The sequence below is a fragment of the Myotis nattereri genome (genome assembly GCF_964212035.1).
Source record: "Myotis nattereri genome assembly, chromosome: 3".
In the NCBI taxonomy this organism is placed as follows: domain Eukaryota; kingdom Metazoa; phylum Chordata; class Mammalia; order Chiroptera; family Vespertilionidae; genus Myotis; species Myotis nattereri.
Window position 1 is genome coordinate 19,164,230 of NC_138077.1, and position 72,089 is coordinate 19,236,318.

The 72,089-nt window shown below is 42.3% G+C and overlaps 1 protein-coding gene across 1 annotated transcript; it reads left to right on the forward strand.

The window, feature by feature from the left end:
• Positions 1 to 14,747: 14,747 nt before the first annotated feature.
• Positions 14,748 to 16,634, forward strand: RAP2B (RAP2B, member of RAS oncogene family). Its single transcript, XM_081086998.1, has one exon. The coding sequence runs from the start codon at positions 15,213 to 15,215 to the stop codon at positions 15,762 to 15,764; it is 552 nt and encodes a 183-aa protein (XP_080943124.1). The 5' UTR covers positions 14,748 to 15,212; the 3' UTR covers positions 15,765 to 16,634.
• Positions 16,635 to 72,089: the final 55,455 nt, after the last annotated feature.

Here is a 72,089-nt window from a genome sequence, read left to right on the forward strand (position 1 = left end):
GGGTGAGCTCCCAAGTAGGGCGGATTAACATCACCAGAAGCTTTCTAGCAGGAGGACAGGAGCATTTACCACCATAAGGCAATATTTTATTGAGTTGGTAGCCCACTAAAGGTACATCAGACACTATAGTTCAGCATTCTGGGAAAGGCGTTCATTGTTGACCACTGGTGACCTCAGCTAACAAAACCATCCCATAGAGCGCTAAGGCAATGTGACAGAGCCAGTGTTCAACGATGTGTATTCCGCATGAGAGAAAAGCAAAGGGCGAGGATGGTTTTCAAAAAACTGTGCCAATTTGCCCTACCCGGTTAGGCTCAGTGGATAGAGCTTCGGCCTGAGGACTGAAGGGTCCCAGGTTCAATTTTGGTCAAGGGCACATGCCTGGGTTGTGGGCTCAATCCCCAGTAGGGGGCGTGCAGGAGGCAGCCAATCAATGATTCTCTCTCATCATTGATGTTTCTCTCTCTCTCTCCCTTTCCTTTCCTCTCTGAAATCAATAAAAATAAATATTTTTATAAAAAAATTTAAGAGAAAAAAATTTTGAAAAGGGTAAACATGTGATAGTCATCACAAACAAGCCATATTTGTTCAATTATTTTTTTTCTCTGCCCTAGTATGTCACAGAACCTGCATTGGACAGTTTCACATACGTTATCTTGTTATCCTCACAGCAACCCTTTATATCTCCAGTTTATAGATGATGACATTGACGTTTAAAGAAGTTGTATTTGTTCTTTTGCTGTGTAATCAGTTACTCAGAAATTTAACAGCTTAGAATACGAAACGTTGTTATCTCAGTTTCTAGGAGTCGGGACGCTGGGAGCGGCTTGGCGGGGTGTTTCTGGTTCACAATCTCTGAGGAAGTACAAGTCAAGCTATCACCGAGGGTGGTCTGGCAGTGGTCTGAACACCACAGGGTTAACTTCCAAGTTCACCAGCTTGGCTATGGCAGGCCTCCCTTCCTCACAGCAGCGGGAGTAAGGATCTCGGTTCCTGGTAACATGAAGCTCTCCACAGTGTGGCCGGATGTCCTGAAGCTCTGGCAGCTGATTTGTTCTAGACCAGTGATGGCGAACCTATGACACACGTGTCAGAGGTGACACGCAAACTCATTTTTTTGGTTGATTTTTCTTTGTTAAATGGCATTTAAATATATAAAAGACATATCAAAAATATAAATCTTTGTTTTACTATGGTTGCAAATATCAAAAAATTTCTATATGTGACACGGCACCAGAGTTAAGTTAGGGTTTTTCAAAATGCTGACACGCCGAGCTCAAAAGGTTCGCCATCACTGGTCTAGAGTGAGAAACGCAAGAGAGACAGAGGCCAAGAAGGAAACTGCTGCCCCTTTATAACTTAATCTTGGAAGTGACATGCCATTCCTGCTGCCATGGTTCATTGGTCACAAAGACCAACCCTGGTACACTGGGAGAGGAGACTCTTCAAGGGTATGAATGCCAGGAGGAGGGGACAGTGGGAGCCTTCTTGAAGACTGGCTACTTCAGAAATTAAATAAATTGTCCACTTTTAGAGGTAGAAAGTGACTGAGCCAAAATTTGGAAGTAATTCTGTCAGACTAAAAATCCAGCACTCTTTCTGCTTCATATGAGTTGTTGGACATCAGGAAATCCTATCTAATAAGGAGAGAATATGCTAATTGACTGCCACACCCTCAGAGATGGCGGCACCCACAGCCACAAGATGGCAGCGCCCAGTACTGTCAGTCCCACTGGGTCAGCAGGTGCGCGGCAAGGCCGGGCCCACTCCCATGTGGACCCGGCCTTGCCATGCGCCTGCCTCCAGAGTCCCCCAATCCCTCAGCCCCGCAGCCGCCCAGGGCCGGCCGAGGCTTGTGCTGCCGGCAGTGGCAGCAGCAGAGATGTGATGGGCCTCGTCTTCCCCTGATCGCTGGGCCGCCTCCCACCCCTGAGGGCTCCAGGACTGTGAGAGGGGGCAGGCTGGGCTGAGGGACCCCTCCTCCAGTGCATGACTTTTCATGTACCGGACCTCTAGTCTATACTAATAAAAGGGTAATATGCTAATTAGGCCAGGAGATCTTCTGGACATCCTGGACAAATCCATGGTGGTGGGGCCAAGGCAGAGGTGGTTAGGGGCTATCAGGCCAGGAGGGGAGGGCAGTTGGGGGCAATCAGGTCAGTGAGGGGGCCACTTTGGGGCAAGCAGGCCAGCAGTGGGGGGCAGTTGGGGGTGAGCAGGCCGGCGGGTGGGGGGGGCACTTGGGGGCGAGCAGGCCAGCAGGCAGAGTGGTTAGGGGCAATCAGGCAGGCAGGCAGGTGGGCAGTTAGGAGCCAGCGGTCCTGGATTGCGAGAGGGATGTCCAACTGCCAGTTTAGGCCTGATCCCTCTGGGGTCCCAGATTGGAGAGGGTGCAGGCTGGGCTTAGGAACCACCCACACCCCCAATGCACAAATTTCATGCACCGGGTCACTAATATATATATATATATATATATATATATATATATATATATATATATATATTTATATAGTTATTTTTGTAGACTTTTTTGTAAACCAAAACTTTAGATCATATATACAGCCAAACTTGAAGACAAATAAGACTTTTTAAATGTGACTTTCAAAGAAAAGATAAGAGATTATACTTATCTCTCATCCCACATTTATTGAACAAGCATGAAAAAAAATATGTGCAAATTTAGTTACCAGAAAGATACTGAGTTTCTGAGGAGTGGTTTGGTGTTTGGGGTGGACTCTATAGGCTGGCTTACCTAACCCCATTCTCCATTTATCTCCTCCTTGCCTCCCTCTCCTATGAACGGTAGAAAAGTTAAATATGAATTTTCCCAGCCTCTTTTGCAGCTAGAAGAGCATTCAATTCAGGATCTGCCAAGAAAGTTTAACTGGAAGTCTCCTGGCGCTTTGGATAGAAAATAAGGTCTTCCTTGTGTATCCTCAGCCTCACTCCCAGCCCCACCTTTTTCTGCCACAAAAGCAGACTTGAATTCTGAGACTGCCTTTCTCTTCACTGAACAACTGTAAAACCAAGGCCAGAAGAACTCCGAGTCCAGACTTCTTGTTAAGTGATAAATAAGCCTGCATCTGTTTAGCCCCGCTGTCCTTAGAAGGGTTTCCAGTTAAGTACTACGTATTCCTAATTCTTTCACTCTGAGGTAACTTGACAAGACATTAAAAATAAAGTCAGTAAATCTTGAAGGAAGGAGGGAGAGGGAGGGTGTTAGAAAAGTGGCTAGTTAAGAAAACACCTTTCTAAACGATCTCCCACGAAATCTCAATTTCTACATTATACCAGCTGAGGGGTAAGACAACCACAATCATGCATCTTATTCTTTTGTCTTTGTCTCTAAACAGTGCAGGACATCCAGACCTTTTGAATTCCTTGAAAATAGGACTGGGGTCCCTTATGGATATCTACTCGCCCTTCCCCGGACCAGCCTCTGTGACCGCTCTGTGGGTTGGATCATTCATTCCCTTTGCTCATGCATCAGCTCATCTGATTGAGGTCTTTGCTGCAGCTGCCAATATCCAAAGTGACAGTTCCTCTGCTGGTATCCACTGAAGAGGATCCATGCTGCTGTGGAAGGGCTACTCCGGGGCCCCCTGCAGATGCTGCAGTCACCAAAGCTGCAGGCCCCGATGGAATGCTGCAGAAGCTAGGGCCCCAATGCAGCTGGCACCCTGCTGTCTCAAAGGCCCAGAGACTGTGCTACTCTACTGGCATCTCTTTCCTCTAAGGCAGCGGTTCTCAACCTGTGGGTCGCGACCCCTTTGGCAGTCCAATGACCCTTCCACAGGGGTCGCCTAAGACCATCCTGCATATCAGATATTTACATTACGATTCATAACAGTAGCAACATTACAGTGATGAAGTAGCAACAAAAATAATTTTATGGTTGGGTCACAACATGAGGAACTGTATTGAAAGGGCCAGAAGGTTGAGAACCACTGCTCTAAGGAGTCTCACTGGGGCAGTTCCAAGGGTAAGCTGAGAGGTAGACACTACACTGACCAGACATCTCCCTTTCTCTTTGATGATTTCTGCAGTCCTTGAATCGTGCTATGAGCCCCAACCATCTCTTCTCTTGCCCCTCCCGTGGTCCCTTGGTCCCTTACAGAATAGTGCATTTACTGCCTAATTTATTGGTCCTGCACCTTCCTTCCCTGCCTTGCCTACATCTTAGAATGATACATTCTTGGGCTCAAGTTATAATTCTTGGTACATAAAAGTCACATAAAGCAAACCTAATTGAACTTGTAGCTTTATGCACTAATAAATGTTTATCTGAATTAATCAGAATAAGAATAGGCTGATGGTTTATAGTTGGGAAACTGCATGGGATGGTCTGATAGCATCCTAGAGTGTTACCTGTTGCTTATATCCTATATAATAAAAAGGTAATATGCAAATTGACCATCATGCCCTCGCACAAGATGGCCTCCCACATGTGGTCAAAGATGGCCGCCACAAGATGGCCAGAAGGGAAGGGCAGTTGGGGGGGGGGGGGGGCAGGCCTGCAGGGGAGGACAGTTGGGGGCGATCAGGCCTGCAGGGGAGGGCAGTTGGGGGTGACCAGGCCTACAGGGAACGGCAGTTGGGGCAACCAGGCCAGCAGGGGAGGGCAGTTGGGGACGACCGGGCCAGCAGGGGAGGGCAGTTGGGGGCGATCAGGCCAGCAAGGGAGCAGTTAGGCATCTATTGGGCTGGCAGGGAAGTGGTTAGGGGGTGACCAGGCAGGCAAGCAGGCGAACAGTTGGGAGCCAGCATTCCTGGATTCCGGGCCTAAACCGGCAGTCAGACATCCCCCAAGGGGTTCCAGATTGGAGAGGATGCAGGCTGGAATGAGGGACAGCCCCCTCCAGTGCATGAATTTCATGCACCAGGCCTCTAGTTGTATAAATAATTGGAAAGTCGGTCAGTCTCTGTCACACCCAGCCTCCTCCCACCATTTCCCCCTACATTTAAGGAAGGATCTTTTCAGAACCACATGCTCACCTCAGGATAACAAGACTGTTCTGTTCTTACATAATTATTTTGTTCATCCAGAGGAAATGCAGTGGTATTTGTGAACGCCATTTGTATCTTCCAGGCACCGAATATTAACTCCTGGGTCAGCCTATAGAAAATGTGTTATTCATGATAGGAAATTTTACTACATACAAGATTTAACGAGAAAGTAAATTTATCAGGCATGTAACATTCAGGAATTTCCATCCGTACAATGATAATACAACATTAAATGTTGCCTATGCCTGCAATTCTATTCAAATCAAACACTGAAAACAGTTCAGAGAAAATTTCAGCCTGAAACCATGTCAGTGAAAGTATCCCTTTTTTTTTCTGATAAAGAATTTGCAGCCTTGAGAATAAGTTGTTTCCCCAAACACTCTGGGAAGAGCGAGGTGCAGATTTTTGTCCAGCCTTAGGAAAAACTCGTGGCAAGAGAGATGGAAGCCTGGGTGCGAAGTGACAAAGAAAGCAGACATGTGTTAATGATGCAGAAGGCACTGCCCTGGCTTTGAATGGTGCTGACACATCAAAGGGCACTGTTTGCCACAAAGAGGATCATTTCTGGAGAGGGACAAAACCATGTGGGAGAGGGCAGCTGAAGCCTTTGATTCCCTCGTTAATTATGCAGGCCGGCAGCTACGTTCTGCTGCCCCCGAGGTCATGAACATGCTTCATCCCACCTTCAGGACAAACAGGCGAACGGCCCCACCCAGGCTGTCATTGGGGACTTAAGTCAAGCAAGCAACAGCTTCAGCACATAAGATACACACATTCCCATCAAAACTATTAAATAAGACAAGAAACGTCTTCCAAAAATAAGTACTTACATATGTTTTATTCGATTTTCCTGACCAGCAAGCTATAGAGTACCTCATGCCTTCTTTGGGCTGTAAGTTAAAACAGTCACAAGAAAACTAGAACTGGTTTCCTATATTCTAAATAATTCTATGATAAAAAGACAAAAAGACTATAGACCAAAATGTTAACTTCTTTTGGGGGGAGGGGGTAATTTGTTATATGGACTTCATTCTTTCTGTGTGTTTTTTAAAGTACATTCCAAATGTATTACTAATGAAAAGTATATACGTATTTTTCTTATTGTGACAGGACAGTCTATACAACTGCAACATTTTCTAGACAAACATGCTCAAAGTGACTCAGTTTCTGAGTTCAGGCAGCCAAGGCTTTATTGTAATTTAGCATGCAATAGAAAAAGACACTCAAGAGATTACATAGGTAAGGCAGTTTTACTGAGTTCATTTAATTTCCCATTAGTAATGGAACTTTTAATCACATAAGTCACAGGTTTGTATGTGTATTTTCACTAAAAGTATGGGCCTATGAGAGATGTGGAGGTTCGCTTTATAATTATTTGTTTGTAAGTATTGAGAAAAAGCCTTTAGAACTTTTAACAGCATCTGATCTGACAGACATAAAGGAAATTAGTAATATCTTTCTTCATTGAAAAAAAAAAGGAAGAAAGAAAAGCGGAATTGGCATCTTCAGAAGTTCGTGCCACCCAAATTTAGACGCTTAGCAACTTCATGCCGCGTGCTGCACAGTCACTGTTGGAGACAGGTTCATTTCTACTCTGATTCCCAAACCCACACCTGCCCTTCTTTCTTTGAGCAGGTGCCTCGCCATGTTTATTTACAGAGAGAAGCTTATTTGCAGCTTGAACTCTCTCAACTTTTCACCTTCTCAGCTCCGGTTTTCAGGTCTCTTGGCTCTTCTTTCCTGTTTAACAGGAGGGATGCTTCCTCAGCCTTCACACCAGAGTTCACAGACTCCCGCTCTGCTCTCACTCTCCTCAGAAACTTCTATTCAGCGGACATCCTGTTGCTCACATTTCAATCTCTCCATATTTACTGAGGTTGTCTTTTCAGTTGAAAAGCAAGCCAAAAGGTAACCCATAAAATTAAAAAAAGAAAGAAAACTTAAAAATGCTAGAAGAAAATGCCAGTTGTATAAAATATCTTGTAGTGTCTTTCAAATTGAGCCTGAAATCCACAAAGGAAACCCATCAAGGAAAAGATCAATAAATTCAAAATAAGAATCTTGTTAAAGTCTCAATAAAAAAAGAAAGCATAAAAAAATCAAAGACTAATAACTGATTAAATTATTTGCAATGCATATGGTTAACAGAGGATAATATCCTTACATATTACATAATATAACCATGATACATAATCAACAATTACAAATCAATGAGAAAAGGATGAGAGGTCCAATAAAAAACATTGCTGATGCCTTAACTATTGAGGACAAATTTTCCATGTGTAAAAATAGCAATCTGAAAGTTTCATAAAATATAGAATTACAGTCATATCTCTTGAAATATATTCACTATACTTGAGGGCCATTTTACTATAAATTAAGGTTAAGAGAGAGAGATAGAAACATCGTGATGAAAGAGAATCATTGATATTTCTATATCTCTCTCTTCCTTCTCTGAAATCAATAAAAATATTTTAAAAAAAGAGTTATGGCTGTAGCTAATGACAGACTAGTAGTTCATTTGTATACACAAAAGAGTAAGATGCAAATCGACTGAACAGCAGAACGACCAGAATGACTGCTCAACCAGTCACTATGAGGTGCAATGACCGCCTCTTGGTTCTTCCCCCCTGGTCGGCAGGCTCTGATCACCTGATGGTGAACCGGGGGAACCAGGGGTGGGTGGCGGCGGGGGGTGGGGCCAGCTGCTGGCAGCCGGGGAAAATGGCCCTGATAACAGGCCAGGCCTAGGGCATACCCACACATGTATTTCGTGCACTGGGCCTCCAGTTTTGATTATAAGAACACTTGGCTTCCAACAATGACCTTTTCTCTATACCTAGTTTAGATATGGGCAACCTATGGGACTGTGGGCCAAATGCAGTCCACCACCTATTTCTGTAAAGAAAGTGTTACTGAAACACTGTCATGCCCATTTATTTACATAATAGGACCCCAGCATGCAATTTGAAATCGCATGGCGCTGCCCACCCTCGAGTTGCCGGTCTGGCCCTGCCTCCCTCCCCGGGCCTTGCAGCAGCTGTGGCCGCTGCTGGTCCAGCCCTGCCTCACTCCCTGGGCCCCACAGCAGCCAGGGCAGACTGCTGGTCCAGCCCTGCCTCCCTCTCTGGCCATTGAAGCAGCCGGTGGCTGCTGCTGATCAGGCCCTTTTCCAGCGCAGGCGCGTGGAGGCCCCTGCCACCCTGCCACCCTCTATGGCATCCTGGTTAATTAGCATATTTCTCTAATATGTATATATATATATATATATATATATATATATATAGAGAGAGAGAGAGAGAGAGAGAGAGAGAGAGAGAGAGAGAGAGAGAGCTTAAGGCCGCCTTCATGCTGCAAGGGCAGACTGAGTAGTTGCAACTGAGATGGTGGGGTCTGCCAAATCTGAAATACTTATTGTCTGGCCCTTCACTTAAAAAGTTTGCCAGCCACTTGCTTAGAATATGTAGCTTATATGAGACACAGAAATATATGATGTTTCCCAGGATCACTCCCTTTCAATTCCATAAAATTATATTCTATAAGGCAATTAGATTTTTTTTTTAAGAACATAAATTCCTTAACAGAAAAGGTTTAGTTTGTATACTTTGGACTTAGTGATATGTACACATTATAAGAATTGAATAATAGAACAAAAAAAAAACCTTGAGAAGAGTTACAAACTTCCATGACAGAATTGAATACAGCAATCACAAAATTATCTAACTAGAATAATTTCTGCCGTTTCGTTATCTTCCTAAACCACCACCACAGATCCTCTCTCTATCTCTAGATTGTTAGCTTGTGTAACTGCCAGTGAAATAGAACCCTCTTAGGCTGATTCCTTAAACCAAATCCTACTGCTGAAAATTTACAATGGCAACTTCCTTCCCCCCGGTATAGACTCTGTCTCCATCAAAATCACGAAGTCTGAAAGCCTTATTGGAGCCACTGCCGCAGAAGGGGTGACAGGCCTGCACTGTGCACCTGGGGAAGTGGTGGGTGTTGTCCCTGCAGGAGCAAAGGGGGCTCCTTTACTCCAGTGAGGAAAAAGCAAGTGGGAGGAAAATTCTTTCAATGGAGCTAGGAAATCTCTTCCATTCTTGCTATCTTTGATTTTCTGGAACAGAGGTTCTCAGGAGACAATTCCTAAAACAGATTAAGATTTGAAACTGAGCTTTCAACTAGGAAAAACAGGATCAATAAAATCTAAAAATTTCCCTGGAGTGAGAATACATTCATCATATAAAAATGGTGCTATAAGCGGTTTGTGTTCTTTTCTCCACAGGCAGGGTCTCAGGTGAATCTTACACCTAACAGAGAAGAGATCAGTTACCTTAGAGGAAAGAGATTTCTTATTGAAAAAGTTTGTAAAAGAATGAAAACATGACAAGCCATTAGTAAGAATTTATGACAGAACTCAAACCCACGGAGTAGTTCTGTGATATTTGCCTAGGTGTGTATAACCCTTTCTGAAGATGCGTGGTTTTCATTATCAAAAATAACACCATACACTAATTTTTATGTTGAGATCCCTGTTCAATGCTAATCTGATAAGCAACAACCTTGAGACAATAGCGATTTTGATCCTCCTATTTCTTTGTGTTGGCCTATCAAAAAGTTTATAAAAAGCTTGAATAAATTTAACAGGATATTTAATTTTTAGTTTCTGCGACATTTTCCTTTGAAAAATAATTAAAATAGGAAAAAGGAGCCAGAGTACAAGTGACAAAGGCAGACACTGATATTATAAAATCTAGACACAACTTTGTGTCTCTTTAGTTACCATGCTAAGATTTTGGGACATTTCTAAGATATAAAGATACACAACCCCATTACAAGTAGCACAAGTCACTGTTCTTACAAGCCGGCTGCCCAAAGTATAATATCATAGTTTGAAATGATAATTGTTTTGTTGGCTTATAAAATAATGCTTAGGGAATTTCTGATGATTACTTTTAAAAGACCACAAATTAAAATTAAAAAAAATAAAATATCCTAAGCCTGCTAGTAGCCTGGGTTATAACATGTTCAGGTATTTAATAAATAGTATTGAGAACTCTGCAAGGCACCGTCTTACACTCACACTTCCTTTTAAAAGAGTAATGCATGATCACTATCTACTTATCCTTGGTGTTTTCAAAATTAGTATTTGTTCCGAATTATTTGTTTACCTATAGGTGGCACCAGCTAAAACGACAAAAATAATAAACTCGTTACTTTGTATACATGAAGTGGACAAGTGGTACTTATTTTCTTGAAGACTTCAAAGATTTATGTTCTAACAAACATGCTAATTCACTGAAGGCCCAACACACGTGTCATAAAACCTTAGCAGCCCCACTGTGTGAGCAAAAGCCAGGGACACGACCCGCCTTGATAGAACAGTCAGTACCATAGGTTAAGCTGTCCTTACTTGGTAGCTTTTACTCTCAATGTTTTCATATTATCAGCAGATGTTAAATCTTCAGAGAAACAGTTTATCCATTGGACACTTTGGTATCTTTTCCCCAAGATAGCACCAATTTAGTGTTTCCACGGAAATAAAGGTAGACGTTGGTCACCCAGAATCTTTACAATAACTCAGGGAGACTGAAACATTCGGATGTATTTTTCTAAGTTTCCAGGAAATGTTATATTTCAGCAAAACTTAAAATCTTTTACTACAAAGAGTTTGGAAAAGGAAGAAAATGCCATTCATATATTCAGTAAATATTTATTGAGGGCTTCCTATGTAGGCACTGCATTATATGTTGTGAGGCAAAGAGGTGGCTCCAAAGATAAGCCTGATATAGACCCTGCCCTCAAGGAATTCATGTGATACTGAGTGACAAGACACAGACTTGTAAATAATTATGGTACAGGGTATATAATAACCTCTAAGCGAGGTAAATAAAGACTCCTAACATATTTCATAAGAGGAAGTGAGCAACCTTAAAAATATCTGCATCAGCTATTTTATTACTTCGTTTTGAATCACAAAGCCCCAGTGCAAATCTCCCTGAGGGAGACCCCCTGAATGTAATACAATTAGCAACTGAGAAGTCCCTAATACAGTGGTTCTCAACCTTGGCTGCACATTAGAATCACCTGGGAATCTTTTTAAAATCCTGATTTCTGGGCCTCATCCTCCCGAAATCTGTTTCTTTGTTACTAATGTTGTGGCCCCACCCCATAACAAAGAAACAGAATTTCCGGAGGATGAGGCCCAGAAATCAGGATTTTAAAAGATTCCCAGGTGATTCTAATGTGCAGCCAAGGTTGAAAACCACTGCTAATAGAAAATATCCAAACTGTGGCATCTTTCTGGTTCTGGCGAGGCCACCAAGATTCAATAACACCCAGAGTCCTGAGGATCTTATAGACAGGGTTGTCAGCCCCCCTGAGTATGGATAATTGTCATGCGTTTATGAGGTGCTGCTGCTTTAAAAACATGTTTCCACCCAGTATCTGTTAATTATTACCCCCGAGGAACAGGCTGGCACCAGGAAAAGGGCAGCCAGGACACCAGGGTTCTAATTCTGCTCAGCCCTCTCTGATGTAAAATGAGGGGGTTGGTCACCAGATTCTCCCCCAGGTTCCTTGGGTAGCGAGGAGGGCAGGGCACATTTTATTATCACCATTTTATAGCGAGGGAACCTAAGGTCAGGAGAGCCTAAGGAGCCTGCCCAAGGGCTCAGATAATAACTGCTCTCCAACACTGGAGATTAGCCACCAGGCTTATGAGGACAAAACATTTTCTCCAGTGTGGTACTCAGAACCACACCTCACATTTGTGTGCAAGAAGACAAATAGAGGCCTACATAGCCTTAGTCGGAGTATTTGTTATACATCGAGATAACAAACTGATAAAATATGACCCTCCCACCTTGACAAATACCTCTTCCCAAGGACCTGCGCGGCCAGGTGTGAACTATGAATTCTTGGACTCTTCCCAGGGACAGGCTGCAAGGTCACAGGGAAGAAAGAGCTGACTCCCAGGGACCCCTCTTCCTGCCCTAAGGAGGGGCCCAAAGTTGCAGGAAGGGCTCAGGGGTCCAAGCACTGTACACACTCCAGCCAAGACCCATTTCTGGGCACAGGGTGGGGTGAGAGGCCCAGGCAGATCCTGAGAGAGGCTTTGGTGCTACTTAGGTAGGGGATTTCAGAATTCCCACGACCTGGAGCAGGGGTGGGGCCCAGAAGGCCCTCGAAATCATTTGGCCTGGCCCTGCCAAGGCTTTAGATGTGAGTTCATTAAATGTTTGACCATATATAGCAGGCTAGTTTTTAAGGTGATAATTCCTCATGGCCCACAAAAGGCCCTTGGCCGACAAAAGGTTTTGCACCCCTGAGTCCTGGAGAATGAATGGTCTAGAGGAGAGGCCTGGCTCTTGGAGCTGTGGGAAGGGGCACAGCCAGAGGAGAGCAGACCGTGGCAGTGGGCAGAGGTCCCTTCTGCTTCGGTTTAAGAGCCAGTCTGATTACAAGACTTCAAGATTCAGCCTAAGAGTAAATAAAATCCGGGAACTTTCTTGCGTAAAGGCAGTATGGACGATTGGTTACAAGCAGCCTAAACACCTGCCACCCTAGCGTGGCTACTCACCCACCACCTGTGAAATCTCAAGCAAGTTACTGAACATCTTAGGGCTTCCATTTCCTCATCTTAAAGCAGATCATTGTTACGAGGAGTAAGTAAGAGATGGCGTGTAGAAAGGCTTCGCAGACATTAAACGCTGGATAAATGTTGTGAGGTTCTCTCCAGCTGCATTAGGTGAGCTTGCCTCCCTCTGAAAGGTTTATCGGGAGAATTATATAAACATAACGATATCCAGGCACTCTGATCATCAAGGTTCAACCCCCCTCTCCACTGAAGCGCGCGGCCAGGCGCGGGGCTTGGGCACCATCCACCCGCATCCAAGGCGTAGGCTGCCGCCCAGGTCCCGCAGGTCCCGTGGCCAAGGACTTGGGGCTGCAGACACGCACCGTACGAGCTACAGCCAGGGCTTCGGAGAAGGTTAACTCGCAAATGTGGCCGTGAGTCACGGCGGGGCTCAGGAACTGAAACCCTGTGAGCACGCAGCACACCGCTTGGCTCATCCCTGATGATGCGCGCAGTTAAGCCAGTGCAAGTGGCCTGGGATTTTTTTTTTTTTTTTTTTTTTTAAAGGCAGGACCCGGCGCCAGTGTTGACGCAGCTCGGTCCCCTCCCATCCCACTCGCCCGGGAGCGCACGCTAATTCCCTAAGCCTCCTGACAGGTCTTGACATCTCCTTCGCCAGGAAAGAGGGAGACCCAGAGGCAAGTCCAGGCAGTTCCCTGGCACCTCCCGGGAGGGTGAGCCCAGCCAAGTCTGGCGACTGCCCGCCCAAAGCGAAGACGTCTTCTAAGGGCAAGCCTGGGCATCCCCCACTCCTCCGTGTGGGAAGAAGCCACAGTGGCCCCTTTCCACATCCTAGCCGCCCTCCTCCTGCTGCCAAAGAACTTGGAAAGTTTGCTGATGCTTGTGGACCGAGCACTGCGACCAGCCCTATCTGCTCCCTTTAAAGGACAGTCGTGACTGGGCACCGAGAAGTCACGCTCTCTGGAAAACACCAACAAGGGGCTATATTTAGCTCCGAGCTCTCCGCCTAAATTCCTCTTATTTCTTGCACTCTTCGCTGCAAAACGACTAGCTGGGGGAAGTGGGAGGGAGGGGGCGGAGGAGGAGCAGCCCAGAAAGAACAGCTGTGCCTCCGCCTCCGAACTCCAGCTCCATGCAAAGCCAATCACGGGCGGAGGTTACTTTTCAGCCAATGAAGCGGCCCAAACTGACAAAACCTTGGCGGTGGCCAATGGGAGCGCACGCGAGGTGTGAGATTGGCGCCCGGGACCAATGGGCCGGGAGTCTGGGAGAGGTAATTCGAGCTGGAGTGTGGGTGTGCGGTGCAAAGGCTTCCTGCTTCTAAGCCCGAAAACCGGCTCTGCCCACTGAGCATGCCCTGACTAGCTGCGGGCGCCGCCGCCACGGACGGCCCGGGTTGCACTCTAGTCTCCGGGTTTTGGCGCGAGCCCGGTGGGGAGGGGGTGGGACCCTCCGAGCGCTACCCTTTGGTCACTAGTGGTCACTAGAGGCTGCCCCGTCCCTCGTCGGAACAGTCATTCCGACCCGGTGTTCTCATTGTCTTGGTCCTGGAGATGCAGTCAGGGAGACTCTGCCCGAAAAAGCGCACGGTTTAAGAAAAACAAAACAAGCTGCGCCGCGGGTGGTGGAGGATGCTCCACCCGCCGCTCCAGCGTCCAAATGTCCTTTGGGTGTCCGGCCCCGGGAGGCACAGCGCCGGGGATCGGGAGCGGGATCCTAGGACTTTCGATTGCGGGAGTCGGCGGGAGCAGAGCCGGCTCGGTGCCGAGTGCCCGCCGTGCCCACACACTTCTTGCAGAGCCGCCGCCCTATGCGCGAACCCCAGCGCCGTGAAAGACGGCCTCCATCGTCCCACCTGAGCGTTCCCAGCCCCCCTCACCCCCCGACTCCCCTCCTTCCAACACCTCCACAGCCCGACACATTTCCCCAGCGAGCTCCCACACTCGCTCCTCTCCGGGATCCGCTCCTCTAGACTCAAATCGGGAGCCCCGCCCCCAGCGCCGCCCCCGCCCGGCCCCCCGGAAAACCAGGAGCAGCGGATCCAGCCGGCGCAGCGGCGGCAGCGGCGCACTGGGCATGCTCGCCGGTGCGGGGAGGGCCCGGGTGCGCGCGGCGAGTAGGAAGCCCTCGCCCCGCGGAGGCTGCGGGAGAGAGCGCGCTGGGCCGCGGCGGAGGGCGCACGCTCCGCGGGGACTCATGCCACGCGCGTCCCGGCTCGGCGCGCAATTAGCAGCCACCTCCGCAGCCCGCCGCCACCGCGTCCCCGCCCTCCCGGGCTGCCGCGGCGAGAAACTGCAGCCGTCGCCTCGCACAGGCTGCCGGCATTGTCCTCCCCGTCCGCCGCTCAGGTTGCCGCCGCCGCCACCGCCGCGGGCTGCTGCGGGGCCCCGGACCCGAGCCCCAGGGACGCGCTGCCGCCGGCTGGCCCGGCGCCCGGCCCCGCGGGGTGATCGCTGCGTCCTGCGCTCCCCAGCCACCCGCCGCTCCTAGTTTTTTCCCTGCGGAGCCGAGGAAGGGGAGACGTCCCGCCGCCCAGCCTTAGCCCATCCGCGGCGCGCAGCCCCGACGGGGCCTCGGCGGGCGCGGCGAGAGCGCCGACGGAGCCATGAGAGAGTACAAAGTGGTGGTGTTGGGCTCGGGCGGCGTGGGCAAGTCCGCGCTCACCGTGCAGTTCGTGACCGGCTCCTTCATCGAGAAGTACGACCCCACCATCGAGGACTTCTACCGCAAGGAGATCGAGGTGGACTCGTCGCCGTCGGTGCTGGAGATCCTGGACACGGCGGGCACGGAGCAGTTCGCGTCCATGCGGGACCTGTACATCAAGAACGGGCAGGGCTTCATCCTCGTCTACAGCCTCGTCAACCAGCAGAGCTTCCAGGACATCAAGCCCATGCGGGACCAGATCATCCGCGTGAAGCGGTACGAGCGCGTGCCCATGATCCTGGTGGGGAATAAGGTGGACCTGGAGGGCGAGCGCGAGGTCTCCTTCGGCGAAGGCAAGGCCCTGGCCGACGAGTGGAGCTGCCCCTTCATGGAGACGTCGGCCAAAAACAAAGCCTCGGTGGACGAGCTGTTCGCCGAGATCGTGCGGCAGATGAACTACGCGGCGCAGCCCAACGGCGACGAGGGCTGCTGCTCGGCCTGCGTGATCCTCTGAGGCGCCCGCGGCCGCCGCGCCGGCCGCGCTCTGCGCACAAAAGCCAAACGCACCCCACTCTCTCCATGTGATTCCTCTTCTTGCTTTGAGATCGGAGACGACTTTGCCTTGCCCGGGCTGTCCCGGGATCCCGGCTGGCCTCTGCGGCCCCCGTCCCCCGCCTCCTCCCCGCGTCCGGAGGGGTGACCGGGCCTGACCATCTGAGACGCAGTGGAAATGTGGTTCTTTGCATCATGTACGTTTCTCATTGATTTTTGGTTGACGCCTATTTCCCCCCTTTCAGTCACCGTTCAGGGTGCTGTCTTGGCGGCTTGACACCAGCGAGCGAAAGTTTCAGCCTGGAAAAAAAAAGAAAAGAAAAAAAAAACGGGGGTGGGGGAGGAAGAGGACAGGGAGAAGGTGGAAAGAAGGGAGGGGGGTGTTTTTTTGTTTTTCTTGCAACCACCGTTTTCTAGTTCCAAGTTTTAAATACATGGAAGGAAGTCCGGGAGAACCAAATGAAGGAGCAGGAGGAGAGGAAGAAACTTTTGTTTTTTCCTTTTTTTTTTTTTTTTTTCTGCCAGGAGTAGCTGGAAATTATGATCGGGTTCCTTTTCTGCCAGCTTGGAAGGGCAACCCCGTGACTGATTGCGATTCTGAGGATGTCTATGCAAAGTTGGATTCTTGTTTCAGTGTATCCAATCTGAAGTATTGCACATCTGAACTGGGACTGTTAACACTGATGCCAATACAGTGTGGGGTGCCAGAAAGTGTCTGCTGATATTTGTGGGGGGAAAAAAAATATCTATTTTGTTTACCTACTGTATCTAAGGGGAGTCTGGGGAAAAACGGTAGTATTTTTTTTTATCAGCTGTGAAAAAAATGTTACAGATCTGCACATTTTGTGTGTGTACTATTGTGTGTGTGCGTGTGTGGGTTTTTTTTGTGTTTTTTTTAAAGTTTAGCTTTTTATTCTTATTGGTTGGCAGTAACGGATTTTGATGAGTAGCTCTTTAAAATACAGTACAAAGACTTAACAAATGTGATTCAGGGCCCCCAGCACCCCTGTGTCTGCAGAGTGCCTTCAAAACTCAGCTGTTCCAGCCGGTGCCAACCTGTGAACTTCCCACCCTACCCCAGAATCTGCTATTTCCCCAAACCACTTCCCAGTTTCCTTTCAGTAATCATCCCTAAGGAGCCAGGACAATAGGGCCTGTTGTTCTGTGAATTTCTTCTTTATCATTTCCAGCCTTTAAAATGTAATTTCCATGTCTTGCGATTTTTATTTTTTTTTTACTTTTTTTTTCTTCGTTTTGTTCAAATGTTCAGGTATTTAGCTCCCCTTTTATATTATTTTAAAATATTTTTTTTTTGGTTATCTGTTAATAGGGTCTTCCTTCAGAAGCAAAGAGCAAAATTTTACTGTTGTGATGTACCAAGAGAATTCTAACCAATTGTAATTTTTAATTCCAGACAACACGTGTTTAATCATTGTCTCTTCATTTTAAGACTTTTAATACAAATGTCATTTTTAAAGAAACAAACCCAAAACTATTGTTTGTGTTTCTGTGTTTCATATTCAGTGATTTAATACAGTAGCATGGCTAAGGTGGACAGGTGCAGGTGATTGGTGGTGCCTGATGTCCCCAAGAGTTGGTGGTCAAATTTTGAAGACAGAAGTACTTCAGTGGCAAGTTGAGTGGCATCACTCCCAACTTCTTAAATATGGGGAAAATCACCATGGTCTAGGAAGCCCTGGGGTATGGCCATATCATCTGACTACAAGATTATTGACTCTTCACCTGGCATGGAGCAGTTTACCTCACCTCACAGTAGGTAGGGAAGGGAGAAGCCAACTGCTAGTACTGCCTTAAATCTGGGAAAGTAACCATCTACCTGACCAGGCAGGGCTAGCATTTTCTCATTTGTTTAGTTTAAATTAGGTCACATATACACCAAGTCCAAAGGATGTTTGCGGAAGATGATTTCCATTCCGAAGTCATACCTACTAGCATTTCTGCAGTAATTTGTGTAGGCTGTAGACAGCATTTCAACTCCTGAGGTTTTGATTTGGAAATAGATCTTTAGATTTACAAAGAAAGAAAACAGAAAAAAACTAAGACAAAAACGCCTGGCTCTCATTACACATCATGGGCCATTTTGACCTAATGAAATTTTCCTGCTAACAGTAGGAGGCAGTGTGAGCTTTTTCTGTTTTATTTTCCCCAAGGGCCACTTTACTAATATAACCTCTTTAGAATAAAAGGTTTGTGGCTATATAGCAAGAGCATTTTATATACCGTTAAGTCTGTGAGTGTAGATGAAGTTTTCTCAAGGGTCTTTGGACAAAGGGATTCTGTGGAGGAAGCCAAAACAAATTACAGGCCACAGGTTTCTTTAAACAGTATTAACATATCTTGCCTTAAAATGTGTCCTTTGCCCAGGAGACATCCCAGTATTCCAGGGTGGAGGAAGAATAGACATTTTACCTGTGGTGGTCCTATGGCCATTTTTTTCTCATTCTCGATCTCACTTAAGTTTACTATTAAAGTCAATTAGAAGGTACTAAATATATTCTAAGTAGAGAAATTAAGAGAAATTACTCAAATGTATGCCTTTGCAAAGATTCCTTCTTGTATTTGGGTAAATTGAGTTGCTTCAGTAGATCTAAAGTGTTGAAAATTCTGAAGACTTATCAAGTATTATGAAGGATATTTTTAAAATGGCATCTGTGGACTTTTTAGTTTTATGGTTTTCTTTAGTTTTGTATTTTGGAAACCTTTTGACCTAAAATGGTGCCAAGTGTTTAACTTGAGAAATGTATATACTCCTGACAGGGAACACTTAAAAATGGAAAATTGGAAAAGAAATAGGTTGTTGGTGCATTAATCATCTCCACATAGGATTTAGTCACTTGCATGACTAAATTCTTAATAGGTCTAGGATGGCAGAGCAGAAGAATTTAATACGCTTTTGCTGAGTACTGTAAAATAAATGCTTTTTGGATTCTCAATGAAAACAATTCGGTGTGTATTTCTTAGAGCAGGAAAGTAGTTGAGTTTGGTGGCCTTCTCCATTATGTTCTTGACAAAATTGAGAGGAGTGAGGGACATTGTCTTTAAGAGTATGTCAGTTTATTTGGCTAGTAAGAACCTCTTAGTATTAGGGTGTGAAGAGAGAAGAGCATTTGTTTCCTTCAAAAAGTTGGGCTGACTTGGGTGTTAAAAGGAAGGGAGGGAGGGAGGGAGGGAGGGAGGGTGGAGGGAGGAGCAGTTTGCTATAAGGCAATCACCTGTCAAAACAGATACTGAGTGAGAAAGGAACCTTTATCTTGGGAGCAAAAGTTAACTTAAACTTGACCCCTGCTGTTTTTTTAACAGCTTTTCCTTTTGGTCCCTGGCTGTCAACCAGGCTTTATGTTATGTCAAAGGATTATTTTAGTACTCCTTTTGTAATAGCCTCAGAAAAGCTGAAGGTAACTTCCTAAGTCTTAACATTTTTATGTTTGGGAGTTACAGTTCTTAGGTAAAATAATTTCCATGTTAGCTGTTGAAAGAGACTTAATCACATTTCAGGAAAAGACATGTCTGGGTTAGAATTTACATGTATGAGGCTTTATGCTCCCCGATTAGTTAACCTTTTCTGTAGGTGGGAATCCTACAATGCCTCCTCATCTATTTGAACTGTTCAGGTAGTTTTGTAAATGTTTCCACCATCATCTGATTGCACCCCTTTAAAATACCCAGTATTTTTTGTAGGTGGGATGGCAAAGTGAGAGAACACCATATGTAGCAGCTGGTCTTGAGAAATATATGCAAAATACCTGTACCTTAACTGTCATTAAAGAATGCATTTTTCACAACATCTGGAGTATGAAGGAAACTTTTAATTTTGGAGATCACCACTCTTAGTTAAAATGACACCAAACATTTGTCACAGTGTCTACTTAATTGGGAAAAGTTTGCTACCAGGACTTTTGTCCTTGTGAAAAAATGTGTCAAATTTTTAAATGCTACTAATAGAGTGTGGTATTCTTGGTTATGTATTACTCCGGCTGCTAGGAGTAATTGAAAGCACTTAATTGAACATAGTGCTAGTTCTAGAAGATATGTTTGAGCTATTAACAATAGGATTTTGGTAGTTTGAGAAGGCTTTAGGGTTCATCTCTAGTCCGGAGGTTCTCAAACTTGATCATGTATCAAAATTACCTGGAGGTGAAAACAGGTATTAGTTTCTTATTCGGTATGTCTGGATATGATCTCATAACTTTTTTTTTCTAATTAGTTTCCAGGTGATGGTAATGTTCCGGCACCCACATTTTGAGAACCAAGGATCTAGTCCAAACTCCAAATGAGTACTATATGGACAGCCACCTAGTTATTTAGGGACATAGACCTAAGACTCCTGTCGTACATTTTAGAGTGCTGCCTACCACAGAAATAGACTATGTTGGTTGGAAATCTGTAGCTGAAGAGGACATAAACCCTTGACACTAAGCCTGGTAAATTGTTGAGTGTGAAATGGGATAAACACTTGGCAGGTAGAGTGACCATTTTTTGCATTTTGGAAGTGGCTTTCGGTGTTAATTCGGCAGTTGACCAAAATGAGGAAAGTGATTGGAATAGGGCGTGGCCTACATACTCGGAATCAACATTTCCTCCGCCTGCCCAATTTTTTAAAAAAAGAATGTCTTTGATAAAAGGGAATTCTTTTAAGTATTTGTGTTTACTTCAAGATTAAAAGGGAAGAACTTAAACTCTTCCCAGTAAGGATTCTTAAAAAAAAAAAAAAAAATTATATCTGAGTATTTAAATCTTCAGGTCATGCACAGTTGTGTATCTGTATGTAAATGTGTGTGTGTGTAAATATATACACTCAGTTTCTTAGCCAGACTTTCCAGGAATTAGTCAATTTAATGTCATAAAGTTCTCCATTGTGGAACAACGCATAACATGAAACTGTGCCATACATCTTTTGGGACTGTGAGTGTTGATCTGTTTTATAAATTGGACAGCACCGCTATCTGTATTTTAACTTTGATATTAAACAGAAATCTTTGGGAAGATGTTTTTCTTAGATTAGCAGAGTAGAAAGTATGTGCTTTTTTTGTCCAGTTGACTAATCTTGCTATTTTTAAAATGAGCTATCTGGCAAAATTATGTGGGGCTAAGTTTATCAAAGGTCTGAAAATGTGGGGTTGGTTTATTTGTGGCAATTGTGCAAATGTAGCAAGAACTTTTTTTAAAATAGGAAAGAAAGATCACTGACATATTGAGAATACAGGTGACCCACAAGGGCCTAAGATTATTCTTTCACTGTTAATATGGTTGCAGTGGAAACTGGTAAACAGAGCTTTAATTGAATCATTCATTATTCAACAAGCATTTATTGAGCATATACTGTGGTGTAAAGACTAATGCTTAAATGGGAGGAAACCAAGCAAAAGAGAAACAACGCTAGCTTTTATCACCATAGGCTGTGAAAATGGCATATATTAACCAATAGAAGTATATGCAAAAGCAGAGCTACATATGCCATCTATACTAATAAAAGGGTAATATGCTAATTAGACCAGATAGACCAGACACCTTCCAGATGTCATTCCGGATGTCCTTCCTGATAAAGCCGGGGCCTGGGCAAAGCCGCCCCTGTCCCAGGTGCCTGCGGCCGGTAAGAGGGAGGGAAGCCCGGGTCCCGGTTGCCTGCCAGCGGCCAGAGGAGGGAAGCCTGGGTCCCGGGTGCCAGAGGAAATCCAGTGCCAGCAGCCAGGGGAAGGAAGGCCTACTCTTGCACGAATTTTCGTGCATCAGGCCTCTAGTCATTTATAATACAGTAATCCATGAGTATGTCAAGCAAGCAATCTATTCATTGGAAATTGGAATTTTACTTTGAAAGATATGTGGATATTGCAAATAAAAATGGATCCCATGAGGTTTTAGCAACTAATAGCTGTTTAGGTGCATGTAGAACTCTAATTTTGTGCATCATTTCCAATTTCTAGAGATTAGCAAAAAATGAACATTTAGACATAGGAAATCAGGTTGCTTTCATATTTGCATGTGAAAAGGAAGAGGGGAAAATGGAGGAAAAGGCATGCAATTTATTCCGTTTTGTTGTTTTATCAATGAGGAAACAAAAAGGGAAAGGACGACTAGGCTATATTCTTCAGGAAAGAAGCAGTCGCTGGCATATAGTCTTTTGGGGTTCTTCATGTAAAGAAGATTCAGGGTAGGGTATTTCTTTTGTAAAAGATAATCCTCTAAAAATGAGTGTGCCAAAGATTTAAGCTGACGTTGTAAGTTTGCTAAGCTTATAGTTATTTTATACAAAAGTTTGTTCTCACGCCTTTAGTGCTTATTGGATGCAAGAAGGCAACCAGCTCAGAGAAAGAGACGTTGGGCAACTGCCGTAAGAGGTACCAGTAAGTGATTATTATCAAACCATAGGAACTGAAGAGAGTTATAATGATAAGCCTGCAGTTTGCAGAACAATTTCTAGTGACTGTCTTGTGTAGATTCTCATGAATGTAACAACACACTTTTTAAATGTCAACAGTACAGGGTTTCAGAGATCTGAAAGCACTTCATTGTTTATTTTTTTAAAAATTTGCAGTTATGAGATGCAAATTTATTATAGTTTTATAGCTTCAGTAAAGGTCTTAATATTTTATATCTGTGATCTGACTCATTATAAAAAGTTTTCAAAATCTGGTTTTAATCATGAATGCAGAATATTTTAATGTTATTAAATATACATATTAACATTAATTTAATATTTTTAAATATTCTCTTTAAAGGCTAACATTGAATCATATCTCATTCAAGAAAAGAGCCTCTACAGAGATCTATTCTACCATAATTCTATAAGAATGTATATTTCAATAAAATATATTTTAAAAAATATATTTTAGATAGTTTTGAATTCAACATCATAAGTAGGTAAGAGAATTTCAGGTATATTTCTAAGTCTGATTTAAACATCATTCATCATCTAGTAGGAAAAGGCTTGAGTTTGGAGTTCTTTACTCTGAGTTGGTTATCGTAGCTTTACATTGTCATACATACCCTGTTAACTTTTCTTTCTGTATATCATTCCATTCATCCACATTTGATTTATGCAAATATTTTTTTCTGTCACAAATGTAATCCATATTAATTGGTAAAAATCCCAAGAAGTGTTTAATTAATGGTTATACAAATGTGTTCTCCATGTTACAGTGGAAAGAGAGAAGTATGTTTCATAGGGTTTGAGACACAGATGGAAATAGATCAAACCAGTTAGAGAAGATTGCTCACTAAGCATGTTACCTGTGGCTTTGGGCATTGCCTTTGCATTTCGTTTTTAAAACCTATAAAGGAAACTTTTACAAAACAAATTCAGTTGTATGAATATTCATTTAAAATACTCAGAACTGCCTAAACATTTTTCCAGGCCATCTCTTGTGCTGAGGTCAAAATATGAGAAATCACAAATGCATTCTCTTTCTTTGAGAGAATTATACCTTGAAAGGCAGGGTCTACAACAAACAAAAACCTAGTCCAAGGAGGAAAGCCATTTTCCTGCATTTTTGTGCAAACCAGCTTTTATTTTGTCACTGGGGAAGCGTGCATAGTGGTAAGGGCAGTGCATTATGTTCCTTAATCACTTTGGTAGTTCTCAACCCGTGGTCTTGGTACTGTTGTTGCTAAGGCAGGAGACTGAGGGAATCTGCTGCAGGCTGGTACACTTGTTCCTCAGCCCACACCCCACACTGGGGGATTTTCTCATGTCCAGATTCATGATGCATGTGACTCAGTGTCTACTGAGGTTGAGGACTGCTGGCCAAAGGTGAGGAAGCCTATTGGATGGGGTTCATTATGCTACTGTAGTCAGGGTTTCTCAGCCTCAGCGCTAGTCACATTTTGGGCTCAATAATTCTTTTTTGTGGAGGGCTGTCCTGTGTGTAGTAGCATCCCTGGCCTCTACCTACTCAATGCCAGTAGCACCCTCCCACACAGTGGTGATAATAAAAAAATGACTGCAGATATTGATAAATAATGTTCTGGAGGACACAATAGCCCCTGGTTGAGAACCACTGAACTTGACCTTGTAGAGATAGAGGGAGAAAGCAGAAAACAGAGGAGAGAAGGGTTGAACCTAGAGTCAAGCAGGAGCAGTTAAGACCTTCCTTACTCCAGCCCTAGCTGGTTTTCTCAGTGGATAGAGCTTCGGCCTGCAGACTGAGGGGTCCCAGGTTCGATTCCAGTCAAGTTCAAGGGCACATGCCCAGGTTGTGGGCTTACTCCCCAGTAGGGGGCATGCAGGAGGCAGCAGATCAATGATTCTCTCTCATCATTGATGTTTCTATCTCTCCCTCTTCCTTCCTCTCTCTAAAAGAAAAAAAAAAAAATTTTTCCTTACTCCAGAGCACTGCAAGGAATGCTTTTAAAAATATGTATAAGTGTTCTCTATTGTGCTTCAGACAATATCACTCTAATTAGCTCATTAAATTCACACCTAAGAGAAAAACAATACTCTGGGATTGAGATTTATTGGGGTTTTTAGTTACCTGGAAAGAGAAGGAATGTGATTCTAGAACAGCGGTTCTCAACCTGTGGGTCGCGACACCTTTGGGGGTCGAACCACCCTTTCACAGGGGTTGCCTAAGACCATCGGAAAACACATATATAATTACATATTATTTTTGTGATTAATCACTATGCTTTCATTATGTTCAATTTGTAACAATGAAAATACATCCTGCATATCAGATATTTACATGACGATTCATAACAGTAGCAAAATTACAGTTATGAAGTAGCAACGAAAATAATTTTATGGTTGGGGGTCACCACAACATGAGGAACTGTATTAAAGGGTTGCGGCATTAGGAAGGTTGAGAACCACTGTTCTAGAGGAAGCTGCAGTTAGGGAGTATCAGGGCTGATGACTAAGTCCAGGGACCTAGAAGTATAGGAGGAATCCGGAAAGGGAGGTCAAGGGCGGCAATGCTGCAGTGTTGTTTGGGGCCCTTAAACCTCCACTAGGAGACATCTGGAAGGATTTCAGCTTTATTCAGTTTACCCCGCTTCACCTCACAATCTCTTTCCGTTAATCCAGGGCCCTATTCCACACATAGACTCCTCACTTAAGAGGTAGAATGTGTTTTATGTATCACATCCTTCTTCATTTTCACTTTTAACAATCCCTTCCTCCTTCCCTCCCTTTTTTCACTTTACAATTCATCTCTCCCTCTTTCATTTTCTTGCTTCATTTTCTTAGCTGCCTTCAGGACTGAGCGTGTCCAGGGCAGACTCCTGCCACTTAACTGCACACACCTATCTGTGTCCAAACCCCTTGGGCTGTCAAGAAGTGGGCAGCAAAGGGGTGGTGACTGCCGTGTAATAAAGAACTTCTGGAATCTGGCCGTCTCTAGCCAGCACATGCACTGTGGCTGCCAACCCTTGAAATACAGCATTAAGTATCCTGTCAGCAAGTTCATTAATGTGGAATTAACTTAATGACCATGGCTGTTTAATTTACTCTGAACCAGACATGGTTGTTTTGGTTCTGAAGTTTTAAATGAAATAGATATTTTAATATCTGTGCAATATACCCCTAAAGACTTTAAGCAACCAGACACCCTACCTGGTGGGACAAGCATAATTCTACATTAACAGGGTACACATTTGGAGTTCTAACATTCCTAGGAAGTAGGAGATATAACAGTTTTGTAATGAGCAAGAACAATCTCCAAGCCCATTCAAAGGTTCTACCCAGCTAGAAGAGTATAAGAAAGGTAGGCAATGAATGAAATAATTCTCTACAATAAAAAGTACTGTTTGGCCTGGCCGATGTGGCTCAGCGGTTGAGCCTTGACTTATGACCCAGGAGGTCACAGTTCGATTCTCAATGCTGGGGTCCAACCCCAGCAGGTCCAGGGGTCCGCAAAGGTGTGGATGGAGTCAGCGAAGAGGGAAAGACTCAGAGGCAGCATTCAGTTGATCAGCATGGTTGGGTTCTCTCTCCTGGTTCTATTGCCAGGTTCTGTCTCTAGGTTCTTCAGCCAGGTTCTCTCGCTAGGTTCTGTCTCTAGGTTCTGTGGCCAGTTTCTGTCCAGGATCTTTTGCCATGTTCTCTCCAGCGAAGTTCTTCTGTCTGTAGGTTCTGTGTAGGTTCTGTGTCTAGGTTCTGTGTCCTGTTGTCTTGTTACCTCTGTATTTATACCAGTTGATTCCAATCCTATCAATCTCTATTCCAAAGGTTAGGGCATTTCTTATCTCCATTCCAGGGAGTAAAGATTATGTAGCTTAAGCAAGATTGTTCATAGTTAAAGTGATTAATTACCCGCCTCGCACTTAGTTAAGGGGTTTTATTCCCTCCCTAACTTCAGGGGAAAATCCCTACCTGGGGAAACAACCTTTCTCAGAGAGGTGACCTTGGTTAAAACACATAGTGCCAAGAAGGTGAGCAAACATATTAAGAACAGTATACCATATATGCCAGGTCCCTTGAAACAGCAAGGATGGACCGGCTCCCGGCAAGTCACATGCCTGGTTGCAAGCTCAATCCCCAGTAGGGGGCCTGCAGAAGGCAGTCAATCAATGATTCTCATCATTGATGTTTCTATCACTCTATCCCTCTCCCTTCCTTTCTGAAATCAAATATATATATTTTAAAGTACTGTTTGGTGAAAGTGGATGAGTGATTGGGTACCTGAAACTCGCTTCTCAAATTTAATACCTGTCTTGTATTAGAATGGATGGTGTTGATAGAAATATTATGTAGCATCTTTGTATTAAATTAAAAATGGAAAAATCAGATTCAGTTAGTAATGTAATCACAAGATAGAGAAACAGATTTGGTATATCTGAATTTCCTGTTTTCCTCTTTATAATCATCTGCACCAGTAGCAACATTTTTTTTTTCCTTATCTCTAGGTTTTATTGGCTTGGGGGAATATTATGTTTTCTTTCTAATTAAAAAGTTTTTAACAAGAAAAATATTCAGTTATGAATCTCTGTAGCTAGTAGCCAAGAAAATATATGTGTTCATTAATACAAACAAATACATTGTGTAGGATGTTTTGCAATGTCATTATTTATTTGCATTTACCTTTTATAGCTTAGAAATGATTCTCAGTGTAGCATTTTTCAGTGGAAATGAAATTCACCCTTTTCTTTGATTAATTGCCATTTGACTAGTATTCAGGGAAAAAGTAGTATCTATTTTTAAAAGGAGCGTCATGAACTCTCTCCACTTTACTTTTAGTAGCAAAATTACGAACAATTTTCCTTTTTAACATTTTCCCCTGAAGAGTAGCACTTCATGAATAATAAAAAATTACATATTGAATTTTCCAAAGGTTGTACAGTAGTTCATTGGGTTTATCATGGTGGTGGTGATTTTGCCAAAATATTTACCCTCCTAATTACAAGCAACGTAATTGATGTGTGCTAGCCTATAGGGAGCACCACAAATACATTTGCAGTGGGACTATCTATAGTGCTGTTTTGGTCTTAGCAATTTTGGATAATGTAGAATGGATAACACGCCATAAAAAATAAACTCTAAGTTGGCCTCCTAGAAAGTATTTTTGTCCAGTCATTTGAACACACAGTTTTTAAAAAATATATGTGATAAAAATTGTCAGTATGATAACATATGCCATACAGTGAGAATTGCCAATTTTCCATGTTAAAAATTTTTCTGACATCCTAAATGATCTTCTTTTTCTTCAAAGTTATCTTCAAAATTATCTTCAAAATGGCTGGCCCACTTTGACTATTGAAAACACAATCTTCCACTTGCCAGAGACTATGAAAAGATTTTGCTTTCTGCAATGAATTCAAATGGAGTTTAAAGTATTATATATCAGAACTTAATGGATTACAAGAACCTGGTGTCGCCTGGCCAGCGTAGTTCAGTGGTTGAGCTTTGACCTATGAACCAGGAGGTCACGGTTGGATTCCTAGTCAGGGCACATGCCTGGGTTGCAGGCTTGATCCCCAGTGGGGGGCATACAGGAGGCAGCTGATCAATGATTCTCTGTCATCATTGATGTTTCTATCTCTCTCTTCCTTTCCCTTCCTCTCTGAAATCAGTATATCCTATATAATAAAGAGGTAATATGCAAATTGGCCATCACTCCAACACACAAGAAGGCTGCTTCCATGTGGTCAAAGATGGCCACCCACATGTGGACACAAGATGACCAGCATGGGAGGGCAGTTAGGGGTGACCAGAACAGCAGATGAGGGCAGTTGGGGGCAACCAGGCCTACAGAGGAGGTCAGTGGGGGGACCAGGCCTGCAGGGGAGGGGAGTTGGGGGGGACCAGGCCTGCTGGGAGGGCAGTTGGGGGTGACCAGGCCTGCAGGGGAGGGTAGTTGGGGGGGACCAGGACTGCAGGGGAGGGTAGTTGGGGGGGACCAGGCCTACAGGGGAGGGTAGTTGGGGGGATCAGGCCTGCAGGGGAGAGCTGTTAGGAAGGACAAGGCCTGCAGAAGAGGGCAGTTGGGAGCAACCAGGCCTACAGGGGAGAGCAGTTGGGGAGGGGGGAACAGGCCTGCAGGGGTGGACGATTAGGGGTGACCAGGCCTATAGGGGAGGGCAGTTAGGGGCAACCAGGCTGGCAAAGGAGGGAAGTTAGGGGTGACTGGGCCAGCAGAGGAGGACAGTTAGAGGTGACCAGGCTGGCAGGGTAGGGCAGTTAGGGGCAACCAGGCTAGCAAAGGAGGGAAGTTAGGGGTGACCGGGCCAGCAGGGGAGGGTAGTTAGGGGTGAATGGGCTGGCAGAGAGGGAGTTACGGGCAATCAGGCCAGCAGGGGAGCAGTTAGGCGTCGATCAGGCCGGCAGGGGAGTGGTTAGGGGGTGATCAGGCTGCCAGGCAGAAGCAGTTAGGGGCAATTAGGCAGGCAGGCAGGCGAGTGGTTGGGAGCAGCAGTCCTGGATTGTGAGAGGAATGTCCGAATTCCCGTTTAGGCCTGATACCATTGGGCAGTCAGACATCCCTCGAGGGGTTCCAGATTGGAGAGGGTGCAGGCTGGGCTGAAGGACACCCCCTAATGCATGAATTTCATGCACCGGGCTTCTAGTATATAAATATATATATTTAAAGAACCTGATCTTTACATTTTTAGTATCAGAATACCAATTTGTATAGCATCTTGTTTCACATAAACAGTAGAACATTTTATCAATAATAATCAAATAATACAGTAAAGAAAGTGAGTGAAGTTTATGATTACTGTCAATATCAGTACCACTGAAATTTTATTTTCTTATTCAAGTTCGTAAAACAGGTATTTTCTTGGCGATTCTTTATGTGCATTTTAGAGTAAAAATGAAATCTCTGTAAATTTATTTAAAACAATTGAACTTTCAGAGTATTTTTCTCTTGGCATTATTTTGTAAAATACAGTTGACCTGAATAGAGTTAAAGCTTTTGCCCAAAATACTAAATTATGGTTCCCATAGCAACCATAATTTACTCTCTTATATAACTCCCTGCTTCATGTCATGGTAAGATATGCAATGTAACTCTAATTAACTTTCCTCTTAGATTGGTGTGTGGTTTCCAGGAATAGAAGGTGGAGGAAGGTGGGGAGTGATGCTGTGTTTGTAGAATCTGCAGATTTCAATCAGGGAGGATTGCTAACTAATAGAAGAGAATTTACTTAGGATTTCAGCCATAATATTTTACTATGTTTGAATCAGAGGGAAAAACAACGTATTAAAATGAACATTTAAATTCATGATATATAGTATACATGAATGAAGTTTCTTAACTAACATTATAGATCTTGAATTAGAATCTCATAAAGTAAGTATCAGAAAATTTGTTAGCCTTATTTGATTAGAATACTGGGTTATAAGATGATGAGTTCAAATTTATATTTTAGCTAGTTATCATTATTTTAAGGACATAACCATCTGCAAACCATGAAGCATGCATTCATGTAGTTAATTGAGAACCAAGTAAGTACTGTGTCAAGAATAAGATACCATCTGTGCCTTCACTATATTTAATTTGTTTATTCATTGAATCTTATTATTGATTTTCTCTACCAGAAGGTATGTCTGTAAGGGCAAGGACCCACCCTTTGATCCCAGTGCCTGGATGAGAGCCTGTCATGATTCAATACTGAGTGTTAGTTGAATGAATGAATGAACAATTAGTCACAAGGGGAAAGGAAGTGAGTTTGACCACAATACTAAATAGGTCACAATCACCAGAAAAGTTGGAATATTTCAAAGTTCTGCATCAACTACAGGCAAATATTATAGAATAAGAACCTGTGGCCTGTTCTTTTATTCATCATCCTGAAAATTTATAGATTGCAGTAGCAATGCTATTATAGTCTTAATGGGACTTAAATTTTCTGTGAAGTTATTAGAAGCAAAGTGAATAGAATTCCAGAACTTTGGGGAAAGTTGTATATTGTGTTATAACCCTGTGGCCTGCTCTGCATTGGTTTTCTAAATGCAGGTATGCCTTGGCTTATGATTTGGAAAAAAAAATGTATAAAGTTAAATCATATTTAAGATACAATTAAGAAACTTACTACTTAACAGACTCACTTCTGAGTTATTAGAAAGAAAACATTATTTCACAATCCCAATAACTACTAACTAACAATTCAAATTTGTATTATCATATACCATATTTTTCTGGCTAGACATTTGTTTCTTAAATGACTTTATCTGTTTAATTTGAATTACTTGCAATTCTATTTTTCAAAATTCAGACTTTCATTCAAATTAGTAGTAAATTTAGTAGTGTTCACCCCAGTAATGTTGACTAGATTGTTCCTAATCTATGACTTGACTTCTTACCTCTGTGTCTTCCTAATCTATTTGCTGAAGCTCAAGTTCCGGCTTTGGAATATATTTGAATAAACAGTACTGACTTAGAATCGCTTTCTAAGCGAGGATTTCAGCATTTCTTTTCTTTTTTAAATATATTTTATTGATTTTTTACAGAGAGGAAGGGAGAGGGATAGAGAGTTAGAAACGTCGATGAGCGAGAAAACATCAATCAGCTGCCTCCTGCACGCCCCCCACTGGGGATGTGCCCACAGTCAAGGTACATGCCCTTGACCAGAATTGAACCTGGGACCCTTGAGTCTGCAGGTCAAAGCTCTATCCACTGAGCCAAACCGGTTAAGGCGATTTCAGCATTTCAAAAAAACCTAAAAAGTTTCAGAGAGAACTTAGAAGACTACAAAGTAGCAGAAACAAATTGAATTTTCATATTATAACATTTTAAAAATAATTTAACTTATTATCCTTAAGATTTTTAAGAAGTTTCTGTGTGAGAAGAGATATGCCATTTAGAAAAAGAATAATAAAAAGATAAATTATATTGTGCCTATCAAAGACTTGTAATAGTAAATGTTTCTATTTCTAAAAAATAAGTTGCATATAGATATTTCACGTATATATATCTATTCAATCCTTGTTTCAGACTTTGTGCTAACATTTAAGAAAATCCTATAAATTTTCTAATTTAACTCCTTACTCTTGGCAAACACTATAAGCTTTCTGTTAGCCCCACAAGCACTCAGCCTTGTGCCCAGTGGGGTTTGCTCTGTGGCGGGGTTCTTAAAATGGGGTGTCCACACCAGCAGCATCAGCAGCACCCTTTAAAACATGCGCATCCTCAGACCTACTCTATCAGAAACTCTAAGAGTAGGTCTCAGCTCTTTGTGTTAATGCATGCTCCAGTACATTTATGTATGGTAAGGTTTAAGAATCACTGCTCAATGGAACACAGGAAGGAAAACCTGTTAGGAATAGTGCCATACGCAAGAATATAAGACATATATCCACATGACAGTAATAACAGTGCCATATCCTATATAATAAAAGGCCAGGGACTATAAGTCTAACGACCGGAATGACCGCTTGACCAGTCGCCATGAGGTGCATTGACCACCTCTCGGTCCCTCCCCCCTCCCTGGCCCGTGGCGGGCGGGGCAGCTCGCGGCTTGGCGAGCAGGCGGGGTGGCTCACGGCTTGGGGTGGCAGGCGGTGGGCGGGCAGGGAGAGAGCCATGGCAAGCAGTGGCGAGCTACGCATGCACGATTTTGTGCGCTGGGCCTCTAGTGCAAGAATATAAGACATATATCCACATGACAGTAATAACAGGGTAACAATAATAAAAGGATGGTATTTGCCATAAAATACAGGCAGTCCTCGGGTTGTGTTGGACTCAACATACATTGTTTTGTGGTTACGTCACCATCTCCCATTTATTTATAAAAAGAAAAGTTCCATCATTTGGATGTATGTACATATGGGCTTTATGTTTTTTATTATTTATTTACCACAAGTAAAAGTCAGGGATTGTTATCTTTCTTTTAATTTTTTTTACTGTTTCACTTCATTACTGCTGTGTATGTGCTCCATGTGAGTGACATAGGTGCTTGTGTAGGTGGGTGCTGACTTATGGCGAAAATGGCATTATGTCGCGCCATAGGAACGGGTCTCCAACATAACCCGAGGACCTACTGTAGTCACAAATAAAGTGTAATTGGGGCTTGGGGGGAGAAGATTACTCCACTATGGAGACAATATCCCCAACCATTCCTTTGTTTACTGAAACATTCTAGGTCCTGGAACTTAGTAAGATATAATCCTTGACTTAACTCATTATGTCCTTGACTTAAGCTCACAAACAGGTAGTTCTACTTGCTAATTACCTCACAAGTAGAAGAAACTTAAGAGACCACATAATCCAACTTGACAATACAGCAGAATCATCAGGCTGGCTTGTTAAAACTCATATTGGTGAAGCCCACCCCTACAGTTTCTGATTCCATACGTACCAGGCAGACCTGGGAGGCAGCGTTTGTAATACATTCCCCAGGGGAACCGACGTTGCTGGCCCTTAGCTTGAGAATCACTGATATAGTCACTAACTTCAAGTTAAAGATGGTAATACTACTGCTCAAAAATGTGATTTGTCCAACAAAGTTAACTAAAGGCAAAGCTGGAAATAAGACCAGATTGCCAACTCCCTAATCAATATAACCGCCACTGCAGACTGCCTTTGGGATGCCCTGAGGAGGACGCCTGCTTGACCTCACAGTAATTCTAAGAACAACTACAGGAGTAAAGAATTGATAACTTTATGAAATTTCATCTGGCTCTTGTTTATATTGTATTTCCATTTCTTATTCCAAAATTAGCCAAGTTCTTGACACCTACAATCCCAATTTTGAACCACCAGGCATTCTATTTTGTGAAATAGAGATATAAGCCCATAAAAAAGTAATATTTGATTCATTATCATTTTTAAAAGGCAATTCTTAAACTTACTAATATTATCTTCCTGAGAACAGGGAGTTGTCAGGATAAAGATCTTCTATTACAAAAACACTTTCCTCTTAATATCTGTCTGTTAGAAGACCAATTGTGGAGCTAGCAAAAAACTTACCAGGTTCGTTGAGGAATTAAAATATGTACTAGGAGACAATTAATGGAGATAATGTTCTTTGAGTTCTCTGACTGCTGATAGTTTACTTCTATTTCAGAAGCCGGTGTGCTTAATCCATAAATCCACGATTAAGTTCTCTAATTCTGTAAATTAGGGGAAAATATATTAATCTTTTAAGTGGTGATAAAGATAGATTTCCTCAAATTCAATTAATTTATTTTGCATTCTTGAATGATTACATGAAAAACTCAGATCCTTCAGCATAAATCATGTACTTGCATTTTAAGTGCTAATGTGGAAAAATTGGGCATGGGTAAAAATAATATATTCTCAATTGTATTATGACTTCCTCTGAAAATTTCAAAATCTATTTTTAATTGCCTTCATTTAAAATCAAGTCTTGTAAGACAACTATCTGATTACCTGAAGGTTAGCAGTAAGGAAGGACTGGAAATGGGAAAAGGGCGTAGTAGGCAGATGGTATCTTAGCTTAAGTGGTTGAATTCCGGTGACTATTGGAGGGATAATTTGCTTGATCCAATTGTGATTAATGACCTATCAAGGGATGACAGCATGTTTTAGACACTTATTTCATATATATATATATATATATATATATATATATATATATATATATGGCGTCATTTCCTACCACTGAATCAGTTATCACATGAAGGATAGAGGAAATAGCTGTCTCCAGGTCTCTCTTCTTCTTCTCTGTAGTTAATCTTTCCTTTCTCCCATTTTGTCAAATCAGGTATAAAAAAATGTTCAGACTCCAATGCAGTTAAATCGTAGGCACTTGCACTGTCAGTCACCAGCCAGTCTCCCAAATGAAGAACAGCTGTTCAGAGCCTCTTGGGTAGGACATGATGAGCCTTATTTCTAACTTCTTGTGGAGCTCAGTTTGAACTATTTTTAATTCTCTAGACCTTCAAGTAATCATCCACTCTTTATTAGGAGACAAACACTTAATATTACTTTCTTGAGTAATTTGGATGACCCTTTATTTATTACATTCATCCTGGGAATAACTGGTTTATTCTGACCCTAAATATAGCATTCTTTCAATTATATGAACAAGTTTACTTAGTGCAGCTGTATTGTTAGAAATAGCACAAAAGTTGTTTCTTTCCTAGTGAAATAAAGCCAAATAATTGTGTGATCTCTTTTTTAATTAAGAGTTTAGTAATCCCACTTTCAGTAGAAAGCTGTTTTCTAATGCATCTGGGGTGTGTGCAATGCAACATGTAAATGCATTTTATAACTAGGTGTCTTGTTCTCTGTCCTATCTTTTTTGATTTACCTATAGACAAATTCTCAAGATAAAATAATGTCTCTGGAGTTCAAGGGTTCCATTGTAGAAAATAAGACTTCTTTTACTTCTTTTTTAAAAAGCACAAAAAATAATTGTTTTTCAAGGTAAAGAATTTGGACTTAGAATGAAATATATATATATTTTTTAATAATGGAAACAAGATACTACAGTTAAAAAGTTGGCATCTGCCCAGCCTGTGTGGCTCAGTGGATGAGCATCAACTTATGAACCAGGAGGTCATGGTTCGATTCCTGGTCAGGGCACATGCCTGGGTTGTGGGCTCGACCCCCCATTGAGGGGCAGAGCGAGGAGGCTGCCTATCAATGATTCTCTCTCATCATTGGTGTTTCTATCTCTCTCTCCCTCTCCCTTCCTCTCTGAAATCAATAAAAATATATTAAAAAACAAAAACAAAACTTGGCATCTCTTTTAAATTAAGAAGTTTGAAATGTGACTAATTTCTGATGATTCATTTTGACTATACTGCCTGAATTCTTCACTTCTCATTGAGAAGTGAATGTCAACACTTGAAATTTAGTGTCACTCAAAATCAGGTTCCATTTTATGAATATTAATGAATGACTTTCAAACTAAATTTAATTTTAGAATGTTACGTTTTAGGAGTCTGGAGAGCAACTAAGTATGTCACAGTTCAATGCCAGTTGAACTGTTTAAGATGCTTTTATTTCTCTTAATAAAATATACATCTGAGAAAATAATAGAAACCCAGAAAATCTGGAATTCCAGTGAAATGGCATATTCTGCATCCAATTTATAATTATAAGCCATAATAATGCATAATTAAATGTCATATATTAATATATAGTATAATATAAATAACATATTAAAATCTTATATAATAAAAGCCTAATATGCTAAGTGTCTGGTTGTCCATTCAACCAATCATAGCGTAATATGCTAATGATATGTGAAGGCCCCTCAACTGCTTGCTGATGAGCACTGACCACCAGGGGGCAGATGCTCTGGCTGGTAGGTTAGCTTGCTGCTGGAGTCCGGCTGATAGGGACTGAGGGAGATGGGCTGGACATGACTTGGAGCCCTCCTGCGGTCCCTCCCCGACTGGCCAATCTCCCATGTTCCTCCCTGTCCACAATCATGCACTGGTGGGGTCCCTTGGCCAGGGCTGCACCCTCTCACAATCCGGGACCCCTCAGGGGATGTCAGAGAGCTGGTTTTGGCCCAATCCCGCAGGCCAGGCTGAGGGACCCCACTGGTGCACGAATTCGAGCACCAGACCTTTAGTTAAATTATAAAGCCTTACAAATAAGAATAAGTCATTTAGTTTATACTGTTCAAATTTAGGTGGTGATTTACATAAAGACAATAAGCTTCAATGAAATATTACAGTTTTTTTATGGACAGATAAAATTTTGATCATTACTAACAACACAATTTAAGCCAGTAGAGCTATAGTGGTTCTCATTAATAATTTACATAAACTCTGAAAGAGTCTAATCTTTTATGGCCTGAGCATTACAAAACTCATTATATCTCCATGGAAAAATGTTTCCTTTTTGATAGAGTACTAAAAAAATAATTTTGCATTCTATTAGAGAGTATAGTTTAAAAGATTTTGATTGTTCCAATATGTATAGTCTAGCTACGTGAATGTTTGTAATTGAATTAAATCACTCATCAGTATAGGTATATCAGGGTGGGGCAAAAGTAGTTCATAGTTGTTCATATGGAAAATAATACAAGAGTAAATAATACAAGAATAAACTCTGTTTCTCATACTCACAACTATAAACCTACTTTCGCCACACCCTGTATTTTTTAAAGGAGTTGCATAAGTGTGTGTTCATTCCTCCTGACATATATAATCCTCAGTTTTGTATTGGTTAAAAAGTTATTTTATATGTCATTTAAATTCTGGGTGACTCCCTGAGCTGCCCTTTCTAATATCTAGCTGGTCTTCTATGAGATTTCTGATTTACAGACACCTTTAACTGTCGATTGCAATGATCAATTTCAGCGGTTTATTTAGCAGGTAGTATGTGCCAGATACTTTACATGCAACCTCATATAAGCCTCAGAATAATCCTACATGTGGATAACATGTTTTCTTTTACAAACCCAGGGAAGTTAAGTAATTTATGGGGTGTCCACCTGAAAAGACACTGAACTGGTTTCCTGTGGCTGCTCTCTGTCTTCAAAGACTGTATTCTTACTCTGAGGTGCCTTCCATGTTACTGCTGAAAAGCCAAGTAATTTTAAATATTTGTCTACAAAGAATACAACTGTAATTCAAGTTATTACTGTTGCAGAAAAAATAAGTTATATTACATTCTAATACCAAATGGTATGTTGTGATTATGATACTTTTGATTTTCGCTTTTTATTCCGCTAATTAGGGTATTTAATCTTTTTTTTTTTTTTTTGCTTTTCATTACATGAACATTTTAATAATTGTTTAAAAAATTCTAATCTAATGTTTGTACAATATTCTCCCCCCCCTTATTTGCAGTTTTGTTTTCCATGGTTTGTTACCCACACTCAACCTTGGTCTGAAAAATTCCAGAAATAAATTCATAAGATTTAAATTGCATGCAGTTCTGAGTAGTGTGATGAAATCTCATGCTGTCCTGCCCTGCCTGTTCCACCCAAGATGTGAATCTTCTCTTTGCCCAGCATATCCACACTGTGTACATTCCCCACTTGTTAGTCACTCAATAGCTGCCTTGATTATTAGATTGACTGTATTTCAGTGCTCAAGTTCAAGTAACCCTTATTTTACTTAATAATGGCCAGACGGGCAAGAATAGTGATGCCGGGAATTTGGATATGCCACGGAGAAGCCATAAAGTGCTTCCTTGAAGTGAAGAGGTGAGTACCATATAAGACATTTTGAGATAGAAACCACATTCACATAACTTTAATGCAGTATCCTATATAATAAAGAGCTAATATGCGAATTTGTCAGGATGCTGTCACAGTAATGACCCATCAGCAGGAGGCTGTGTGTGCAGCAGGCATGCGCGGGTGGGCAGGGCTGCACATGGCGAGGGGCAGGGCTGCTCTAGGCCCCCCCCCCCCCCCCCCCCCCCCCCCCCCCCCGCTCCTTGAAGTGGCACGCTCCCTCCTGGCTCCCGTGGAAGCAGAGCGGCTTGCTCCTGCCTCCCACGGAAGTGGTACAGCTCCCTTTTGCTGGCTCCCTCCCGCCGGCTCCCATGGAAGCAGCACGGCTCCTGCAGGCTCCTGTGGAATTGGCAGGTGGCCTACTGTGCACGATATCACACTCTGGGCCACTACTATTGTTATAATTGTTCTCTTTTTATTATTATTTGTTGTTAATCTCATACTGTGCCTGATTCTAAATTAAACTTCATCATAGGGATGTCTTATAAGAAAAAACAGTATATATGGGATCCTGTACTAGCCAGGGTTTCGGGTGTCGGGGGGGGGGGGCGGGGAGGGGGGTCTTGGATAAGAGGGGATGGCTTAATTCATTAGAGGCAACCACGTGCTGTCTTCGAATCTCTGTCCTGGATATAGCCACTGACACATCTTCACAATATTGTCTAGTTTTTTTATTGTAAGAGTAATAAATGCTCAGCATAAAAATAATTCAAACATTAATTTATAAAGTAAATAGATTTTTTTAAAGTCTAATTTCTCAAATGAAATTGTGATGTTACAATTAACCTCTTCATAGTAGTTTGCTCCACAGTTTTCTCCTCAGAACTTTCTATGGATAAAGTGCTTTGTTTTGTTTACTTATAAAACCCAATGTGAGCACAGAGTGACATGGAGAAGGAAAAAGAAAGATGGTGTCTGGTGAAGCTACTTCTATTTTCTGGTTGATTCCTCCATTCTGTTCACCTCCATTTAAAACCCAAACTTGTCATATGGTACCGCAATGACTGAGGCCTTTTGGAAAGCCCTGCCACCATGTTTTAGTATAGCTGAAAGAATGATGAATCAATGAGCTTCCTTATAAATTCATTTATAAACAGTGTATTTAACTGTAATTCTAACACAGATTTTGAAGCAAAAAAAAAGTCTCTTGTGTCCAGGAAGGCCTTTCTCTAATTTTTTTCCCCAAGAAGCTTTTTCACACACTCAAGTGATCATGGTTCAAAGTGTGGCTGGAATATTTCCCCAGAAGATATGTCTGCTTTGCAACAATCTCCTAGGCTCATGTGGCTGTGAAGGAGAGAAAGGGGAACGCCACCTATTAAACATTTTTCAGCAAATTACATTTGTTTCCTCACCCTCTGACACACTGATCCCATATGCTTTTATTCTTGATTCCCCCATTAGCTTGCTAGCCGGTCGGTTGGTGTCACCATCCTCTCTGAGGGAAAATCACGTTTGTCCCAGGCTCACTTAGGCAAGATGCCCCTATTCTGGCTCTTTGTTTAAAGTTGCTTTGCTGCTTAGTGACTTTCTTTTGCATTTATTAGTAGGACTTTCCATTCCTTCACAACATTTCCCCCATATGATTAATGGAGTCACCATTAGTTTGCAACAATTATTTCAGTGCAATGGAAGTGTCCAGTTGTAAATACTGCAAGCATACACTTTTTCTTAAATTGGACTTTTGGGTTCCTAACTCTCATTAACAAAAGTGCTAATTTAGCTGAAGTCAAAAGACAAAAGTCTTGTTTGTTTGTTTTTTAATTAAATATCTTTGGTATTTAATAAAGGTTTGAAATGTGACTGAGACTTTTTATTTTATTGAAGGAAGCTTTTCATTTATTCTTCTGTTGATTCAAACTGTAAAGTGCAGTGCTTTAATTAGAGCCAGTTATGTTTTAGGTTTAAAGAGAAAGAGGAAATAACTTATAAAATATTAATCCTAAGAATTCAACCCATTCAAGCATTTCACATTTTAAAATAATTGGCGTCAACGTCAGGTAATTTTGAAAGATTGTGGTGCATAAAGATTGTGGTGTGAAAGAATGTTCAACATAACCTGAAATAAGACAATGAGATGCATAGTGCAGTCCTGAATACTGGGAAGTGAAATTAAACATATTTTCTTAGTCTTTGCATGAGAAAACTGTTTTTAATAGCTTTACATTCAAGTCTGAAAAATATAGGCATACCTAACAGGAATTGTGGGGTCTTGTTTTTGAAACTGAATATACACAAGAAAATCTTACTTTAAAAACTATCTAAAATATGATTCCCCACTGAAGACTTGCAATACATCAATGTATCATGCCGAATTACTTACCAATAGTATTCACATTATGAAAGTTTGGGGAATGGTAACTTTCTTTTCTTTACAAACAGACCATATTCAAGGTTAGCCATTCTTGGTCTCATTCCCCTTGCATTTTGAAGGAGTCTCTTGAGAATGAAAAAAGAAGAAAAAAGAATGGAATTGGCGTGAGCATGCCGGGGACTGTGCATGGAGCCCGTCTGCAGTGTGAGCGTCACCACTCGTGAGAGATTCTGCAGGGTCACAGTAAAAGTGGCTTTTTAGACTTGAGATGCCCTATTGTGCAGGAAACAAAGGGAAGTGGAATAAGCTTTATACGGGGAAAATAAATGCTTACCTTTTCCTTTTGATCCATTTTAGTTACCAAAAATAGGCCTGAACCATCTCCATTTGGCTTCAGATAAATAGAAATGAACCTTGAATAAAACAAAAGGCTCCAATTTTTATGTACTGCTTAGGTGAAAATCAGCAAAATCCCAGCAGGCTGAAAACGATTTCTCCATGTGCTTTAGCATCTTGCTAAGGGTAACAGGCAATATTAGCTTTAGCTCTGAATTCCTTCCTCTCAAATATATTTTAGAATTTGAATATTTGGAGAGAATTGGATTGCAGAAATACAAAAGTAAAAGTTATCTGGAGAAAAAAAACCACAAAAAAACCACGCACACAAAGAAATGCGGCTTTTTCTTGTGTGCTTATAGGTACATGTGCCCGCAAGTACCGCATCTGAATAAGATTTCTGGAAAATGAAATGTGTGGGAAGGAGTTATAACAGTATAGTGCCAGTACTTGTTGCTTTCTTTTGTGAGGAATGAAATGTAATTCCAGACTAATTTAGGGAATTGGGAGCATTTTCTTGAGGTGTTTTACTGCTGCAGTCTTTATTAGGTTCTCCTTCTATTGTCTCTCAAATGCTCAGATAGATTAAGCGCCCAGGGGTCCAGCTCGCCCCTCTGACTCCACAGGGAGTGCCTCAGCAGATATTTATCTGATCTGAGAACACAAACCAAGCCTAACAACTGATAGGAGGGCTTTAGAAAAGCAGAACACATTACTTAATTACAGAAGATGATTTATTCAAAGGCATTAGGAATATGAAATAAATTCAATTTATGAAGATTGGTTTCTTTCTCTGCGCTGTTATATGCAATAAGATATAAGGTTAAGTGGCTTATCCCCAGTGACTTGACCTTTCTCTTTATGTTCATTATATTAACGATCTGATTTCATTAAAGAAACATTAAACAAGGCGTTTTATGGTGAATGGCTCAGGCCTGGCACCTTTGAATTCATCTCTTTGACTGTAAGTTGCAAACAGATTCAACTATATACATCAATAATTCCTACAGCATTTAAAATTTTCATGCAAAGATTCTTAAAGCTTTGCTTCATGTCAAAGTCACTTGTGCTTTACAAATTATGGAGTTTTATCAATAATTTGTTTTTATAGTGGCAGAGGGTAATGTGTTTAGGAAAAGCTGATTTATTATCTATATCTTATATTAATCACTACAAGCAAGAAAATGCATAACAGATGATCCCTGTCCTTTAATGCTACAGCACAAATGATCTATTAGGAGAGCAGGTGGTACTGTACAGTCTGTTTTTATTGTGAAATGATTTCCTACCAAATTGCTTGTTTGAGCATAGCTCCTAAACAAATTTGCTTAATCCCAGATGAATCCTATCCTAAAGTCTGCAATACCTACTTTGATTCATTGTTTTCCAAATATTTCCACATTTTTGTTATTTTAAACATTAAAATAATACATCTTGTTGGAATATAGTACTAAAATATAGAGCCCTTAACATTCTATTGGTTACTTGTTCTACTATATTCAATATCTGCATTGATAGAGATGTAGCTTCAGTGACCAATCCATTTGCAAATTGGCAGATGATAGGGCAAGAAAAATAGTTGATTTAGTGCTTATAAAGCAGGGATGTGAAATTAAAAAACCCCACAGTATTTATAAAACTAACCTAAATTTTCCCAATGAATTACTGTCCTTGGTATTACCATTTATGTATTACATCTTCAAGTTTTATTAATTTTGAAGTCATTGCTTTTTAAATTAGCATTTAAAAAATCATTTAACTCCAAACTTTTTGTTTTGGATTTTGGCTCTTGGCCATTTCTTCACTGACAATTTGCAAATGAACTCTCTTTTTTAAAAACATCATATTCTCTATGTGATGTAGAGAAATAACTGTAGAGGATTCATGTATCCATACTATTTTTCATTATTATAGGTAAGCTATGACTTGGATTCTGTTATATTTGATTTGGAAAGACCTCTTTTCACATGGATCTAGGTACCAAGAATTATGTTTTCTAAAAATGTTAATTTATTGGACTGACTTATAATTCTGACAGAGTTCACATATTTAGATATCAATAATGTTTGCCAGCTCCACAGAGAAGTAGTGAGAAATAAGTGATGTAATGGGTAGAATTTTGCCCCCTAAATTCATATGTTGAAGTCTAAAGACACAGTAACCTCAGAATGTTACTGTATTTGGAGATGAGATCTTTATAAAGGCAATAAAGTTAAAATGAGGCCATGAGGGAGGGCCCTCATGTAACTCGACTGATGTCCTTATGAGTAAAGGGCATTAGGACACAGACCGTCACAGAGGGAGGACCTTGTGAAGACACCGAGAGAAGATGGCCATCTGCAAGCCCAGGAGAGAGGCCTCCGGAGAAAGCAGCACTTCCTTAATCTCAGACAGCCAGCTTCCAGAACTGTGAGAAAATTAATCTCTACTGTTTAAGCCACCGGTAGGTGGTACTTTGTTATGGTAGTCTTACCACACTGATACAGGCATGTTTAGGACCACAAAACAAATGGAGTCAAAGCTAGAATTGGAATTTTAAAGTTTCAATAACAATTTCTTGTTTGTTGGCTTCTACCTACATAACCATCCAATGTGAGAGAAAAAGAATTTGAAACTCAGATTTATGTAAGAAGCATTGAGGAGGAATGCGAATTTACTGACAATTCATAGTGTAACCCCGTCAAAACACAGGCGTACATTGAAAGCCGAGGCTAATGTAATAATAGTAAAATCATCACTAACACATATAGTCTTTCTTGGGTGCCAGGCACTGTTTTTAATATTTTACATTTCTCAACTATTTTACCTTTCACAAGTCTCTGAGGAATAGGTATTATAATCTTTATTTTACAGAAGAGGAAACAGAAGCCAAAAAGGTTAAATGACTTGTTAAGGCCATACAAATAGTAAAGGGCAGGAAGGATTTGAACCCTAGTCATCTAGTTCTAGGTTCTATGCTCTTAACCAGTATGAAATATTGCAACAATCTTGACTCACCTTCAGTGTCATCAGTTGCTGCCAGCTTATCTGGTAGTATTCTCTGGGAGCTGCAATAATGCTATGACACAGACAAGGGCCCTAACTTCAAAGGAGGGCATCTAAACTGTGGGCATCAGAGACTTAGCAAGTCTCCAAGGAATGGTGTGAGTGAGGGGTGGAGCAAGTAACAGCACCCTATGGTACTGAGGAACTTGGGAAAGATTTCATTTAGAGATAACATAGTCGTATTTACTTCTCAGTGTAGTAGATGAGGTAGAAAGTTGTTAAAGTGGTTTGAACTAGTGGCTGAGTCACCAAAATTAGAAGCAATGGCAGTGAGCGCTGTGGAAGATGGCTTTCAAGAAGACCACTGATTTAATCCTTTCTAGTTCCACCATAGAATGCTTAAAGCCAGGAGTGAACCCCAATGTAAACTATGGACTTTCAATGATAATGATGGGTCGATGTAGGTTTATTGGTTGTGAGAAATGTACCACTTTGGGCCAGATGTTGATTGTGGGAAGTGGGGGGCGGGGGGGGGGGGGGTGGCGCGGAGCGGGGAGGTCTGTGCATACGTTGGGGCAGGGGGTGTATGGGAAATCTCTGTACCTTCTTCAGTTTTGCTGTGAACTTAAAGCTGCTTTAAAAATATAAAAGTGTGTGTATATATATTTTGTTTGTTTGTTGTTTCCTTATTGATTCAGTCAATAGTTCCACAAACATTCAGGTACTATTTTAAAGCTTTGGGATACAGCAATGAATAAAAATCATTAAATTCCTGCTTTCATGGAGATTACGGGGAAGAGAGACAACCACATTTATATATAGAATCTCAGGTAGTGGTAAGTACTATAAAGAAAAATTAAGCATTCTAAAGGGATTGAGAATGATGTGGGTGGCAAGGAGTCATTTAGATAGGTTTTCAGACTTCTTTTTTGTTTGTTAATCCTCATCCAAGGATATTTTTTTTCATTGATTTTAGAGAGAGAGGAAGGGAGGGGGAGAGACGGAGAGAGAAACATAGATGTGAGAGGGACATATCGATTGGTTGCCTCCCGGGACCCTTCAGTGGGCAGGCCAGTGCTCTATCCACTGAGCCAAACCAGCTCAGCCAGATTTCTGTTCTTTTAGACATCTTTAGATAGGTTTTCAGGGACGGCTTCTCTGAGGAGGTGACTTCGACGGACTCTGAAGAGAAGTATGAGAAGTTGAGCCATGCAGGGGTGTAGGGTTAGAGAAATTCAGGCAGAAGGAACAGCAAGGGAAAAGGCCCTGAGATCAGACTTGATACCCGAGAGGAACAGCAGAGCATTTGTAAGCTTGGGCTCAGTGAGTCTTGGGAAAGAAGTCCATGAGTCACCCAGGAACCAGAAACCAGATCCCCTGGAGCCTGGTTAGCCGGAGTGAAGACTGGTTTTACTTTGATTGTGATGGAAAGCCAATTTAGAGTTAGGTTTAGACCAAGAGTAAAAGCAGAATAGCAGTTGGATCCTGATGGCTTGGAATACATTGTGGTTGATGGGGAGTGAGCTATCCCCAAATAGCCTTTTAAGGTATAGCCAACGGGGTTTGCTGATGAATTGAATGTGGGTTGAGATTGAGAAGCAAGGATGTTACTGAGGTTTGGTTCAGAAAGTTAGGTGAATTGGGAGATGGGGAACCCTTAGGGAAGATCAAAATTAAGGGTGAAAAAATTAAGATTTGCTTTTGGTTAGGGTCAAGATACTTATTATTCAAGGGGAGATGCTGAGGACGCAGTTGGATTATGGCAGTGGTTCTCAACCTTCCTAATGACTCGACCCTTTAATACAGTTCCTGATGTTGTGGTGACCCCCAATTTCATTGTTACAAATTGAACATAATTAAAGCATAGTGATTAATCACAAAAACAATATGTAATTATATATGTGTTTTCCAATGGTCTTAGGCGACCCCTGTGAAAGGGTCGTTCGACCCCCAAAGGGGTCGCAACCCACAGGTTGAGAACTGCTGGATTATGGAGTTCAAGAAAGAGGTCAGGCCTCTTTCTTGAGATAGTTGAGAGATAGTTGAGAGTCATATTTGTGTAGTTCACCCAGACAGTGTATGTGTAGAGCTGAGAACTCTGTGTTTCTCCAACATTTAGAGGAGAAAGGTCCAACACAATAGACTGAAATGGAGGGCTGGGTTAGTGATTGAGTTACCAAAATTAGGTAGGTGGGAACCATATAGATCTCTGTGACACGACAAGTTGCCTACTAAAAACAGTTCAAGCTACAAACGTAACAGCAGAACCACTGACATTATTAAAACAAGAGACTGGGATATTTTAGGTCTTGGTGTATCCATGAATTAATTTATACCTAAAAAGATGCCCCCAAATCTCCCTTTCTCCTCTGCTCCATTCCAGGGCATAATTAAGCTACCATTTTGTTTCATCCATCAGCAGACTAGCAAAATGTGAACTGTTTAGACGTTTAACCGTGGATGAGAAATAGAACACAAAACACTCATGAATATGTAAATATGCCAAGTTATAAATAAGTGAATGTATAAAAGTGAAAAATTTTTAAACTTAATGTGAGAGGCTTATTGTTCTTTCCCTCCTCTCCCTCAACCTCCGCCCCCCCTCAACACTAAAACTATTGTTAACTGTCACGCATCCACATAACCTAGGGAGCTTCAGCAAAAAACCAATGACTGGGCTCTATCCCAGACCAATTAAATCAGAATTTCTGAGGCATCAACATTTTTTACATTTCTAACAATACTCCCCAGGGAGTTTCTAATATGCAAGCAGGATTGAGAATTGCTTGTCTTCATTTATATATCACTGTACGTAACTGTAATTATTATAACAAGTGCAATGATTTTTATCCTTTTCACTTAATATTATATCAGAAATATTTCTTTTTTGCATAATCTTTATAATTTAAGACTTTCCTAATACAATGTTGCTATACTATCATACACTTATCCATTGTCCTATAGTTAAGATTTAGGTTGCATTGAACAGTTCGAAGCCATATATAACACTGCAATTAACAATTATTCCCCTGTCACACTGTATTCTGAGGCAGAATTTCAGGACATTATATGTGGTTCATAATACTCATTGCTTTCCAAACCTTTAAATGATTTGCAATCCCCTGGTGTATTTTGGAAATCAGATTTATGGCAATCTCACTCAGGTTGAGTGTAAGGATTTTTTTCTTTAAATTGATAGAGTAATGGGTTATATTAATAATGGTGCTTTCCCTTGCAAGCAGTAGAGAACTCAAAGCCTCTTAAAACAAAAAACACACAAACAAAAAAAGAGAGGGAATTATTTTCTTGTATGACTAAAAAGTTCAGAGGGTATTTGAATTTGGGCTGTGATGGATCGGGCCTCATATAATGGTACCGGATTCAATTTCTCTCTCTCCTGTGGTCAGCATTGCATTCTTCTTGATGGGCTTTACTCTTGGGCAGGGTGATATATCCTGTTACTTTACATGCTTTCATAACTCTAGTCTATGACTGGGTTTCATTCTGCTTGGCTTAATCTGAATGAATCACTGTGGCTATTCCTATTAGGACTTAGAATTCTCTCGTGCCTCTCCTGGATCCAGGTGTGAGGTTTACCTTCCAGAAGGACATGGGTTCATAACTGAAGGGGAGCAGTGCTCTAGAGAAATGCTGGGCATGCAAAACACACGTCTGCCACATACATGTAATATGATGATTAACTTTTAACATGCATTCATTTTTTAAATGATTTTTTTAAAATTTTAAGTATTTACTGATGTTAGAGTGAGAGAAACATTGCTTTGTTGTTTAACTTATTTATGTGTTCATTGGTTGATTCTTGTATGTGCCCTGACTGGGAACCGAACCTGCAGCCTTGGCACATCTGGACGACGCTGCAACCAACTGAGTCACCTGGCCAAGGCAACATGCATTCATCTTAATGTTCTCACATTGTTTTAATATAATGTTTAGGATGTTGATATAGCAACACACATCACATTATTTGAAAATTACATCTATGTAAACAGAGTTCTATGAATATTTATGAAGAGAAAAATAAGAGACTTTAAGAATAAAAACTTGGCTTTTTAAAATATCGATAGGTCAGGGTTTGGCTCACATGCTTATTTGTGAAATTAGAAATGGAGAATATCCTATTGCACATATGGTGTTCTAGGTGATAGTCATTCTGAACATAATGAACTCCCATGAGTCATGTTGTGGGGGGATATTCATCAACTCCCAGGAATGTCCTTTTTTAATCTATTGGTGGTTTATTACAAAGATAAAACATAATTTTAACCACTATAATTTTAAAGTTTGCAAACCAAACCAGCAGTTATATGTAACTATAGTTATTTTTAATATGTTGAATAAAATATCAATAATCTATTCAAGATGATGGAACACAAAACTCAGGCTTTAAATATTTCCATCTGAAGGGAGGGTGAGAAAGTAATATAATAATTTCTCCCCAGAACCAGCTAATCATTTCTATGGTACAAGAGCAAAAGGATAGTGTGCACATTCACTTCTGAAAACAGCACTGATGTATTAGAATCTAGATGTGATCGGATGAATATTACATCAAATTTACCTATGATAATCCTGAAACATTTCATTACATGCAAAAAAATATTGTATACTAAATGCTATATTGCTTCCTTCTTTTTGTTTTCATGTATTAAAATCAATGTGATCTCCAATAGCAACATGTCACATTCCTATATAAGGTGCATTTTAATGTGCTATATTAACAAGAAAACTGCCTAGAAGAGTTTGTTTGTTTTTAATGCTGACAAATTGAGGTTATGTGGCAGGAAAAACAGTGGAAACATAGCAAAGTAGAAAATACTTATAATTATGACAATCTACACTAATAAAAGAGAAACATGGTAATTGGCATACGACTGCTACCCTTCCCATTGGCTAATCAGGGCAATATGCAAATTAACTGTCAGCCAAGATGGCGGCCGGCAGCCAGGCAGCTTGAAATTAACATGAGGCTTGCTTGCTTCAGTGATGGAGGACTCCAACGTTCCCCTCAGGCCGCTGTGGGCCTCTGAGCCTGCAGTTTAAGAAACATTGTAACAAATATAGAAGCTAAACAAAACCCCAGAAACCAGCTTTCAGCCAGCTGGGATCTCAGAGCTGGAGTTGATACAGAGTTTCGATTATAGAACTGAAACAAACCAGATACCTGCTTTCAGGAGTGGAGGCCTAAGAGCTGGAGCCTCAGAGCTAAAGCTGGCTCAGAATAAAAAAAGAAAAAAGAAAAAAAGGAGCAGTTGGGAGCTTCAGTCCCAGCCTGAAAACAGCCCTCAGCCCCTCACCCAGACTGGCCAGGCACCCCAGTGGGGGCCCCCACCCTGAAGGGTGTGTGACCAGCTGCAAAAAGCCATCATCCCCTCATCCAGGCTGGCCAGGCACCCCAGTGGGGACCCCCACCCTGATCCAGGACACCCTTCAGGGCAAACCAGCCGGCCCCCACCCATACACCAGGCCTCTATTCTATATAGTAAAAGGGTAATATGACTCCCAGCACCGGGACCAGCAGAGCCGCGAGGCCTCCAGGCACCAGGATCAGCGTGACAGGGGGCAGCACCCAAACCCCTTGATTGCCCTGTGGCTCTGTGTGTGACAGGGGGTGGGGCCACAACCTCCCTATCCGCCCTGCTCTGTTCGTGACAGGGGAAGGTGCCCCAACCCCCTGATAGGCCCTGCTCTGTAGGTGATAGAGGGCGGCACCCCAACCACCCCCCCCCACCCCCCCCACCCCCCCCCGCCGCCCGCACGGGCCCTGCTCTGTGTGTGACGGGGTAGAGCCATAACCTCCCCATCGGCCCTGCCCTGAGTGTGACAGTGGCGGCGCCCCAACCCCCTGATCGGCCCTGCTCTGTGCGTGACAGGGAGCGGTGTGCCAACTCCCCTATAGGCCCTACTCTGAGTGACAGGGGGGAGCTCCTCAACCCCCTGATGGGCCCTGCTCTGTGCATGACAGGGGGGAGCTCCCCAACCCCTGATGGGCCCTGCTTTGTGAGTGACAGGGGGGAGCTCCTCAACACCCTGATGGGCCCTGCTCTGTGCATGACGGGCAGGAGTTCCCCAACCCCCTGATCGGCCCTGCTCTGTGCGTGACAGGGGGTGGCGCCACAACCTCCCCATCGACTCTGCCTTGAGTGTGACAGGGGGCAGTGCCCCAACCCCCCAATCTGCCCTAACCTGAGCGTGACTGAGGGTGGCATCGCAACCTCCCAATCCGCCCTGCTCTGTGCATGACAGGGGGCAGTGCCCCAACTCCCCAATCGGCCCTGCTCTGAGCCCAACCAGGGGCTGCACCTAGGGATTGGGCCTGCCCTCTGCCACCCGGGAGCAGGCTTAAGCCAACAGGTCGTTATCTCCCAAGGTGTCCCAGACTGCGAGAGGGCACAGGCTGGGCTGAGGGACCCCCCCATCCCCCCCAAGTGCACAAATTTTTGTGCACCGGGCCTCTAGTATATAATATTTTGAGATGATTAATCTGTATTCATTTTTATATAGGCTGAAAATAACTGACAAAATGTACCTGCTACAGATAAATATCCAAAATAATAAAATGCTAGATTGATGTCCTTAAAAAATGACACTCATAGTGATTTGCCATTTAACTTTGTTTTAATTCATGAAGTTTATTTGTAATCCTATCTAATAAAAGAGAAACATGCAAATTGACCATAACCCCAACACCCTTCCCATTGGCTAATCAGCAGGATATGCAAATTAACTGCCAACCAAGATGGCGGCCGGCAGCCATCTAGCTGAAGCGAACAGGAGACTTGCTTGCTCCAGTGACGGAGGAAGCCAATGTTCCGGGCCTGCCGCTGCCAACCTCTGAGCTGCACTCTAAGCAACTATGTTGCAATTATAGAAGCTAAACAAGTGCCAGAGACCTGCTTTCAGCCAGCTTCGGCCTCAGAGCTTAGAGCTGCTGTGATGGCAACAGAGTTTCAATTATAGAAGCCAAACAGACCCAGAAACCTGCTTTCAGCCCTCAGAGCTGGAGCCGACTCTCAGCTCCAGTGACAGCTATAGAAGGTAAATAAATCCCAGAATAAAAAAAAAAAAGAAAAAAAGGAGAGGCTGGGAGCTTAAGTTGCTCTCCAGATTGAAAACGGCTTTCAGGCCCTCACCCAGACTGGCCAGGCACCTCAGTGGGGACCCCCACCCTGAAGGGGGTGTGACCAGCTGCAAACAGCCTTCAGCCCATCATCCAGGCTGGCCAGGCACCCACTCGGGACCTCCACCCTGATCTGGGACACTTTCAGGGCAAACCAGCCGGCCCCCGCCGGTGCACCAGGCCTCTATCCTATACTACAGGCAGGGCGGGACAGTGCGAGCTGCCATCTGGGCCCCATGTGCAGCCCTGGGCAGTGGGGCATAAGTCCCGCCCCCAGCCGGGACCCCTGTGTGCCACCTGAGCCCCCAGCCGGGACCCCTGTGCCGCCTAAGCCCCGCACTGCTAAGCCCCGCCCCCAGCCGGGACCCTATGACTATTGGAGAGCAGAAAAGTGTCGCTGGGCCCTGGGTCGCTGTGGTGATCTGGCCACCGGTAAGTAGAAAAGTGCAGTCTGTAGGCAGCCCCTAGCTGCACCTGATCCAGGAGCAGGAAAGCAAGTCTGGCCTGTGGACAGCCCCAAGCTGGGCCTGATATGGGAGCAGGAAAGCCTGGCCTGCGGGCAGCCGCCAGCTAGGCCTGTTCCCTGGTCACCATGGAGATCTAGGAGCAGGAGAGCAAGCCCAGCCTGTGGGCAGCTCCAAGCTGGACCTGCTCCCGGGTCGCCATGGCGATCCGGGAGCAGGAAAGCCCGGCTTGCAAGCAGCACCCCCATCCTGGCCATAGCTCAAGAGAGAGTACAACATGCAGTGGAGGCCAGGAGCCTGAGAGATCAACCCAGAGAAGCTCCTGCTCCAAGCCTCCATGGTGTGGCTGGGAGCAGGCCCCCAGCAGACACACACACACACACACACACACACACACAGTGCCTGCTCTGAGCCTCCAATGTGGCTTGGGGCAGATCCCCAGTGGGATGGCACACACACATGGCAACTGCTTCAAGCCTATGTGGCGCGGCTGGGGGTAGGCCATAGCAGACAGACAGATGCACACACACACACACACACACACACACACACGATGCCTGCTCCGAGCCTCTGCTGCCAGTGCCAGACTGTGGCCATCAGTAGGACATCCACTGAGGGCTCCCAGACTGTGAGAGGGGCAGGCTTGGCTGAGGGAACCCCACCCCCCAGTGCACGAATTTCATGCACCGGGCCTCTAGTCCATCTATAATAATAAAAGTATAATATGCTAATTTGACTGGATGTCCTTCTGGGATGAAGTTAGGGGTGCAGCCACCATGACTGCAAGTGAGGTATCCAGGCAGCTGCAGCTGTGAAGGCCTACTCTTGCATGAATTTCATACATCAGGCCTCTAGTTATATATAAAAGTGTTCCAGAGACTAAAACGTATAAAATAATGTTGGTATTCATTTACCTAAGACTGAAAACATTCTTCACAGTTAGAATTTTTAAAATGCTTTTGTAACTATTAACTGGATATAGGTAAACTTCTCATTATATGTTCATCTCTAGATCTTCTGTTCTGTCAAATCATTAGCCGCTATCACACATTTTGTCCTTGTAAATGTCTCAATAATGAACATCATATTCATAGATGACCTCTACACTTCTATGATCTTAATCTGTGTTCATTCTTTTTTTTAAAAAATTAAATCTTTATTGTTCAGATTATTACATTTGTTCCTCTTTTTTCCCCCCATAACTCCCCTCCTCCCAGTTCCCACCCGACCCTCCGCCCTCACTCCCCACCCACTGTCCTCATCCATAGGTGCACAATTTTTGTCCAGTCTCTTCCCGCATCCCCCACACCTTTTACCGCGCCCCCCAAGAATAGTCAGTCCATTCCCTTTCTAAGTCCCTGATTCTATTATAATCACCAGTTCGTTCTGTTCATCAGATTATTTATTCACTTGATTTTTAGATTCACTTGTTGGTAGATGTGTATTTGTTGTTCATAATTTGTATCTTTACCTTTTTTTTCTTCTTCCTCTTCTTAAAAGGATACCTTTCAGCATTTCATATAATACTGGTTTGGTGGTGATGAACTCCTTTAGCTTTTCCTTATCTGTGAAGCTCTTTATCTGACCTTCAATTCTGAATGATAGCTTTACTGGATAAAGTAATCTTGGTTGTAGGTTCTTGGTATTCATCACTTTGAATATTTCTTGCCACTCACTTCTGGCCTGCAAAGTTTCTGTTGAGAAATCAGCTGACAGTCGTATGGGTATTCCCTTGTAGGTAACTGAGTTTCTTTCTCTTGCTGCTTTTAAGATTCTCTCTTTGTCTTTTGCTCTTGGCATTTTAATGATGATGCGTCTTGGTGTGGTCCTCTTTGGATTCCTTTTGTTTGGGGTTCTCTGTGCTTCCTGGACTTGTAAGTCTATTTCTTTCACCAGGTTGGGGAAGTTTTCTGTCATGATTTCTTCAAATAGGTTTTCAATATCTTGCTCTCTCTTTCTTTTTCTGGCACCCCTATAATTCGGATGTTGGTATGCTTGAAGCTGTCCCAGAGGCTCCTTACACTATTTTCGTATTCTTTTTCCATTTTGCTTTTCCAGTCGGGTGTTTTTTGCTTCTTCACGTTTCAAATCTTTGACTTGATTATTGTGATCCTTTGGTCTGCTGTAGGGAGTCTGTATAATATTCTTTATTTCAGTCAGTGTATGCTTAATTTCCAGTTGGTCCTTTATCACAACATTGAGGGTCTCACTAGATTTCTTGAGGATCTCACTACATTTATCAGCAGTTTCTAGAAAGTTCTTGAAAAACCTTAAAAGTGTGGTTTTGAACTCTATATCCAGTAGTTTGCTTTCCTCCATTTCTGTCATTTGTGTCCTGTTTCTTTGTCTCGGCATTTTTTATGCTTCGCTGTGTCGATAGAGTGGCTTTCTGTGCTAAGTATCCAATAGGGCCCGGTGGCTCAGTCTCCCCAATTACCTGAGGTGGACACTCTTGGTGCACCCCCTTGTGGGCTTTGTGCACAGTCTTGTTGTAGCTAAGCCTTGATTGTTGTAGGTAACACTGGGAGGATTTGACCTCCAGGCCAATTGGCTGTGAGAATCAGCTGTGTCTGCAGTGGGATAACTTCTGTGTTGGAGACACCCCTCCGGGGCAAGACTTGGTTCAGTGGGGCTTTGGTGCTCACTGAGCCTGCCCTGAGTGTGTCCCTTATGGATCTGCAGAGTTATAATTGGATGGTTCCACTCTGACCACTGGGTACACTGGCTCTTGGATCTAAGGAGGTGCTAATCTTGCTTCTACCTGAGGCTACCCTGCAGAAGCCATCTGTAAAGCAATGCAAGTTGCCCTGGGGCCTTGGACAGCTGCAGTTTGTTAAGTAATTTTCAGATTACAAAGGGCCGGGCCTTTCATATGCAAAAGCCTCCATGCAGGGCTTAGGCAGGGTGGAGCCCCAGGGGATCAACTGGGCGGGCAGAGCGAGTAGTATGGCTGCTCTCAGTCCTGTCCTCAGAGGCCCTGGTAATCACTGTGTGTGCCTCCAAGAGAAAGCTGCCCTTGAGTTCTAAACGATGCCAGACAGTCCCATTTCTCCCGTATGAGTCTGGGTCCCCAGAGACTCACCTGGAATTGGAGCTCAGAGCCTGAGACTCTGTCCTGATTGAAAAAGACAATCATGTCCTCAGCCGCCAGCCCTCTCTGCATGCACCTCCGCACCTTTGTATTTTACTTCCACACCGCACCTCCTGTGAGTCTCGGTATGCTTTTCTCTTTCCTTCTAGTTGTACAATTTCCACTCAGCCAGCCTTCCTGTGGTTCTGGATGATGTCCGTTCCATCTTTTAGTTGTATTTTTGAAGTGGTTGTGTGAGGCAGCAATCTCCGGTGTTTACCTATGCCACCATCTTGGTCAATCTGTGTTCATTCTTGCAAGGTAAGTTTTCCTTATTTTATTTTTAAACTAAGAGCTAATAATTATTGATTGTTTCTATATACCACTATTCTTGTAAACACCGGGATGTTGGTACTATTTTACAAATGAGGATACTGAGTCAAGAAAAGTTACGCATCTGCCTACACACACGGCTAGTAAATGAAGGCATTCTGGTTTGGGTGTGTAACACCGCATGACCTCTTATGAAGCCAGAGGACAGACCTTCTCTTCTTTGAAAGAGCTAAAGTGTCACCTACAGTGAGAACCCTGAGGGCCTGAAGAGTGATAGAGGGAGCTGAAGCTTATTTCCTGGGACACCAATCAATGAACTTGGGAGAATAAGCTAGGACCAGTTAAATTTTGGCTAAATGTTCCCATACAACATGACATACCTTAGAAATTTGTTGACGACAAGAAGTTAATATTAAAATTTAATTTTAGTGATTTTTTTAAATTGCCTCAATGGAACCTAGTCATAGAATTTTATAAAAGGCTTCAAAAATTTTCTCTAGCATGGTTCTTAATTGTGCTGAAGAATCATGCAGATGATTGAGTTTCTCTCTCTCTCTTTCTTCCTTCATTTGGAAAATTCTAATGACCATAATAGTCAAATATCCCTTGGAACTTTTTTTATTATAGCAGGTCATTTTCAGAATTAAGGCTAAAAAGCCCATCTAACTACCAATACTAATTACCACTATGCTGTATACTAATATAAAATAATATTGCATGTCAACTGTAATTAACAAATTTAAAAAAGTTTTAAAAGTAAAAAAGATAAATGATACATATTTTACAGTTATTGTGAGGACTCAATTATATTCAGCTTATAAATTACAATGCTTAATGCCTGACAGGAAGTTGATACTTAATAAAAAATCATTCGCCTTTCTTCAGTTTATCCTAAAAACAAAATAAAACCCCAACAACTAAAAAACAAATACAACAGTTATGAATATGTACCTTAGTTCAGATTAATTTCACTTTGCCTTGGCCTAGTTTTGATTCATGGTTAGTTTCCTTTTGAGGTTTTACTATATATTTTGATATTGGCTTTCAGGGATTTGAAGTTAGGGTCCAGGTAATAATGATCCATGTTGTTCTTCTGATAGGGAAAAACCGGATGGAGTGTTCTAGAAAGAGGAAATGAGATCAAAAGGTTAAGAAGCTCCATAACTATTCAGGACTTAACATAGCATTTGACATATAGCCAACTCTTAGAAAGGACCAGTTGAGCATTGAATGTATTTTGTCTCTGCTGTTCATTGCACGAGCATCTCTGGGCATGCTCACGAGCAGGTAGAAGCCTCTTTGCAGAATCTGGATGAGTAGTAGGTATTTGTAAAATTAACATATTTTCTCTGATTGCCGAAATTTTAAATATTGTATAGGAAACTCAAGTGAAAGCAAACAAGAATTTCAAAATAATCCACAGTCATAGTTCTCAGCATTTTAACAAAAACATATTTTTTACAAAAACAAAACCTAAAAGTTAATGTCATATTCCTACCTGACTACTTTTAGGATAAATATTTAAAAGCTGGATACATTAAATCCATACTTTGAAAATCAGGTTTCAGCATTAAGTGAGGCAAAATGAAGTTTAATAGAAAATTCAGAATAAATTTTGGACAATTTGAAGGCATGTATAGTTCCTCAGAATTCTAAGTTTTTAAAGGATTGAATACTTATTTATAAATAGTAATTTGTAGCAATATCTTATTTACAATTTCTTCAAATCAATACTAACACTAATTGCTGGCCTGTTTTTGAATGAATTACTAAGTTGTCTTGAGACTTGATCCCATTTATGTAGAGAACTGGATTCATTTTTTAATCATTTCTAAGCTTATATTTAATTTCCTACTTCATAGAAAGGAAACAGAAGGTAATGGAAGGGGACAGCAAGTCTTTACTTGTTTGACTCCCAGCTTTTAGCACAAAACTGCAGTCTAAGCAAGTAGTGTCAACCCCGCCTTCCACCTGCTTGAAAATGTGAAGGCAAGGCCATGATGGTGCATCTGGTTACTGATTTCAGGCAGCTCACTTCAAAGGTGATGGAGATCCGCCAATTGTTCCAGGGATGTGTGAAAACTTTGGCCGATCATAGGCTGACTTTGAGAAGATTGCTTTGAACGTTTATGAAGAATTTCCAGGGCAATAAGAGTATGAGCTGTGAATCTAGTCCCCTCAACTAGCATGTATAACCCTTCCTTAAATTCTACTGTCAAATTTTAATTATCACATACAGTTTTCTTAACAACAGTAAATTATGGGGCGGAAAAATCTTGCTTTTGATGTCTAAACAACAATTAAATATTCACCTCTAAAATTCTACATTTGTATCTACAGTGGTTTTGGTCTGCTTGGCTGAATCAGCCAAAAAACATGCGCTTCTCCATATACTGACTTCCAGAACAGCTTGAGTGCTTTCTGGCATTAAAATAAACACAAAAGACTCGAGGAGAGGTAAAAGCCTAATGAGCCATTATTGCACCAATTGTGCAATTTAAAATGTGCTTGGAGGGTATCTGAAAGTTTTCATGCAACTAGTAGCTCAGCCCATTTAAAGAACAACAGGTCATAACTCACTGCACTAGGCTTAACATGAAATTTTCATTGCTTTCTGATGCCAAGACTTAGCTTTATAATTACATCCAGTTTCCACTTTCCCAAACCAGGCAATCAAACTAATCAACTTTACCCTTCTCTTTCCTTCCCTTTGAAAGAGTATGTGTGACTCCTCAGTTGACTCATCCATTTCCAAATGCCACAATCCTCTCCTCCACCTGCCCCTATTTCATGAGGATGTGCACAAAAATGAGCAATGGCAAAAAACTGAGGCTTATAATCACAGAGTATTAACCCTTGTCACAGCTATTTTTTATCTTACTTTCATTTTTTATTTTTTGGTGCTGTATTTTTTAAATGATTGTTCATTAGTTTTCTTTTACAATTAAAGATTAAGGTATAGAATGAAGATTTTGGCCTTGTTTTCCAGCTCATCTACACACACACACACACACACACACACACACACACGAAGAGTAGCTCTGCAGGCATCCTGTTTGTAAAAACAACCTCCCAGAGGAACCCCAGACCATTATTGTTCTCCCCTGTTCCTGTCAGTAATTGGTTCAGGAAGCTTTCTTGAAGAATGGGGTTTTCTACTCTATTATCTCTACTGCTGAATGTTACACATGGATTGTCAAAAATTTGAATTCAATAAAATGAATAACAATACATCTATAATGGGTATGATTTAGTTCCTCAGGATGCAGAATGTGCCGTTGTGCAGGCCTCCATTATGAAGAGCAGTGGTAATGATTTTGCAGCTATCAAAATATAGGAAATGGCCTGAAGCAGCCTCCATCCTGTAGTACCCTGGAAGTTGTTTGATAAAAGGAACCCGTTCTATCACTCATTTACTTGCCTCTTTTTCATATAGGCAAAGGCAGTGAGGGAGTAGGGGATGGGAGACAATGAGAGAAGGGTCAATGGGTATGGGGGAGACATAGTTCTTTGTCTTCTAAAGTCTCACCGCATATAAGAAATAGTGACCCTAGCCAGCTTCCACACGGATTCACCATAAATGTAACCAGAAGCAGGACACTGAGCCAGTCCTATGGTCTCAGTGATGGGACAATGCCAACGTGTCCTCTTCTTTCCTAGAGGGAAAGTCAAACAATAAGTGGAAGACTCTCAAGCTTAAGCTTAGTCACAGGTCAAGCCTTGATGGCCACATTGATCTCTCTCTTCACTTCCTTCCACCCACAGGGAGTCCTCGGGTCCCTTGGAGCTCTGTGCCCCTAGATTGTGAAAAGATAGACACACTTGCAGGACTACCTTGCAGGGCCTCGTCATCCTGAACCGCCCCCCACACCCCAGCTTCCTCTCAGGTCTGCTGATTCTCCTCTTAGGAATGGGGTTGGCAGGAAGCCAGGGTGGCAAGGTTTTCCTCATCTGCATCCCCACATGGAGAGAGAGTCCACTCAGCCTCTGGGTTAATTCCTCCCTGTTCTATTCAAATGTAATTAGAGTTTCTCCTCTATGTTCCCAGCATTGCCCCTTCTTTGAGCAGGTAAATCAGGTCATTCTCAGGAGCCCGCAGCTCCCTGCAGAGCCCAGTCCCCCTGGAAGGCTGCAGTTCCTGTTGAATGCCCAGGGAAAGGTGTTGCTCACAGCCAGTCCCCTCAATAAATCGCTCCTCCAGCTGAGACCATTTGTCTGAGGGATATTTCCATCAGTTACAACTGGATCCCGAAATATTTTTACCTTAGCATGCCGCCATCTCCTTGAGCACTAGAATTCTTTTCCTTTTCTTTTTCTTTCTTTTTTTTTTAAGCTCTGTAGTTTCACCAATCGGAGGAGGCCTCCCTGTGAATGAGCAGGACCTTGAGCTTTCCTAGCTGGTGTCTTATTGCTGCTTCTTGCCCAGCCTCCCTTCTGATTCTTCACCTGGCCTTCTGTTTTATGTCCACTTATTTCATTACTTGAGAGAAAACAGGAGGCCTTGGGAGCTCTAGTCATGTGCCTGGACACTGGGCCTGCCTGCGGTCTCTTTTGATCTAAATTTCAAATGTGGCAGCTGAGAAGCCTGGGGAATCTGAACTAAACCAAGGGATTGTATGAAGACGGGTTTGTGAGCCTGCGAAGCCAGATCTGCCTCCCCTATCACCGTCTGATCTCAGGCTGGCCACCGTTCAGATGTACAGCCTCCCTCCCCACACGGAGGTTTTATGGCCACACAGAAGTGTGAGTTCCTACATTTCATTACAACATACGCTGAGTTACAACATGCTCCGGAGCTGATTTAACACTTGTGAAGCAATCGCAAGGTCGTCCATTCTTAGAGATGGAATTGCCTGGCGGCCAGAGAAGAGGTCTGGTACAAGCTGGCGTCACAGCGAAAGGCCACTGCCCACATGCTCTGTTCAGGTTGGCCTGCTTCTCTCTGGCAGAGGCATGAACTCCAGCCTGCCTTTGTAATCCCATGTGTGAGAGACTGCTCTTTCATCTGGATTGTTTTTTGTTTTCTCAAGTGGCTTTAAATATATATATATATATATATATATATATATATATATATATATATATATATTTAATTTGGGGTTTAAATTAGAAATTTGCCACACACTACCCAGACCAGGAGGGCATATATGGCATTCCATTACACACACGTACTATTTTATATGTTTCATATACATATTTTTTATTTGAATTCTTATGAGTGGCTAACATTTTCTTAAATCTTTTTAATTAATAAATTTAATAAAAATGAAAAATTTCATTTAGTAAAAATGTTGGCACCTATCATATGCCAGACCCTAAGGGTTTTTATTTTTTTAAATATATTTGTATTGATTTCAGAGAGGAAAGGAGAGGGAGAGATAGAAACATCAATGATGAGAGAGAATCATTGATCAGCTACTTCCAGCACGCCCCTTACTGGGGATCAAGCCTGCAACCTGAGCATGTGCCCTGACTGGGAATCCAATCATGGCACTGAGCCATGCTATCTGGGTGACACTAAGGGTTTTAAATTTCATATTTTGTCACTGTTTTTTCACATTGGGCATTTATAATCATATTTTGACTTTGTGTTTATATAATATTTTCAAGCTGACCCACTTTAACTTCTTGAAGAACTTCAAGATATAACTTTCATCTTCATTTAGACTGTTCAGTGGAATCATAATGATTTTCAACCCACTTACAATACTAGGTTTTTAAGATAATTAATTTATTTTGCAGACTAATTTTATATGTTAATCAAAATGTCACTTTATACATACTTCAGAGCATTTTATTGCTATGGATTTATTCCTCACATCTACTTGGAAAAAAAAAATCAAGCTTAGAGTATTTATAGTCTGGATGAGACTCAACGCCTTTTCAGTTCAGATTCTGTTTCCTACTAAAAATTAGGAGATGTGTTTTAGAAGGGCATGATTGACCTCCATGATGTCAAGTTCAAAAATCTATCAAGCTAAATACCATTTCCTATGAGAGGAACAGGAGCTTCTTGAGATGGCTGGTTCCCGGGCAGGTACATGAAGAGCCTGAGATTTTCTTTTTTTTTTTTTTAGGCCAGAAATAGTGAAGTGCTCAAAACATAATGAGAACATGTCAAAAATACACAGAAGCCAGTTTAAATGAGTTCTCACAGACCAAATCTAGGATGATTTGACCATGGGAAAGAGTGAGAAAAACAAAGAGAAACATACATTAATGGAATATAATTGAAACAAGAATTCATAAGTCCAAACTGACAACCTATATATATAAAAGGCTAAGTGTCCATCTGACCAGTAGCTATGATGTGCACTGACCACCAGGAGGCAGACGCTCAATGAGGAGCTGCCATGACATGCACTGGCCATTTAAAAATAAATGACACCGTGGACCAGGCACTGACAAACCAACACTCTCCTTCCCCCAAGTGGGACACAGGACCTGCCATCATTCTGGAGTGACACCCCACCAAATCACAGCCAACACTGCCAAGACCCCATGGCACAAAATGCGGCCCACCGCTCAGCCCAGCCTGGAAAAGGATCACTGTGGGTGCCGGGTAATGACGTCACATAGCAACGCAAGGCTTCCTCTCCCTAGCGACTAGCCTCCTTGAAGTTTCTTCAGCCCAGGAACATGACTTGCTTTACAGCCAGGTGCATACATTTTTAAATTTAACCAAATAACTGTGAAGCATTTTCCCATGCCTCATCTCATTTGATCCTCAAAGAAGACCTGGAGTAGGTAGATAGGAGACTCAGTAGAATCCTATTTTCTTTTCATTAGCTGGAAAATGGAGATTCAGAAAGTTTAGAAACTTGAACTGACTGAAAAGAAGTAAGAAGTGGTGGACCTTGAAAATGACTTCAGGTTTACTCACTGTGCAGAATGTAGTCAAACACTTCTGCAGTTAAATATTTTACCCTTTGTTCTCCTTGTGTGATCTACAATAATAATCTGCTTTGTGTTGATATTTATTGCTGTATTGCTGACAATTACCTGAAAGAGAAGTTGGGGTGCTTCACTGGTCTGGAAAAGTTTAGCTAAATGAGAAAGCAGGTCTAATTAAGCAAGTTTAAAGCTTTCACTGGTGCCAATCACACGTGTGTGTTTCAATCTGTCATCGTCGATTGTGAATTTGGTTGACACTTCTATTATAGAGAAAGGCAAACAGTGATATTAAAATATTTCTTCTAATTCATTTCCTTTCAATGTGCACAAATCCATGCACCAGGACACTAGTAAATAAATAAGAAAGAAAGGAAAGCTGTTCCTTACTGCCTGTGGATAGAGAAGACTAATAGGTAGGTAAAATGGAGTTAAAAAATTACTATTCTGCAACCATCCCAGTAAAATTGATTCAAGTTAGAACGATCAATAGACTAAATCTAGGGGAGGGAGTTTTGATGAGGAACAAGATATTTACATAGCCTCAAAAAATCTCTCCATAAATTACTTAATAATTATAAAAGGGGAAATAGTGCAGAGTGGAGAAATGGGATAACCCAGTGGATTAACATTCACATCACCAGTAAGAGGCAGAGTTATGTCTAGTGCCTCCAAATGTGAAACCATGAAAAAGACACATCACTCATGTAGCAATCCAACCAAAAATGGGTAATCTGAAGTTAATCACAAGGAAACCACAGAGAAACCCAAATCTTAATCAGTTTATTCAATGAAATAACTGGCCTGTGTTAATCATAAATGCCAGTGGCATGAGAGACAAAGGAAGGTTGAGGAATAGTTCCAGATTAAATGAGAACAGAGATATGACAACTAAGCATGCTGTCATCCTAGACAATATCCTGAATAAAAAAAAATCTATAAAGAATATTATTGGGGCAATTGATGGAATTGAAATGTGGACTTTAAAGTGTAGTATTAATGTAAGTGTCCTTAATTTGATAATTGTACTGTGATTATGTAAAGAAAACCTTGTTCTTAGGAAATATAAACTCAAATATTAAGGAATAAAGGGGCATAATGTGTGCAATCTACTCTCATATGGGTCAGAAAGAATATGTGTATTTTTAAAATGTGTAATATATAATATCGCTACAAGATGATGATAGATATAAATAGGTAAAGCAGAGAGATAAAGAAAATGTAAAATTAGGTAAATTTGGTAAAGAGTAATCAGGTGTTCTTTGTACTCTTTTTTCAACTTTTCTATAAGTTTGCAATGTCTTTAAACACAAACTTAAAAGGAAAACAATAAGCCAACTCATTTTTTAAATAGAATGCTTACTATAGCCCCATTACTCTGAAAAGCAAAGAGGAACTCAGAGACAGTTAACTCCCCATTAGAATTTTTAAAATCTACTTGATAAGACTGTATTAGCATATAAAACAATTAAATGAGTGAATTGTATCTGATGAAAGAGTTACAACTGTATACAAGATATATAATTAACCTTTACAAGTTAGGACTGCACATTTATTTATAGCAATGGACATTCCCTAATCATATTAAACTAGAGAGTTCTAACATTTTTCCTGGAATCATGTAGATTCAATTTATTATCTGGACTTATCTATATATATAAAACCCTAATATGTAAATAGACCGAATGGCAGAACAACCAAACAGCCGGTCACTATGACATATGCTGACCACCAGGGGGTGTGTGCAGAACATGGCGGGTGTCGGCAGCAGGTGGCAGAGCATGGAACATGGCAGGCATCAGCTGCAGAGGGATGGTAGAGCAGGTGAGCAGGGGCACCAGACCAAGGCAGGGAGCTGGTGCTGTCATCAGGGTGAGCCTCTGATGGTTACTGAAAATTCTTTGCTCTGGCACACTGCAGTCCCTCCCGGCACTCACACCTGCTACTGGTGCTGGCTCTGCTCACACTCGATGCCTGCGCTCGGTGCCAGCTCTGATCGCTCGGCGCCATCAGTGGGTTCGAGAGGCAGCTACTGGCACCTATCACCCCTCAGGGCTTCTCCACCTCCCCCTGCTCCTGAGGGGCGATCGGGGCTGGCAGCTGCCTCTCACACCCTCTGCCAGCGCCGGCCCTGCTCGCAGCCACAGCTGGCACTGGAGCCGCCACTCAAATCCACTGCCGGCTCCTGGCACCGGTCCTGATTACTTGGCGACATCAATGGGTGCAAGCGGCAGCTGCTGGCCCTGATTGCCCCTGAGGGCTTCTCCACCTCCCCCTTCTCCTGAGGGGTGATTGGGGCAGCAGCCGCTTCTCGAACCTGCTGTTGGCGCAGGCCCCATTCGCTCTGCACCTTCAGTGGGTGTGAGCAGGGCCAGCGCCTTCAGCATGTGGGAGCGATGGTGGTGGGGGCGGGGCTGCAGGCAGACAAGTAAAGTTTGCAAGTTTGCAATGTCTTTAAGTTTGCAATGTCTTTAAACACAAACTTATTAAATTTTAAACTTATTTACATTATAATAGTAAAAAATATTTTTATATTTTTTAAATATAAAAATGGAGTTAAAAATGGGGCCGTGATGGGAAGGGCTGGGCAGGATGGGCCAAGACCTGCCCTTGTGCTTACTGCAGCCTCACAGCCCACAGTTTCTTTCAAGGTGCACAAATTTGGGCCCTATAACTAGGGGCTCAGTGCACGAATTCATGCACGGGTGGGGTCCCTTGGCCTGGCTGGCGATGGGGTCTATCAGGGCTGGCCGGCTGGCCAGCCGGAGGAGGGACCATGGGAGGTTGGCTGGCCATGGGACGTTGGCTGAGAGAATGCGCATCATAGCGACCAGTCGACCGGTCATTTGGTCAAACAGTCATAGTGGTCGCTTAGGCTTTTATATATATAGATTATAGTAATTAGTATCATTACTATAATATAGCAACATATTATTATTATTAGGCTATTTATCTGTGTCACAGGAAAACATTGCCCTAGGATTTAAGACACTTAGTTTTTGGACCAATTCTGTCATTTAAGAGCTGTTTGACTTTATCAAGTCAGATAACTTTGTGTGGCCTAGTTACCTCGCCTATGAAATGATGAAGGTGAAGTCAAGGATTATGAAAGCCCTTTCCATTTTAAAAGGCCTGTGATTCCACTGGGGATGGAAACCAAGAGAACTGCATAGAGCAGAAAGCTGATAAAAGTTACTGGATATATTAAGTATGCTTTGTGGTTTACAGTTAGGATGCACAAAAAATCGTCAAATTTCTACAGAAGCTTCATGCTTTGAAGATAAAAACACGTATTTCCCTAAGAATGCTTTTAACTTTTTTCAACATTTATGGCAAAGCTGCTGTTACATAAGGTACACATCATCCATCCAATTTTTAAGGAAACAAACAGGCTCTGAGAGATGGCTTTTATATCTGTAAATAGTATGAATACGTTTTCTTGATCTATCGACTTCAGAAATTTGGATTCACAATCACATAGGATGAGAGAACTAATGCCATATATACCGTCCTCCACCTCTGCTCCATTAACATGTCCAAATTTTTATACTGTCAATGCTTCTATTACTTGGGTTGTCCTAAATGGTTGGTTATTCTACACTTTGGTTGAGTGGAAAAACATTTTTAAGTAAAAATAATTTTTACTATTATAATAATGTAAATATTATTACTTAAGGCACAAAGTAGCATGATTAGACCCATAAAGAAAGAGATATAACCTTGTGTTAATAAACCTGGACTAACTGAAGAAGAATATTCCAAGTGTCAAGGCCAAATCAATTCTTCTTTTTCAATGAATTAAATATTACATAATATTATAGTTTGTTTTATATTTAGACCATAATTTCTTTACATATGTTAATTATTTAAAATTTCTAATTAGTTTTATTTTTCTTGTGGACAGAATTTTAGTATTCTTTCATCTTGTCAAAGATCATTTCATTTATTAATATGAATATTTCCTACAGGAATATTTCTACTTGAGCAATAACTCCTTACAGCCTTCTGATTGCCTGTTACTATTTGAACTGCTGATTTTCTAAGCTTTCATTTAAAAATCATTTTTCATAGATTTCTAAGTCAGGTTCACTTTTTTTCTTGGCTGCCATGGCCATATTTTTCTTGGATTACTTTTTTTTTCTTTTGTGCTAATACATCCCCCACTATTTTTTCCCTGTAAGTATGCATGGGAGATAACATTTTCTAAGCTCTTGTATGTCTAAAAATATCTTTTAGACATTTGAAAAACAATTTAGATAGGTATACAATTTTAGTTTCAAAATAATTTCTCCTTAGAACTTTTAAAGCATTTTCCATTATCTTCTAGCAACTGATTGTGCCTGGGAGGAGACTGACACCAGTCTGATTCTCACTTCCTTATCAATAACCCATTTCTTCTCTCAGAAAGCTTCTTATCTCTTGCTATGGTAAGATTTCAGAAAAGGTGCCTAGGTGTGGATCCCTATTTCTTTCATGCATCATTTGGTGATCCCCTTAACTAATTATTCAATTTAGTAAAAAAAAAATAGAGACTACCCATATGGTACTAGGTTCCCACATAGAAACCTTAGCCCTTCAGAGGAAGGCTGTTCAACCTCTTTACAGAAAACTTCTTTGGTTTTGGTTTAATTAGGGTATATATCACCCATGCATGTGGTTGTAGGATAAGAGAATGGGGTGGAGATGGACTTGCATAGTGTTTCTGTAGACATTAAACTAAGACCCTTGACCTCTGCCTCATTTCCGCCTAGGATTTTTGCCAATTCTAAGCTTTGAACTTCCAGCTTTCTTCTGTTGTAATTGCCTAGGTGTAAATTCTTTGCCTTCTGTTTATAACAGTGAACACTAACTTTTATTGAGTTGTGTTTGGGAAGTTTCCTAGGTACTTCACATTGGCCCATTCACACAACCTTACGAGGTAGGTGCTATAATTATCTACATTTTATAAAGAGGACTTGCTCAAAGTATACAGCTCATGCTTGGCCTAGCTGACATTTGAATCCAGACAGACTACAATCCCATCATCCACACATCTTGGATACAGAAATCTTTCATTTCTTGATATTGGGATTTATTATGATTTTTTTCCTTCCACTTATATTTTTAAGCAGGTATTTCAGTGGTAAAGGCTGAGAAGGAAATGCATGTGTTCTGTCTGCAACCTTTAACTGAAATCTATCCATCCCTCCTGAATGCTAAATACACAAACACTGCTGGACAAATCTGGGTCTAGAGTAGACAGTTGCTTCTGCTGTCAGGTTATGGGCACCGTAATGGCAGACAAGGGAGAGCTAGAGGCTTACTTCTAGAGGTAAGATTGCTGAGGTCACTCCTTCCCATCGCTTTAACCACCTCCTACTGCCCCAGCTGGAACAACCTCTTGGGGATTTAGAACTTAATGATGCAGATGAGTTTCCTCACTCCCTGTCATGCTCAGTTACCTGACTGGGCTATCTCCTGACTTCCAAGGGGAGTATGCTCTTTCTTTGTGCATAGCCACCCTCCCTCCTTCTCTCTCAGTACACTCATAGGTGCACACGTGCACACACACATAAGCACGCACATGCACACATGTACAAAACAACTGTTTCAACCAATATTTACTAAGCAGTTATGTACTGCGCCTTTGGTAGAGTTAAGTGACTGAAAAACTCTCTTCCGTGAGTCAAATCATGCATCTGAAGCACACTGTGATGCAATTCTTTAAGGGGAGGGGGCGCGGTGTGGAATCTGTGCTCAGGCCGGTGGCGGCCTCTAGATCAGGACTGCGAGGGCTGCTGAAGTGTCCTATGCAGAACAGCTCCTCATTGGTCCCTGGCCTGCATTTCTAACTCTGGAGATTGATTTCCTTGAGGTGAGACATTTGGCAAGAAGCAAGTCACCTTGTAAGGGGTACTTATCACCTTAGTATGAATTAAATGCACGTGGTTTCTACAAAACAATAATGGAGTGGACCACAGAATGGTCACAGATTGCTTATATGCCTGTATGCACGGTCCTTTTCAATGGGATTTTTGCCATGCCTCCCATCATGAAATGGTGGAGTTTATTTCTCTCTCCTTTGAACCTGGGCCTGGCCAGGTAACTTCCTTTGGCCAATGAAACATTAGAAAATGTGCTGCAGAGGCTTGGAAAGTTTGCCTTCTCCTGCTGCTGCTGGAAACCCTTCTGCCACTGTGTGGACAGGCCTCCTTGAGGATGAGAGACCATGTGAAGAAAGGCCTTAAGCTTCCCTGCTGTCCTGGCTATAGCCCCAGGCATGAAAGGGAGGCTATTTTAGATCACTCAGCCCCAATGAGCTGGACTAATGCAGAAGAACTGGCCAGATCACTCACAGAATTGGGAGATATTGTAAATGGTTGTTTTAAGTCAAGTTTTGAGGTGTTTTCTCATGGGCAATAGCTAAATGATAGAGAGATAGAGAGATAGATAGATCTATTTGTGCCCCTTGAGGACTCCAAATGTTTGGGTAGCAGCAGGGGCGCCCCTGAGGAGAGTGAAATACAGTAAAGGAGGAAGGAATACATTTTAAAAACTTCACTCTTCCTCAGGACTAATTTTTTATAGCTCCAATAAGAAACCTTTAGAATGTGAGCACTGCTTCCAGTGTCAGGGTTGTGCTGTAATTTGAACAATCCCAGTCATCTGACCCTCTAGTTTACTTTTTATTGAATAGTCCAGCAGAGATAAATAATTTCTCAATAGATTCATTGGGTTTCATCCTGACCCAGAACTCTAAGTTTAAACACAGACATTATCTGGAGCTGGGAAACATCAGAAGGGGAAGCCGACTCAATCTGTTCTCTGTCAAACTCTTGGTTTTAACATCCCACAGTGTCAAAGAACACCAACCAGCCCCTAATGTTCTGACTCACTGTCACACCCTGAGTTGGACAACATGCTTTCTCCCTCTTCTCCCCTCAAACATAATGCTTTCTAGCTCCTCTGCAATGTGAATCATCTACTTTGCAATCTGGTTATCTGAATGGATGTTTGTTGTCTTTAGAGACTTTAAGCTTTCTGAGGGCAGGGGTCTTGTTTTATTCATTCATTATTTTGTTAACTTGTTCATGCAGGGAACGAGAATTTTGTAATAATGGTTCATCCCTGCTTCCAAGGATCTTATTGTCTAAGTAAAAGAGAAACAACATAAATCAGTTTTTAAAGATCATGTTAATGTTAATACTGAGTATTTATAAAACGTGTGTGAGCACAGAGAGGAAGCACCTTGACTCATGTACCTGTATCCTCACTTGTCTTCCTGCTTCTGCACTTGACCCCTTAAAATCCAATGTGCATGCAACAGTCAGAGGGATTTATTCAAATAGATTGTATCAATTCTCTGCTCTAATATTTCAGTTGAAGCTTCTTACTGGTCTTACAAAGTCAATGGGATCTGGCTGTTGCCTTTCTCACTGACTGCACCTCAGTCACGCTGGCTCCCTTCAGTGCTGGGAATCAAGCCTGCTCTCTAGCTCAGCACGTTTGAACTGGCGGTGCCTGGCTCTGCATGACTGGCTCCTTGCCATTCAGAGCTCAGCTCTGGTGGCTGGATCCCTGACACCTGAAGTGAGTAACCACCTAGTCACACACTGTCATATGGCTCTGCATTACCCTAATCATGACATGGTAGTGTCTGCCTGTCTTCCTCCCTCTCTCCCTCCCTCCCTCCCTTCCTTGCTTTCTTCCCTCTCCTGTTCACTTACTTCTTTCCCTTCTTCCCTCTCTCCTCCACTCATTCTTTCTTTTTCTCTCTTAATGTTGTGTCTTTCTTTGCACTACAATGAAAGCCCTATCAGACCAGTGACCTTGTCTCTCCCCCTCCTCATTCCCTACACCCCCCCCCCCCCCCAGGGGCCCTTGGAGTGTATGAACAGACAAAATTCAGAATGCTTGAATGCTGGAGGAATTGCAGGTACTTGCTGGGTGAAATGGGGTGGGTGGTTTTTCTGAAAGAGAAAACAGCACCTTATTTAAAGACACAAAACTATGGACAAGTGCATTAGAAGTATTTTGGCAGTGGTTAGAACACAGGGTGTGAGTTGAGCTTAGAGATATCTGGAAAATAAAAGGAGATGAAAACTGAAAGGTTTTGTATATCTTTACCCCCTCCCACCCCTCCAAGAAATGTTTTTTTTTCAACCTGAGCCCTAGTTCCTTCACTGACACACAGGAACGCAAAATTCAGCCACTTTCTGGGCACAAAGACAGGGAAGTGGTTTCCAGAAGATACTGACCAGCTTGCTGTGTTATAATAACTTATTTCAGAGTTTTGACTTTTTGGAGGGATTTTTTTTTTTGGTTTTGTTTTGTTTTACCATTTATTGGGTGAATTAGAAATATATTACTGAGGTTGACCAAACCTGGGAAACATGTAGATCATTGTTTTGTGTCACTCACTCATTCATTCATTCATTCATTCATTCACAAGTCATTGCAAGGGGCAGTTTTATTAGATATATTTGTTGTTGTTTGAGCTTTGTTTTTAAGGTTTAAAAACAATATTTGGAGACACTGAAGAGGCTTTCATTTTCTCCTCATCTGGAACAATAATAATGCTTACCTCACAGGGTAGTTGTAAAACTTAAATGATTTAAAATGTACAAAGTGCTTCGTGTTTGGCATAATTGCTAGCCTTTATCACCTTTATAATTACTTGCTTCTCTCATGAAGAGAAACTGTTGTAACTTTATTGAAGGAATTTCACACCGGGTTCCAAAATCTACTGTAAATGTGTTCACATTTTTGCCAAAGAGACACATTCTGCCATGTTGCTATCATGGACGCATCTATACTAATAATAGAGGAATATGCAAATTGTCCGGGATGCTGTCACATAATGACCAGTCGGCAGGCTGCGTCCCACCCCCTGTTCAGGCAGCTGCGGTAGGATAGGATATGATAGGAGGGGATAAGGAAGGAGAGGTAGAGGAAGGCAGGCCTGCATGCAGACAAGCCGAGAGGAGAAACAGAAATACAGAAAGGGAACAAGAAAAAGACGCAGGAATGGAAAAAGGAAGAAAATGCAGGGCTGCATTCGGGAGGGGGTGGCGACTGGGGGTGGGGGGTGGGGTGGGGGGGGTGGAGCAGCTGTGCCCGGTGAGGGGTGGGGCGCAGGCGGTGCAGAGCGGGGAGCCCCATCCAGATGCAGAAGGAGGGTGGTGGCCCCCAGCGCGGGCTGTTGGGACAGAGGGGTGGACGGTCCGAGGCTTTCTGGGTGGAGGTGCTCCTGCTTCGTGGCAGCAGCGCCCGGGCCACGTGGGCCTTGGGCACCTTCGCCGGGCCAGGAGCCCTGCACTGGGAGGGGAGGCACAGCTTAGCTGGGGTGGAGTCAGACACTAAGAAGGGTACCACTTTCATCCCCGACGGCTGAACCCCAAAGACACTGGCCAGGATTAGGTTGGTGGCGTGTTAAGTGTACTTTGTTGACTAGATGTTGGGGTGTCTCAGGCAGGGAATGGGGGAGGACGGCGGCAGGGAGGACGGGGAAGGGGGGATGGTGAAGGCCTGGCCAGGGCTGGGCCCTGTGCTGGGGTTAACGGCCCGGGAACAGAAGCTTTAATATCAAAGTGCGCTCAGGCCAGGCTGGAAGCAGGTCTCAGAGAGGAAAGGGGAAGGTTTAAAAGAGAAACCGGTGAACATGGCAGGGGGCCGGAGGGTAATGATAAGGAAGGAGGGAGGGAGGCAGGGTTCAGGCCTCACAAGGGAAAGGCGAATGGAGGGGGGGGGAGGGGGGTAGGAGTAAGAAGGAGACAGACACAGGGAATGAAGGGAGAGAAGGGAGGAGGGAGGGAGGGAGGGAGAGGGGCCACGGGAGGTTCAAAGGGAGGGAGGGAAAGAAAGCAGGAAAGAGAAGGATGCTAAAATGGGGTGAGGCCAAGAAAATAATTAAATAAAAAGAAGAAACAGAATGTGAGAGTGAAGGGAGTTTAAAAGGAGGAGTTAGTAAGAAAATTAAGTACAGGGTGATTTTTTAAAATGTAGTTGGACATCCCCTGAGGGCCCGCGGACTGTGAAAGGGCACAGGCTTGGCTGAGGCACCCACTCGCCCCCCCCCCGCCCCCCCCCCGCCCCCCCCCCCCGTCATGCACAAATTTCATGCACCGGGCCTCTAGTTAATTGATAATGATGATTATTGTCATTTCCTGCATGCTTGTAAAACATGGTGCAAATGAGGGCCGCTCAGTTGAATTGTGTCAAGCCCATTGTTTTCATGTTTAAAAACAATACAAAGACCAGAATAAACCAGGGAGATACTGGGTGAAGGTGCAAGAGGCAGCTCAACAGAAAAGCTATTCTCTAGGATGGACAAGCATGCTTTTCTAATCCGTTTAGAGCGCTGACTTAGAGGCCCTATCTCTGTGGGCTCCAGCGCGCAGAGACGAGGCTGGTTGTGGCCTGTGGTTCTGTAGCTCAGCTGGTACTGAGGGCAGGAAGGAAGGGTGGGCCTGCTTGAGATTTCCTGTCTCGCTGTGAGTCACTGATACTGAGCACTTTTCTTGTACTTCGCTGCCTACTATACGGAAAGCAGGAATGTGGCCACAGAAGTCAAACCAGAACTGGAACCATCGCTCTGGTCAGACTAACCACTCTCACTGATAAACAAGCGTGGCCGTGGCCCACGCCTCTGCAGGGGGCGCTCCCCTCCCGGTGGAAGTCAGAAATGGAAAGGAAGACTCTCCAGTACCCCTTGTGAGCAGGTAATGCAGCTTCTGAGAAAGAACATCCTTAGGTATCGCTTAGGTGCAGCGGAGACTGAAGGCAAAATTTCTAATTCTGACTCTGCCGGGAAAGACTGTCAGCCTGTCTCACGCCAACTTCCCTCCCATGCCCTGCCCGCCTGCATGGCAAACAAACTCAAGTTGAATATGGGATTTTGAAATTCCTGTAAGTAAATAAAAATTTGAAAGTAATTCTTGTTTGTGGAGTGTGAAAGGGCTCAGTCTTTATAGAAAAAGTCTGTTCAAAGGGAATGATAACAACTGTACTACCTACTTTCTAAGTCTGCTGGGAAAATCAATAATAATAATAATAATAATAATAATAATAATAGTTATTGAGTACTTGTTTTACACTTGGTATTATATTTTATATACATTATTCCTAATCCTCACAACAACCCCCACAACCCCTCCCTTCTACCAGCTGCCCTGATACGGGATGATATATGTGATAGTGCTTTGAAAATATTAGTC

Bases quoted from the DNA above. Each gene is read 5' to 3' on its own strand.
- RAP2B (XM_081086998.1), top strand. From the start codon at position 15,213: ATGAGAGAGTACAAAGTGGTGGTGTTGGGCTCGGGCGGCGTGGGCAAG.